Source organism: Mirounga leonina, unplaced genomic scaffold, assembly GCF_011800145.1.
Source record: "Mirounga leonina isolate KUSES-001 unplaced genomic scaffold, KU_Mleo_1.0 Mir_174, whole genome shotgun sequence".
NCBI classification, from domain to species: domain Eukaryota; kingdom Metazoa; phylum Chordata; class Mammalia; order Carnivora; family Phocidae; genus Mirounga; species Mirounga leonina.
Window position 1 is genome coordinate 76,091,955 of NW_023270451.1, and position 72,089 is coordinate 76,164,043.

At 39.2% G+C, this 72,089-nt stretch overlaps 1 protein-coding gene across 3 annotated transcripts; it reads left to right on the forward strand.

Moving 5' to 3' along the window:
- Window positions 1–1,828: 1,828 nt before the first annotated feature.
- TTC26 (tetratricopeptide repeat domain 26) lies at window positions 1,829–58,705 on the forward strand. Of its 3 annotated transcripts, XM_035021199.1 has the most exons (18): window positions 1,829–1,934; window positions 2,446–2,583; window positions 6,246–6,338; window positions 8,776–8,890; window positions 10,552–10,601; window positions 17,219–17,364; window positions 18,303–18,474; window positions 25,049–25,123; window positions 30,575–30,677; window positions 31,940–31,995; window positions 33,277–33,330; window positions 34,269–34,332; window positions 37,988–38,076; window positions 38,489–38,572; window positions 47,157–47,226; window positions 48,056–48,162; window positions 54,459–54,592; window positions 56,426–58,705. In XM_035021199.1, exons 1-18 carry the CDS (start codon window positions 1,932–1,934, stop codon window positions 56,535–56,537), a joined length of 1,665 nt encoding a protein of 554 aa, XP_034877090.1. In that variant the 5' UTR covers window positions 1,829–1,931; the 3' UTR covers window positions 56,538–58,705. The 3 variants fall into 3 exon arrangements, with proteins under 3 accessions (XP_034877090.1, XP_034877091.1, XP_034877092.1); XM_035021200.1 differs by lacking the exon at window positions 6,246–6,338; XM_035021201.1 differs by lacking the exons at window positions 1,829–1,934; window positions 2,446–2,583 and adding an exon at window positions 2,615–2,674.
- Window positions 58,706–72,089: the final 13,384 nt, after the last annotated feature.

Below are 72,089 nucleotides of genomic sequence, written 5' to 3' on the forward strand. Positions count from 1 at the left end.
ACGTAATCCTTAGTTACTGTTAGGGAAACCTGTAAAAATGCCTCAGGAAATAATATCAAGTTGCCTCCCAAAAAGTCTGTGGGATGCTGTTCTGCCTGAGATGACAAACATAATGTGTCATGTATGCAAGAAAAAAAAAGTAATTTGCAGCTTAGCGATAGTTACAGGATGTAGCACTTTTGCCTTTGTACTCTAGAGATGACATCACCAATGCAATCTGCCCAGAATGTTTTGCAGTTCCAAGCCCCTAAAGCAGAACGACCAGGCCCCTGAAGCAGAACGACCACCTCGCTACAACCACACCGAAACCAGATTGGGAGACGCCGGAAGGGATAAGATGATCAACAAAGGAAATATTATAGCTGACCCTAATCCGTAATCAATCAGCATGACCCAAGGCCCTGAGACCCTTACCCTGACTTCTCACCCTTTAAAAACCCCTGCTTGTAAGCGCTGTGAATTGTGCAAGACTGTTGAATCTCAGATCTGTACCTCTGAAACAAATAATGCAATATATGTTAAGGAAAAAAAAAAAAAGAAGAAGAAGATAGCAGGAGGGGAAGAATGAAGCGGGGGAAATCGGAGGGGGAGACGAACCATGAGAGACGATGGACTCTGAAAAACAAACTGAGGGTTCTAGAGGGGAGGGGGTGGGGGATGGGTTAGCCTGGTGATGGGTATTAAAGAGGGCACGTTCTGCACGGAGAACTGGGTGTTAAGCACAAACAATGAATCATGGAACACTTCATCTAAAACTAATGATGTAATGTATGGGGATTAACATAAGAATAAAAAAAATTAAAAAAAAAATGTTGCTAAGGAAGTAAAAAAAAAAAAAACAACAAACCCTGCTTGTAAGCCACTGCGGAGTTTGGGACTATTGAGCATTAATTCCCTCCTTCTCCTGGGTGGCGCCACATCAATAAATAGCCTTTCTTCACCGCAAAAGCTCCCTCTCAGTTGTTACTGGCTTGCTGCCCATCGGGTGGACGAACCCTCGTTGGGATCGGTTACAAAGGCTGGACTGCAGGTTAACTTTAAGATTCCTTCCAGCTTTAACCTTCCACAATGCGGTGATTTCGTCCTCCTCCTGCAGCCGTATTAACTCGGTTCAGGAGTGAAGTAGACAATTAAGTCGTCCAATCAACATATATTTATTAGAGTTCCTTATTATGTTTATCTATGTAGATAAGAAATTGTATTTTGGTGAACTCCCACCTATAAACGCCAACTACTCGGTTCAGCAACTCTGTCTAAGCTTCCGTGAGACCGGAGGCCCGAGATCACGTGCCAGTCATCGCCAGTGGTTGCTATGGAGCCCAACACGGTCCAAATCGGAAGTGGTCCTTCAAAAGGACTTCCCCGGGAAACTCGTGTGTGTGTGTGTGTGTGGTGTGTGTGTGTGTGTGTGTGTACACTTTTTAAAAAAGATTGTATTTATTAATTTAACAGAGATACAGAGAGATAGGGAACATAAGCAGGGGGAGTGGGAGAGGGAGAAGCAGACTCGCCGCTGAGCTGAGAGCCCGATGCGGGGCTCGATCCCAGGACCCTGGGATCATTACCTGAGCCGAAGGCAGTTGCTTAACGACTGAGCCACCCAGGGCCCCGGGAAACTCGTATTTGAAAAAGAATGCTGTTGGAATTCGTTTTTTCTTAAAGTAAACCCATAAGCAGAGATACAAACTTTCACTCCCAGGACCGAGAACGATGCCTCTCCTCCTAAGGGACTTCACTCCTTCAGCGGCGGAAGGGACCGGAACCAAAGAGCCGTGGCACCGGTTCTCCTGAGAGCGCTTCTCCGTGACGAACCAGACTCCACCCCCGCAGGGTTGCCGTGGAGACGGAGGGAGCTGTGTGGATGCGGAGAGGCGCTGAGGCCCGGCCTTTGCTGTCGGTCCCGGGAAGGGGCTCACCGAACCAACGCCAAGATGGTTAGTGGCTCGGAACAGTGAGGGAGAACTTTGAGTAGGACCTAGGACTGGAGATCAGAGGTTCCCAGCACACTTCTGGTTGAAGTCTAGGGGTGTCAGCGGAGGATGATCTCCCTGCCTTACCCCTGTTCTCACCGGAGACAGGGATGCAACTGTAAACACCTCGAAGCTTTCTTCCCCCTGCTTCTCCATTTCTCCGCACCTAAGCTGCGCGTGGGGCGGAAAGCAGACCAAGGAAAGGCTGAGATGACAGAAGCGGCGCGAAAGCATCTCTTAGCCCACTCGAATGAACTGATACAGAGGATTAGGTGTAGTAGCCGTTGGGTTCAGCTCAAGTGCAGAGTGATGGCCCTTTGAGTAAAATACGTGTTACGGAGAGTTTGAACGGGCTTCCCTGGGGTTCGTTGGTAAGGATTTGACATGCAAATCCTAGAGCTGTCACTCCGAGTTTAAAACTGACTGTCGGAGTTGGATCATAAAGCTATCTTTGTCTTTGTTGCTTCTTTCACAGATGCTTTCAAGGGCCAAACCTGCTGTAGGCGGGGACCTACCGCACACTGACAAAAGAAAGAAGAAAGGTAGGAAGATTCCGAAACTAGAGGAGCTACTTTCACAAAGAGATTTCACTGGAGCTATTACCCTATTGGAGGTAATGTGCAAAGAAGGTTGCTTCTTAGGAGGTGGATACCAGAATATGGATGCATGCTAGGGTGAATGTCGGTTCTATGCTCTTGGAACAGGTGGGTGCTTTTGGGGGGCTTCCTGTAAATCTAGTCAGGCGCAGATTGCAGATTCCGTGTCAACGATAGACCTGATTAAAGATGAACTAAGAAGGGCGCCTGGGTGGCTCAGTCGGTTAAGCGACTGCCTTCGGCTCAGGTCATGATCCTGGAGTCCCTGGATCGAGTCCCGCATCGGGCTCCCTGCTCGGCAGGGAGTCTGCTTCTCCCTCTGACCCTCCCCCTCTCGTGCTCTCTCATTCTCTCTCTCAAATAAATAAATAAAATCTTAAAAAAAAAAAAAGATGAACTAAGAAGAGAGACTTACTTCTTGAGGGATACTTTTAATTATCTCTAGTCCCACTGATGGGGAATTCAGCTATAAAATGGAAGGACATTTAGTATTGTATCAGTTCACACAGTGTTTATCCTGACTGCTGACCAATATATGCTTTATTCCTATTATATGTTATAAAATTTGGATCATTTAAATAATACCATCATGCTTCATGCTTATTGTCTAGAATACTATATCTTCAGAAAATACTTCGAATCTCTATGGCAGTAGTTATCAACTGTTAATGTGCATCAGTATCACCTGGGGTACTTATTCAAGTATATACTCCTGGACTCCTACCTTAGGGATTCTGATTCTTTCCAAATCAGTCTGTGGTGGTGCTCAGGAACCTGCACTTTTTTTTTTTTAAGATTTTATTTATTTATTTGAGAGAGAGAGAATGAGAGAGAGCACATGAGAGGGGGGAGAGTCAGAGGGAGAAGCAGACTCCCTGCCGAGCAGGGAGCCCGATGCGGGACTCGATCCCGGGACTCCAGGATCATGACCTGAGCCGAAGGCAGTCGCTTAACCAACTGAGCCACCCAGGCGCCCCATGGAACCTGCATTTTTGACAAGTGGCCCAAGTGCTTCTGATGCAGGTTGTCCAAGGATACTACACTTTGAGAAACTACCTTGTGGGAATCCCATGTTATAGGAGGATGAAGGGGCGCACCAAAGAACGAAGAGAAGAGTTTTGACAGCACAGCCTAGTTATGTTGTGCCAGTCATTTCTCCATAGCACTACTTCAGTTATATTACTTGTAATCTATCAACAATAATTGTTTTAATTAGCTTTATATATTTCTCAGTCTTCCATGTATAGTCTTCTGTTTCCCACTAGCTCTGATATCGAGCACCTTGTTTGACTTTTTTGGTGTCAGCTTTCTTATCTTTAAAGTGGGGAAGTTGGGGGCGCCTGGGTGGCTCAGTCAGTTAAGTGTCTGCCTTCGGCTCAGGTCATGATCTCAGGGTCCTAGGATCGAGCCCCATATCAGACTCCCTGCTCGCAGGGGAGTCTTCTTCTCCCTCCCTCTGCCCCCCCCTTTCCCCCCCCCCCCCATCTCAGGCTCTCTCTCTCTCTTTCTCAAATAAATAGATAAATAAAATCTTAAAAAAAATAAAGTAGGGAAGTTGACTTGGAAAGACCTTCTAGCTCTGTAAATCAACGGACTCAGTGGTAGGTATATGTCTAATTTTTTTAAAAAGATTGTATTTATTTATTTGACAGAGACAGCGAGAGAAGGAATACAAGCAGGGGTTAGTGGGAGAGGGAGAAGCAGGCTTCTGGCGGAGCAGGGAACCTGATGCAGAGCTCGATCCCAAGACCCTGGGATCATGACCTGAGCCTAAGGCAGACCCCTAACGACTGAGCCACCCAGGTGCCCCATATGTCTAATTTTTATCAGTCCCTATTTCTCTTCTCTCTTTTCTTTAAGACGATGACCACATTTTCCTTACTGTGTAATCCCACACTGTTTTTAAGTTGTCAGGGAGGCTCTATTCTGTGCTTACATTCTTAGGTGGGCAGTCACAGTGCCATGATGTATGGGGGTGGGAACTGCTGTGTTTGGGGGAAGGGGGTCTCATGAGCTTTCCTGTGGTTCCAGGTAATTCCTGAAGCAAATTCAGGGAGCCTTCAAATAAGAATTTCTTCAGACTTAAGACACTGTACTCAAATCCACAGCATTTTATGAAAGGAAGATTTCTAATGTTATGGAGTTAACTACAGGAGTAAGTTCTTATTCTAGACCAAAAAGTATTAATGGATGTCTTCATTTTGTAATAGTCAAGGCACCTAGGGTTCTATACCAATGATCTATAAATATGTGTTGGCTCCCTGTTTAATTTTTTACCAATTTTTTGGTTTATCAGCCTGTAGAATGGAAAACTCTCACCTTACCATGGGAGTTCAAACTCCTCCTTCAAGGCCTCACTCCTTTCCTCCAGAACAGGACTTCAGTTCACTGGGGAATTCATAAATATTTTTTCACAATGGACATAAATGAGGCCAGTCTTCTAAATATCCTTAATTCTGATAGGCCCTGGTAAGCCTATTCAGGAGTAATAGAATGATTTAATAGCTTATTCTCAGTGAAAGGTCATACCTATGAATAAATATATGTGTGCACCACTAGGACAGATTTGAAGTGTGAGTTGGAAGACAGTAGAGCATGGAGGGTGAGAACACAGGTGGTGGAGTCAGTGGGCTGTGGTGGTCCCTGCTAGTACCTTCCCTGGCTGTGGTGGTCTTGAGTTCATTGCTTAATCTCTCTAACCTTCAGTTATTTGGCATTAGATACTTTGCATAAATCTCGTGTTCCTTAATAACCCCCAAAATTGTAATGGGGATAACTCTTAAATACTTTCTGGAATAAGGTGTCAGTAAATACAGGAAAACAAATGTGAAATATTTGAAAATATATGTTTCTTTCAACTGGAAATATTAAGTGAACTAGATTTTTCATCTTGTGAATGTCTAAGAAATAACCCCTCTGTGCTATAGTTTTCTTGAATAATGTATAAAGCAAACATTAAAATTCTTTTAATTCCTAACATTGAAAGGAATTGAGAAGATCATACAGTTATACACATTGTTTCAATATAGCCTGCTTCAGTTGCTCTGCAGCAATAATTGTTCCAGCATTTGATGATGCTTCTTGGAATAAATAAAATGTATATTCTGTTGTTGTTGCAACATTCAAAAAAACATACGTTTCTGTGACAGAAGGAAATTGTGCTGGAGTGCCTGGATGGCTCATTCGGTTAAGCATCAGACTCTTGATCTCGGCCCACATCTTTATTACAGGGTCGTGAGTTCAAGCCCCACGTTGGGCTCCATGCTGCGTGTGGAGTCTACTTAAAAAAAAAAAAAAAAAAAAAAGGTAATTGTGCTGAGTTCCCTAGGTATAGTCTTAATTAAACAGTATTGTCTTACTTTTATTACTTGCGATTTCCTTGCTGATTTGTTTATCAGTAGTTTAACATAGCAGGGTTTTTTCTTTGTTTGATTTTAATTTTTTAAAATATTTTATGTTTAAGTAATCTCTACACCCAGTGTGGGATGCAAACTAAAAACCCCGAGATCAAGAGTCACACATTCCAGTGACTGAGCCAGCCAGGCACCCCAACATAGCAGTTTTTTAAATTGACGGTTTATTCAAAGTCTGTCTTTTTCTTTTTTCTTTTTTCTTTTCTTGTCTTTTCTTTTCCTTTCGTTTCTCTTCTTGTCTTTTTTTATGAAATTTTAACCTGAAGTTCAAACGTCATGTTGGGGAACAAGAAACTGATACTAATCTGTGGATTGGATACTGTGCTTTTCACCTGGGTGACTACAAGAGAGCTTTGGAGGTTAGTAAAAAAAAAAAAAAAAAAAAAAATTACAACACAAGGATTTTGAAAAAGTTATTAAGCTTTGTATTATAATTATACATGCTCCTGGTAAAATTTAAACAATACAGGAGGGAACAAAGTAAAAAGAAAAAAACATCACCTATTTGCCTTCCGCAATCCTATTTCTTTGTTAACAGAGGCAACCATTGGCTCTTGTTTGATGTATTGCTTCAGAAATCTTCCATATAAGCTCAAGTATATATGTATATATATATGTATATATATATATATATGAATGTCTTATTTACTCTTTGCTTTTAGATATATACTAATGAGATTGTTCGAAATATTAATATTAGTATTTCTTAAGGAAATCTTCAGAAGAAAAATAAACCCTTTTGATAAAATTTCCATAATGCTTTTCTCAAAAGAAGTTCATTTTTATTTTGTTTGGTTAATTTTAGACATAAGAAAGGTCATCTTTATATTTGTGCAAGTTGAGTTTTGAAAGTTGTTTTTCTTGGTCATTGTAAACAGCATCTATGTAATGAGCAATCTATAGGAATATGAATCTAGATAAAATTATAGCTGACTTTTGTTAAGCAGTTTTTAAAGCATAAATGAAATTGTTTAAACATTTCCCACATATTCTTACCCCCCGAATGTAACCTAAGGATATTTATAGAACATGCATAATCAAAATTAAATGTCCAAGATCAAGTAATGAGGAGGTATGACGAAAAACAAAAACAACAAAATCAGTGAGGGCAAAGGGAAGATATGAAAAGGACAGAATAGAAGCTGGTAGTATTTGTGAAAGATATAGGGGAGAGAGAGTAGCCCAAAAGTAGTAAGAAAAATAATCAAAGGTATCTGGTATATACTGGTAAATAGTAAGAGTATATGGAAAACATAGTTACAAAGTAAATCTCAGAAAGTGTTCTTGTCAGGGAAAAAATGCCTTTTTAAAATGTAAAGCCAAATAAATAAAGCCAGAAAACAATTAGAATGAAATGATATTGGGCACCTGGGTGGCTCAGTTGGTTAAGCGACTGCCTTCGGCTCAGGTCATGATCCTGGAGTCCCAGGATCGAGTCCCGCATCGGGCTCCCTGCTCAGCGGGGAGTCTGCTTCTCCCTCTGACCCTCCTCCCTCTCATGCTCTCTGTCTCTCATTCTCTCTGTCTCAAATAAATAAATAAAATCTTTAAAAAAAAAAAAAGAATGAAATGATATTTGTAGTATATTAAGGTTATCAGATTTTAAGTTAACTGAACCTATGCATTTCTTATAAGGTATCTTTTGTTTTCCTTTTTTTTTTTTAATTAAAAAAATTTTTTTTAAAGATTTTATTTATAGGGTGCCTGGGTGGCTCAGTCACTTAAGCGTCTGCCTTCAGCTCGGGTCATGATCCCAGGGTCCTGGGTTCGAGCCCTGCATTGAGCTTCCTGCTCCGTTGGGAGCCTGCTTCTTCCTCTTCCTCTGCCTGCATGCTCTTTCTCTCTCTCTGTCAAATAAATAAATAAAATCTTTTAAAAAAGTAAAGATTTTATTTATCTGAGAGAGGGAGAGATAGCGAGAGGGAGTACAAACAGGGAGGAGAGGGAGAAGCAGGCTCCCTGTGAACAGGAAGCCTGACTGGGGGCTCAATCCCGAGACCCTGGGATCATGACCCCAGCCGAAGGCAGACCCTAATGACTGAGCCACCCAGGCGTCCCTCCTTTTTTTTTTTTTAAGAATTTATTTATTTATATATTTATTTTTGAGGTGGGGGTGGAGAGGGAGAGGGAAAGAGAATCCAAAGCAGGCTCCACACTGAGCTCAGAGCCAGATGCGGGGCTCAATCCCATGACCGGGAGATCATGACCTGAGCCAAAACCAAGAGTTGGAAGCTTAACCGACTGAGCCACCCAGGTACCCCTTTTGTTTGTCTTTTTAAGTTAGCAAAAATAAAAAATATTTTAGTTATTTTTCATTTCGGCTATTTGTTAGCCCGTATCAGTGTTAAAAAGGAGAGAAAAAAACAAGTTTAAAGTGGAAAAAACTGCCTGGGTGGTGCAGTCAGTTAAGCGTCAGACTCAGTTTCAGGTCATGATCTCGGGTGTGAGATCGAGCCTAGCACCCAGCTCCACACTCAGCATGCAGTCTGCTTGATTCTCTTCTCCTTTTGCCCCTCCCCCCCGGTGTTCATCTCTCTCTCTCTCAAATAAATAAATAAATCTTAAAAAAAAAAAAGATTATGTGGACAACAGCCCCTCCCCCCTGGCCCCCCATGGGTAGGATTGAGTTGTAGCTTCAGTATTTAACCTTGCCGGTGCAGAATAGTTGAGGAGCATATAGGATTCCCTAAATGCGAAGTTGCTCAATCTCAGTAAGAAATCCTATTCCATTATAGAGGAATTGCTCATCGATTGCTTTACTGCTGAAATGAGATCCCTGCTTAATATATATTTCAGGAATATGAAAATGTGACAAAAGAGGAAAATTGCAATCCTGAAGTCTGGGTGAACCTAGCCTGTACCTACTTTTTTCTCGGGATGTATAAACAAGCTGAAGCCGCTGGATTTAAAGGTAAAATGGCCCCTTTTAATATCTAGTATTCATCACTAATGGTATGAGTTATTTTGGAGATTTTAAAACATTTAATTCCTTTTTCTATTGAGGAAAAACCAAGTGCAATTAGAAAACTAAAAAATAGGGGCGCCTGGCTGGCTTACTCCGTAGAGCATGTGACTCTTGATCTTGGGGTTGTAAGTTTGAGCCCCATGTTGGATGTAGAGATCACTTAAAAACAAAATATTTTTTAAAAAAAGAAAAGAAAACTAGAAAATAGATTTAATCTTCAAAGAACATTGAATCTGAGCAACTTTATGTTTAAAGAGAGAGTTAATCTCTGTGCTGCTTCCTCTCCCCACCCCCCCACCCCACCACCCCAGAAGCTACAGCAGACAAGCAGGACGAGAGAAGCAAAAAGGACATGTTATCTTTTTTAGGCTCCCTCATAGTAGGATATTCATGTTGTTGTAGGAGTTGGAGGTAGGTGTCTAAGCCCTAGGGATGTGGATTTTATAGCTGTTTTCCCTGCTTCTGAGTGAGAAGCCAAGTAATTTCTGCTTGAAGAATCTAGACTTGTTTTCATTTGCTTTACTTGTCCTGACAGCTGTCTAAGAAGAATTGGACATCAACTTGCAAATAAGAATAGGGCAAAGAGAAACAGGGGAGGAAAGATTAAGAATAATGAGAGTATGAATCAAATTAAATTCAAAGAAATGTAGAGAAACTGGGCAAGGGAATGTTTGTTAGGAAATTTGTTAGGGAAGAATATATTCCAGGATAGAATTCTTAGAGAATTAACTGATGTATACATATTTAGGAACTATTCCAGCTCAAATTCATGGATCATGTGGAACTCGAAGCCTTTCTTCATTTGAACCCAAACTGTTTCCTGTGTATTCATGTAGTTTTTCTTAATCTAGTTATATGGGCCTTTAAGTTACATATTTATCTCATGTTTCTAGACTTTATCTGTGCCTAGAATAGTGTTAGACACATAGAAAGTGATCAAGGTAGCTATCTATCTTTCCATATAATTTTTTTCTTTTTAATGCTTTGAAGTATGAGTTTTTTCTGTAAAAAGATGTAGGGTTAGGTATCTAGAATTAGGAAAATTCTTCAACAGTGCAAAGTGGATTTGGAACTTGAAAGGTGTTAACCTTTTCGCTTGGTTGACTGTTTCAGTGTGGCAGATTATCATGCTAAAAGATCTGTGGAGTAGAGATTGGGCTAGTATTTAAGAAAATAAGGCCACATAATTGAAGAAAAGGAGATTTCAGAAGGAATTGACAAAGAATACTTGGAAGAACAGCTGAATGACATGGATTTCTACATGAATTGGGATAAACATAACTTTATTTCCAGTGTTTGGTCAGTGTGTGAACAGCACAGCAATGGGCTGCTACTGGAACTGTATGTGTGGCGTCCTGAGCTGTGGGTCACCATGATAGAAGCAAGTAGAACAAGTGCTGGGGAAGAAGAGAACAGTTTTTTTCTGGTTCCTCATGCCGTTGCTGCTACTGCAGGTAGGGATCAGACTAAAATAGTATATACTATAGTAGAGACATATCAGGGTCACACAGATAAGGTTTTGGGAAGATTATCTGAGTCTCATGTCATTCTTGCATGGGACTAAGTGCCATAGACAATTAATAAGCGGTTTGAACGTTTTTTTCCAGCTCCAAAAAGCCGACTTCAAAACCGCCTCCTCTTCCACTTGGCTCATAAGGTATTTATGTTCTCATTTCACATTTTTGTTTTTAAAATATTTTTTCTTCTTTCTTGTTAAAAACAATGGTGAAAGATAATGAACTAGAAATGCTTGTTAATGATATTTCTAGAACAAGTAGAATATAGATATTAATTTTATAGGATTTTCTTCCCCTTAGTATTCTTTACACTACTAATTAAGAGATGTTAGATTTTAGTTCTTCTTAAGTAGTAGTCATTTAAGATTAGTTTGTTTCAACTATCCTATTGTCTCTTGGAAGCAGACTCTGAGACACCTTAACTCCTAGAAATACACACTTTTCAGAATTGCCTTATAGCAATAAGTTTTGTTTTTTTTGTTTTTTTTTAGGAGAGAGAGCGAGCATGCAAGAGCAGGGGAGGGGGACGGGCAGAGGGAGAGCGAGAGAGAGAATCTCAAGCAGGCTCCATACCCGGTTTGGAGCCTGATGCAGGGCTCGATCTCACGACCCTGAGATCATGACCTGAGCTGAAATCAAGAGTTGGATGTTTAACTGACTGAGCCACTAAGGCACTCCCCTTTTTAAAGTTTTTTTTTTATTCATTTAAGTAATCTCTACACCCAACATAGGACTCGAACTCACGACCCTGAGATCAAGAGTCACAGGCTCTTCCAACTGAGCCAGATGGGCACCCCAAATTTTCTTTTCTTTTCTTTTCTTTTCTTTTTAAGATTTTAATTATTTATTCATGAGAGGCAGAGAGAGGGAGAGAGAGAGAAGCAGGCTTCCAAGGAGCAGGGAGCCCGATGTGGGACTCAATCCCAGGACCCTGGGATCATGACCTGAGCCGAAGGCAGACGCTTAACCATCTGAGCCACCCAGGTGCCCTATTTGTTTTTTTTTAAGTAAGCTCTACACCCAAAGTGGGGCTTGAACTCATGACCCCAAGATCAAGAATCACATTCTCTACCTGCTGAACCAGCCAGGCACCCCTGATTTATAGCAGTAATTTTGATCATCATCATAAAATGGTTTTTTAAAAATAATTTTCCATGTTATAGAAGTTACACATTAATTCTATTAAATAAAATATAAGTAAGCAAAAATTGAAAGAGGAAATAACATCTACACCCACTAAAAAGGAGAATTACAGACCAATATCCCTGATGAACATGGATGCAAAAATTCTCAATAAAATACTAGCAAATCGGGGTGCCTGGATGGCTCAGTCATTAAGCGTCTGCCTTCGGCTCAGGTCATGATCCCAGAGTTCTGGGATCGAGCCCCGCATTGGGCTCCCTGCTCAGCGGGAAGCCTGCTTCTCCCTCTCCCACTCCCCCTGCTTGTGTTCCCTCTCTCGCTGTGTCTCTCTCTGTCAAATAAATAAATAAAATCTTAAAAAAAAAAAAAATACTAGCAAATCGAATTCAACAGTACATTAAAAGAATTATTCATCACAATCAAGTGGGATTTATCCCTGGGCTGCAGGGGTGGTTCAATATTTGTAAATTAATCAATGTGATATACCATATTAATAAAAGAAAGGACAAAAACCAAATGATCCTGTCAATAGATGCAGAAAAAGCATTTGACAAAATACAGCATCCCTCAACAAAGTAGAGATAGATGGAACATACCTCAACATCATAAAGGCCATATACAAAAGACCCACAGCTAATACTGTCCTCAATGGGGGAAAAACTGAGAGCCTTTCCCCTATGGTCAGGAACAAGCAAGGATGTCCACTCTCACCATTACTAATTAACATGGTACTGGAAGTCTTAGTCTCAGCAGTCAGACAACAAAAAGAAATAAAAGGCATCCAAATTGGCAAGGAAGAAGTCAAACTTTCACTATTTGCAGATGACATGATACTCTACATAAAAAACCTGAAAGACTCCACCAAACAATTGCTGGAACTGATACATGAATTCAGCAAAATCATAGGATATAAAAATCAGTGTGCAGAAATCTGTTGCATTTCTATACACCAATAACAAAGCAGCAGAAAAAGAAATCAAGGAATTGATCCCATTTGCAATTGTACCAAAAACAATAAGATACGTAGGAATAAAGCTGACTAAAGAAATAAAAGATCTGGGGCGCCTGGGTGGCTCAGATAGTTAAGCGACTGCCTTCGGCTCAGGTCATGATCCTGGAGTCCCTGGATCGAGTCCCGCATCGGGCTCCCTGCTCGGCAGGGAGTCTGCTTCTCCCTCTGACCCTCCCCCTTCTCATGTGCTCTCTCTCATTCTCTCTCTCTCAAATAAATAAATAAAATCTTTAAAAAAAAAAAAAAGAAATAAAAGATCTATACTCTGAAAACTATAGAGCACTTATGAAAGAAATTGAAGAGGACACAAAGAAATGGAAAAGCATTCCGTGTTCATGGATTGGAAGAACAAGCATTGTTACAGTGTCTATACTACCCAAAGCAATCTACACATTTGATGCAATCCCCATCAAAATACCACCAACATTTTTCACAGAGCTAAAACAATCTTAAAACTTGTATGGAACCACAAAAGACCCTGAATAGCCAAAGCAATTTTGAAAAATGAAGAGGCATCATGATTCCAGATTTCAAGATATATTACAAAGCTGTAGTGATCAAGACAGTATGGTACTGGCACAAAAACAGACACAGATCAATGGAACAGAATAGAGAACCCAGAAGTGGATGCACAACTATATGATCAACTAACCTTCGACAAAGCAGGAAAGAATGTCCAATGGAAAGTCATTCTCTTCAAATGGTGTTGGAAAAACTGGACAGCATCCTGCAGAAGAATGAAACTAGACCACTTTCCTACACCATACACAAAAATAAATTCAAAATGGATGAAAGACCTTAATGTGAGACAGGAAACCATCAAGATCCTAGAGGAGAACATAGGCAGCAACCTTCTTAAAACCTCAGCCATAGCAACTTCTTACTAGACTCCTCTCCTGAGGCAAGGAAAACAAAAGCCAAAGTGAACTATTGGAACTTCATCAAGATAAAAAACTTCTGCACAGCAAAGGAAACAATCAACAAAACTAAAAGGCAGCCTAAAGAATGGGAAAAAATATTTGCAAACGACGTATCTGATAAAGGGTTAGTATCCAAAATCTACAAAGAACTTATCAAACTCCACACCCAAAAAACAAATAACCCAATTAAGAAATGGGCAGAAGACATGAATAGACACTTTTCCAAAAAAGATATCCAAATGGCTAACAGACACATGAAAAGATGCTCCACATCACTCATCATCAGGGAAATACAAATCAAAACCTCTCATACCATCTCATACGTCAGGATAGCTAAAATTAACAACACAAGAAACAACAGGTGTTGGTGAGGGTGCACAGAAAGGGGAACCCTCTTGCACTGTTGGTGGAAATGCAAACTGGTGCAACCACTCTGGAGAACGGCATGTAGGTTCCGCGAAATGTTACAAATAGAACTGCCTTGGGGTGCCTGGATGGCTCAGATGGTTAAGCGTCAGACTTTGGCTCAGGTTATGATCTCAGGGTCCTGGGATAGAGCCCCGAGTCAGGCTCCTCGCTCAGTGGGGAGTCAGCTTCTCCCCCTCTCACTGCCCCTCCCCCCGCTCATGCTCGCTCTCTCGCTCTCTCTCTCAAATAAATAAAATCTGAAAAAAAAAATAGAACTACCCTATGATCCAGCAATTGCACTACTAGATATTTACCCAAAGGATACAAAAATACAGATTCAAAGGGATGCATGCACCCCAATATTTATAGCAGCATTATCGAGAATAGCCAAGCTATGAAGAGAGCACAAATGTCCATTGACTGATGAATGGATAAAGAAAATGTGGTATATATATATATATATATAATGGGATATAATTCAGCCATAAAAAAGAATGAAATCTTGCCATTTGCAATGACATGAATGGAGCTAGAGTGTATTATGCTAAGTGAAATAAGTCAGAGAAAGACAAATACCATAGGATCTCACTCATATGTGGAATTCAAGAAAGAAAACAGATGAACATATGGGAAGGGGAAAGAGAAAAAAAAAGGAGAGAGGGAAATAAGCCATAAGAAACTCTTTTTTTTTTTTTTTTTTTTGCCATAAGAAACTCTTAACCATAGTGAACAAACGGAGGGTTGATGGAGGGAGGTGGATGGGGCATGGGCTGGATGGGGGATGGGCATTAAAGGGGGCACTTTTTATGATGAGCACCTGGTATTGTATGTAAGTGATGAATCACTGAATTCTACTTCAGAAACCAATATTGCACTGTATGTTAACTACCTAAAATTTAAATTAAAAAAATAATAAAGGTAACTGCATTTCAACCTTTTGGTATCTTATATCTCCTTTTAAGATAATTATTTTTAAGGGGCACGTGGGTAGCTCCATTGATTAAGCATCTGACTTCAGCTCAGGTCATGATCATGGGGTCCTGGGATCGAGCCCCATATCAGGCTCCTATTCAGCAGGGAGTCAGCTTCTCCCTCTGCCCCTCCCCCTGCTTGTGGTCTCTCTCTCTCTCTCTCTCTCTCTCTCTTTCTCTCTCTCCCTCTCTCAAATAAATAAAGATAATTATTTTTATACACATATGTACATTTTGTTCATTTTTTGTTTTGTAGAATGAGACTCATGCTGAATATATATTTTTGTCTTCTGCTTTTTTTTTTTAACTTATCTTTATACAATGAGTGTATCCCTGAGTCACTAGTCTTTAAGACTGTGACTTTTTAAAATGGTTTTTAGGGGCGCCTGGGTGGCTCAGTTGGTTAAGCGACTGCCTTCGGCTCAGGTCATGATCCTGAAGTCTCAGGATAGAGTCCGCATCGGGCTCCCTGTTCGGCGGGGAGTCTGCTTCTCCCTTTGACCCTACCTCCTCTTGTGCTCTCTCTCTCACTCTCTCTCTCAAATAAATAAATAAAATTTAAAAATCTTTAAAAAGGTCTTTATAACATTTCACTATATGCGTGTATCATAATTTATTTAATGTTTCCTAGTTATTTGACTTTTAGATTGTACATTGTATGTATATATGTATTTTTTTAATACTTACAGCACCCCATGATCATGACAAATGCATTCCTAATCCCCATCACCTATTTAATCCATCCCCCCACTCACCTCCCCTCTGGTACCATCATTAAGAGTCTGTTTCTTGGTTTGCCTGTCTCTCTCTTCTTTTTCCTATGCTCATTTGTTTTGCTTCTTAAATTCCACATATGAGTGAAATCATATGGTATTTGTCTTTCTCTAACTGATTTATTTCACTTGGCATTATACTTTCTAGATCCATCCATGTTGTCCCAAATGGCAAGATTTCATTCTTTTTTATGGCTGAATTCTATTCCTGTGAGTGTGTGTGTGCGTATACACACACACACACACACACATATATATATACACACATTTATCTATCTATCTATCTATATACATGCACGGATTCCCTTTCTCTAAAATAAATACTTTTTTAAAAATAAATATTTTTTTAAAAATAAAGCTTTTGGGGTGCCTGGGTGGCTCAGTCGGTTAAGCGGCTGCCTTCGGCTCAGGTCATGATCCCAGGGTCCTGGGATCGAGCCCCTCATCGGGCTCCCTGCTCAGTGGGGAGCCTGCTTCTCCCTCTTCCTCTGTTTGCCTCTCTGCCTACTTGTGCTCTCTCTCCATCTCTCTGTCAAATAAATAAATAAAATCTTAAAAAAAATAAATAAATAAAGCTTTTAGGGGCACCTGGGTGGCTCAGTTGTTAAGCGTCTGCCTTCAGCTCAGGTCATGATCCCAGGATCCTGGGATCAAGCCCCACATTGGGCTCCCTGCTCTGCGGGAAGCCTGCTTCTCCCTCTCCCACTCCCCCTGCTTATGTTCCCTCTCTCGCTGTCTCTCTCTCTGTCAAATAAATTTTAAAAACTTAAAAAATAAAAAAGCTTTTAATTGATATTGCTAAATTATTTTACAGAAAGTTTATCAAATCATCCATAGGCAGTATATAAAAATAATTATTCTTAATGCATTTAAAAATTTCATAGTATAATTGTCCATCTCTATTTAGTTCTTTCAGTTTTTGCATTACATGTTTTTCAGACTCTATCATTAAGTATATACAAATTTAGAATTGTTCTGTCCATTTAGTGGATTGTAATATCATTGTAAATGTCTGTCTTTATCTCTAAAAATTTCTCTTCACTTAAAGTCTACTTTGTCATATTTGTAGAGCTACACCACTCTCTTTTAGTGTTTGTCTATTATATCTCTTTATATACTTTTTAAAACATTTTTTAAGATGAGTCACCCAGGTGCCCCTCTCTTTACATACTTTTAAACTTTCTACCTTACTGTGTCTTTATATTTTAAAATGTCTCTCTAATAAACAGCATATAAGAATGATAAAAAGAATAGGGGAAAAAATAGAAAGGAAGAAGGAGGAGGAGGGATCAAGTAATTAATATTAGCTGTGATTCAAAGTCTTTCCATTGTCAAGGCTATGGCTCCAGAGGCTGTTTTCATTCTTTCTCTGAAGGAGAGACAGGGGAGAAGACAAGGAACTGAAGGGAAATAGAGAGAACTGAGAGAAAAAATGGCTGAAGGAGGAGTTAAAATCTCTGTACCATAGGTGTTGATTAACTGTACTCTAACATGAATCTTTACATGTCTTTTTCTCTCTGACAATTTTAGTTTAATGATGAGAAGAAGTTGATGAACTTTCATCAGAATCTTCAGGATATCACGGAAGATCAACTCAGTTTGGCCTCAATCCACTATATGCGATCTCACTACCAAGAAGCTATTGATATTTATAAGCGAATACTCCTAGATAACAGGTCTGTGTCCTTTCATGTCTACTCCAAATCTCATTTTGTTAGCTTTTTTCTGGAACTGGTTTGGCTGAGGACCTAGTGTCCTTTCGATCTATTATCACCATGTGTTCAAATCTGTTTAGCTAATAATGTGGTCAGATTAAGGACTTCTTATTCTCAGATCAGGATTTCTCCATTTTCATTTCACTATCACCCTTCCAAGGAGCCTTTTTGGTCTCCCTCCTCCCCCATCACCTTCTCATGAAAGTTTGAAACCAAAGATATACTGTATGTCCATTTATATACTGAACATATATCTAGGCTTTATACTTAAAATGAGTACGATTTTCCACTTCTTCATAAGGATTTTTACCCCTTTGGGGATGATATGGCCCCTGTTGAAAATGCATGATCTAAATGTATCATTTCAGCATTGTAATAGGTTGTAGGGAATTTGCTGACAAAATTAGAAATAAACCATTCTGAAGAACCAACATTCCCACTTTATCACTGACCGCTGGGTATCTTTCCCACTTCCCCAAAATACCTCATCCACCTGCCTTCTCCCCTTTTGCTTACCTGCACCCAACCCATTCCCCTTCTCAGTCATGGAGTCTGCCTGCTTTGTGTGTCCATCCTTTGTCTGATGTATGCTTATTTATAGTTTAGACCAGTTACAGCATACATTAGTTTAGTCTTTTTAACATGAACTGGTAGGAGTTGAATGCTTCCCTTTCTCCTTTAGTTGTCATCTCTCGTTCTACTTAAATAAAAACATCCAAATATTACAATACAAAAGAAAAATATTGCACTGATGATATCTTGCCTTCTTTCTTCAAAAGGCAAATTCATGTCCTTCTCACCTGGCTGTCCATTTGAGCCATTAAAAAAGTCTTTGTAGTTTGACAACCTTACTATGAAGTAGACTTAAACTGTTAACCCTTAATTCTTTCATCTAATAGGGAATACCTTGCCCTCAATGTGTATGTGGCCCTATGTTACTACAAGTTGGATTACTATGATGTGTCTCAAGAAGTTCTGGCAGTTTACCTTCAGCAAATTCCTGATAGCACCATCGCACTCAATCTTAAGGCCTGTAATCATTTTCGCCTTTACAACGGCAAAGCAGCTGAGGTAGTGATGGAAATATGTTTTTAATTTACTTAATTCCACTTTGAATAACCCTATACTTTTTGGGTTATTCATAAGACTCTATTATTTGTAACTCCTGGTTAATATCCCTTTGTTATCGCCAGGGTGATTCTATGAGAACCAACTATATGTAAATATTTATATTGATTAGATATTTAAAAAAAATGTCGATTTCTGAATTCTGTGTGTCTAATGTATTGTAGATATCTTTACCTACATGCTTTACATTACCTTAAATATGTCAAAACTAAACAGTTCTGCTTCTTCCTCTAAAATAGGTTTGTGACTCTGTGGTTCATTGTCACCAGCATATAAATCACATTGCAAGCCTAGGATTTCCATCAGTCTTTTTCTTCACCACCCCATCTAATCATCTACCAGTTCCTTTCAGTTCTGCATCCTAGATATCTCTTTGATCTATCCTTTCTTCTCCTCTACCACTGTTCTAGTCTGGGCACTCCTCATCTTTTATTTCGGTTCTTTAAATAATTTCTCTGCCTCTAGCTTTGTCCTCTCCAGTCTAGCCACTGACATTGTTCCACACACCATGCTCTCCTACTATCATAGCTTTTCTCATTTCCTGGAATGCCTTATTCTGCTTGGTACAATTCACCATCTCTTTCAGAATTATCTCAAGAGGCAATAGTGATAAACATTTTATAAATACTTAGAAATTAGCTAACTTCTAGGCACTGTGCAGAATGCTTTGTATCTATTATTTAGTTCCCCTGACAATCCTGTGGAGAAATTCTGCTTTAGCTTTCTTTATGTAGGAAACTGAGAGTGCATAGTAGACCATACATGGGACCTCTTTTATTTAACACTATACACACACACATATATACACATATACAGAGAGAGAAAAAAGAGGGCATGTTCTATACTATATTTATTTACAGATACTTATTTATGTAATAAACAGGTGATTTTTTTTTAAAGATTTCATTTTTTTAAGTAATCTCTACACTAAACATGGGGCTCGATCTTACAACCCCAGGATCAAGAGTCACACACTCCACCAACCAGGCGCCCCTATACAAGTCATTTCTAGATTAACAGTGTGGGGTGCCTGGGTGGCTCAGATGGTTGGGCGTTTGCCTTCGGCTCAGGTCATGATCTCAGGGTCCTGGGATCGAGTCCCGCATCGGGCTCCCTGCTCCTTGGGAGCCTGCTTCTCCCTCTGCCTTTCTCTCTCGCTCTCTCATGAATAAAAAAAAAAAAAAAAAAATCTTTAGATTAACAGTGTGAGGGGGGCCATGGAAATTACTTCCTCAACCATTATTTTAGTTGCTGGCAGAAGCCACCAAGATTCAATGTAAAATTTGTGCATGTGTCAAAATTTTAAAATCCCACCCCTGCCCAAAAAACAGTCCCAGCTGGGATCGTGCCACTGGAGGAGGAGGGAAAGGAACTGAAACCAGCAAACTAACTCTATCAAAGCAAAATTCACTGTGTAAATGTAATAGCAGGGGACATTATTACATCGCTGACAGCAGACTCAGCTCCTGAGTGAAACAGTATTTAGTAATTGTGGGAGAGGGGTGGAGTGGAAAGCATGTGTCCTGTGCATAGGCCCAGATTCACTTTTTGTGGCTTATGTCAATGAAAGTGGTCTGTCTGGCAATACAAATGCCCACCACTTCAACTGCTTAGTATGCAATCGAGCAGTCCATTTGTATGTTGTGTATAATATGTTCTTGGGTGTACTCACTTCAACTACAGAGCCCCCGGAGTCTGCCTAATTGGCTGGTTTCCAGCATCAGCAGTTTAATAGTAAACTGGTTCGCAATTTGATCTCTTTAGAGTTTATGGCCTTTGGTAAGAGCAAATAAAAGAAATATATTCTTGCCTTTCTACCTTGAGTTAATCTTGGGGATTTGCCAATATTTTCCAGTCTATTAAATGTTTACATTTTGTCTGCACGTGTTCTTTCCATAGTCTGGTATGGGTAGCGAGGTTAACCAGTATTCTGTAGGTCTAGCATGATGCAAGTCAGGGCACCAAACTATATTTCCTATCCCCCAAAAGACATGCTTTTTCACTTGAAATTGTGTCTGTGCCATTTACATATTAATTTTATAATGTATTCCAGCAGGAGATGACTATGTCAAATGTACCCTGACAAGGTTTTTTGGGGAGGGGGTTGTTAGCAGTAGAATATAATTTGTGTTTGCCGATAATTTTATTAAACCACTTAAAAATCAGGCATTCCTCTAGTAATTTGTATAATCCATCCAATATTCTATGGTTCGTTCTCTCCACAAACACCAATAGCATTCCGCCCTTTTGTAGTAAGCATGATATAATCTGTACTGATTCACTTAATTCTTGAGGTACTTTAAATAACTTGCCCAAAGTTTTATGACTAACAAGTGACAAATTCAGGTCTCAAACCCTTGTCTATCTGACTCTAAAGCCCATAGACTTAACTGCAAATTTAGGGGTACTTTCTTCTTTTCTCTTATATGTGATTATAGGTAGATAGATAGATAGATAGATAGATTTATAGATAGATATTTGTAGATGTATATAGGTATATATGTAGATACAGATATAAAATACCATGCATGTTATCTGCTAGTTGCCTGGTTATCTTTCATCTAGACAAGCTTATTGAGGATTGAAACTGTGTCTTTTGACATGTGTGTCCTGGTACCTGGCACAACGCACACACAAAGTTGGTGTCAATTAAATATTGGTTGAATGAGAATACTAAGACTTCACACTTAGTATGACTAAGAAATTAAGGGAGACTCGTGTTTAAAGAAGGAGGAGGGGGCACCTGGGTGGCTCAGTCATTAAGCGTCTGCCTTTGACTCAGGTCATGATCCCAGGGTCCTAGGATCGAGCCCCGCATCGGGCTCCCTGCTCGGCGGGAGGCCTGCTTCTCCCTCTCCCACTTATCCTCCTTGTGTTCCCTCTCTCGCGTGTCTCTCTTTGTCAAATAAATAAATAAAATCTTTAAAAAAAAAAATAAAGAAGGAGGAGGTTCAGAAGAAGTCAATAAAAATGAAGATTGAGAAAAAGCCATTGGGTTTCATAGGATTTCCTACAATGTCCTACTCTGATTAGGATATCATTATTATTGGGGTTCGAAACTAGATGACAACGAGATAAGGAATGGGTGAGTAATTGCTTGGACTGGGATTTGTCATAAAGGCTATGGCAGAGGGATGACAAGTAGGTCATGGAGCAGTAGAAGCAGTGACAATAAGATGCTGCTGAAAGGAAGGGGAATGCTAGTTTCAGAGGATAACTAGTTAAAAGAACTTTTTCCCCCAAACTGGGAAGGCCTCCAGAGCAGTGATTAAGAGCAGGAGCTTTGAAATCAGATAGACCCCAAATTCACTTCTGGGTGGTAGGTGTGTGGCTTTCAGTGAACTACTTAACCTCCTTAAGCATCACCTGCAAAATAAGGAAAGTAATAGACTGACTTATTATGGGTCTCTGTAAAAATTAAATGATATGATGTACGTAAAGTCTCTAACTTGATATACATAGTAAACTCTCAGTAAATATATATATATATTTTAAAGATTTTATTTATTCATTTGAGACACAGAGATACAGAGAGAGAGAGAGAGAGAGCATGAGCAGTGGGAGAGGCAGAGGGAGAGGGAGAAGCAGACTCCCGGCTGAGCCAGGAGCCCGAAGTGGGGCTCGATCCCAGGACCCCAGGATCATGACCCGAGCCGAAGGCAGATGCTTAACCATCTGAGCCACCCAGGCACCCCAACTCTCAGTAAATATTAACAATTATCACATATTTTGGAGGCAGAAAGATTGTCAAAGCTATCTATCTTTTCCTTTATGTTTGGTGCTTTCTGTATCTTGTTTAAGATGATTTCCTGGCCCAAGATCATATTCTCCGGTATTATCTTCCTTTTTTTAAGAAAAAATTTATTTTTTAAAAATATGTAATCTCTACCCCGGGTGTGGTACTTGAACTCATGACCCGGAGATCAAGAGTCACATGCTCTTCTGACTGAGCCAACCAGGCACCCTTGGTATTATCTTCTAAAAGCCTTCTTGTTTTGCCTTTTTCAAATCCAAATTATCTATATTTATACTATATTATATTTATTTTTTAAGATTTTATTTTTTTTAAGTAATCTCTACACCCAGCATGGGGCTCAAACTCACAACCCCAAGACCAAGAATTGCATGCTCCATCGACTGAGCCAGCCAGCCACCCCTATAAATATATTATATCTAAAAGGTTTAATTTCTCAATTAAAAGACAAAGATTGGCAAATTAGATTGAAAAGACAAAACCCTAATATATGTTTTAAATATAAGGACAGAAAATTTGAATGTAAAAGGATATGTTTCATGCAGAATATTTCTTACATGGTTTCTATCATTGGTGTCATGCTTTTAGAAAGGTCATTTTCACTTTAACATGGATAAGATGATCCATATCTTCCATTTATAGTTTTATTTTTTAACATCTTCATTGAGATGTAACTCACAGACCCTATAATTCACCCTTTTAAAGTATACAATTCATTGGTTTTTATTATATTCACAGATATGTGCAATCACCACCACAGTTTTAGAGCATTTGCATTACCTCAAAAAGAAACCCCATGCCCCTTAGAAACTCCATCAACCCCTGGCCCTCCATTCCCCCAGCCCAAGCAATTGTGAATCTGCTTTCTGACTCTAGATTTGCTGATTCTGGATATTTCATTAAAAAGTAATATACAATATGTGAACTTTTATGACTGTCTTCTTTTACTTAGCATGTTTATAAATTTATTCATGTTGTAGCCTATATTAGTACTTCATTCATTTTTATGACCAAATAATATTCTATTGTATCGATAGACTACATTTTATTTTTCCATTCATCAGCTGATGGACATTTGGGTCATTTCCACTTTTGGCCTATTATGACTAATGAATGCTGTTATAAGCATTTGTGTACATGTTCTTGGACATGTGTTGGATGTGTTTCCATTTCTCTTGGGTATATGTCTAGGAGTGGAATTGTTAGGTTATATGGAGCTCTATATTTAATTGAGGAACTGCCAGACTGTTTTACAAAGTAGCTACACCAGTTTACATTCCCACCAGCAGTGTATAGGAGTTTCCATTTCTCTACATCCTGGCCAGCAGTTATTATCTGACTTTTTTATTGTAGCCATCCCATTGGATGTGCAGTGAAATCTCTTTGTGGTTTTGATTTGCATTTCTCTGATGACTAATGATGCTGAACATCTTTTCATGTGCAGTGAGTTCTGCTTTAAATTCTGTGCCCTAGGCATCTCACTTGGCGCAGTTCTGGCTGGCCCTGCCTGAAATCAGAACTGTCCTCATGATACTAAAAGATTTTGTCTTTTCACTTTCCTTTGCTCAAGTGTGCCATGAAGCTTTCCAGAGACGGCATAATTTCAAAAGAGATCAAATGCAGATGCAGACATGCCAATCTAGCTGTCCTCTTTTAAGCCAGACATTAAAGAGATTTGCAAAAATATAAAACAGTACTACTCTTCTCACTAAGTTTTTGTTTTGTAAATGCAGTTTTCTTAAGTGAAAGATATTTATGTTAATGTGTAGTGGGCTTATTATTATTTTTGATTAATTGAATACTTTAAAATTTCTGTTTTAATTTCTAATACAATATATATTGTACTGTGGGCTATTTATGTGGGCTATGACCCACTAAAACAAAAGCTCTTTGGGATCCTTAATAATTTTTAAGATTATAAAAGAGATCCTGAGATCAAAAAGCTTGAAAACTGCTGATCTAGCCTAATATTACCAAACACTTTGGAATTGCTGCTGTGGACAAGAGAAGGGATTAATAAAAGGGTTGCTGAAGCAGATGCGCAATCCCATATGAGATCAAATAGAACAAGTTTGTAGTGGTTAGTGAGAACAATCAAGAATTTAATTATTTTATCCTGAGAAGCTTAGCTACCTAACTGATGGAAGTTGAAAAAGGAGGAGAGGAAGATTACTCAAAATTATAGATTGGCAAGGTAGGAATAACGGAAAGCTGAGGAAGGATAAGTGAATCTAAGGTGTTAGTGAAGATGCTGGAAATGACTGACCGTTTGTTCTACAGGGAGTGAAGGGGGTAATAGAATACAGAAGAGATCTGATAAGTCTAATAAATAATAGGAGAAGGTATTTTAATTGTGCTAAGTAAATAAAAGGCCAATGCAGCCGGAAGGAGGTACTGTGAGAATTCGGGATATAGGTGGAATGATCAGATTGAAGAATTAACCCCAGTTTTCAAAAGTTTAGCTCCTTTATCACCTTTGACGCTGCAAGAAAAGATTAAGTAGGAGTCTTCAGACGTGGGCTTACCAGTTTCAAACTTGCTGCTTAGTGTAAGTTTCAAATCATTTATTGTTTATAAGCCTCAATGTTCTCATCTGTAAAATGAGGTTAACAATCACACTGACTCTTAGAGTCCTGAGGAACAAATGAAATACGAATGAAATGGCATGTTAAACTCTTGGTAAACTATAAAACATTGTGCAATTATGTGGCATAAGAACTGTACACTTGTCATTTTCCTAAGCCTTTCCTTTTTCAATTTCAGGCAGAACTCAAAAGCTTGATGGACAACGCTTCTTCTTCCTTTGAATTTGCTAAAGAACTCATCAAGCACAATCTGGTGAATAGCAGTTTCCTGTCTTGACTGAACTGAGTCTTAGCCTACTTCGGTATTTCCCAGCAGTTAGAAGGGTGAATGAAGGGAGATATTGCAACAAATACTTCTCTACTCCAAGTGAGCCCCTCCTTGCTATGGAGGAGAGAAAATTAAGTTCTAGATATCAGGTCCTTCCCTCAAGGAAACCCCTCCTGGGAGAGCAGTAATACATACATAACATTTAGAAAGAAGTGCAAGGCAGTGTAGGTCCAAGTGTTCATTCTGTTGGCAAAGACCAAAAGACATGTATCCTTGTGGGGTACAATAAACGGGAAGGATTTTCTGGTGAAAGTCCAACTCGAGTTCATCTTTGAAGGCTGGCTGAGATTTAGAGGGTTCGCTGAAGGCAAGGATATGGAGTTAGAACAAAAATGACATATGTGAAAGATTATGAGCAGGCTAAGCTTACTAGAACAGAAAGTGTGTCCTGGGGCATAGTGAAAAGGAAAGTCTTAAGGAAAAAATAAAGAGGCGGTCAGGCTTAAGGCTGGACTCTGACGGCCATTGATAAAAAAAAAGTATCCACATTCAGGTAAAGTTTAATTGATAATGCAATATTGTGGACACAGAGCAGATGCTTTCAACTCAGACACCTGGGGACACTGGGAAAATTACATAATATTGCTGAATTTCAGATCCCTCATCAGAAAATGGCATTAATAATACCTACACCTTTTCCTTCTGATTTCTCTGTTCCCCTTTTTAGCACCAATTCTGCTGAGACTCTCTCCTCCCCTTTACCTCTGATATCTGCTTGGTCACTTAATCCTACTGATTCTTTCTTGGCAAAGTCTTATATTTATTCCATTCCTTCTCTATTTCAGGCCTCCATCACAGATATAATTTTCTCTGGATAGTTTCTATTATGAGCTTCTGCCTCTTTTCACTTCTCATCTAGTTTATCAACTTAAATTTTTGTGGAGAATGATGTATTAGAGATAGTAGTCTGGAAATCAAGCTTGGAGAGAGATTAGGACTGGAGAGTAGATTTAGGAGTTTCATAAGAGAAATGATAGCTACAGTTCTGACAACTAAACTGTAAGAAGAAAGGAGAAAAATATGGTCCCAAGAGAGCGTTTAAGGAGCTGAAGGAAGGAGAATAAGCAGATAAAACAAGAAAGGGGGGATGGGAAATATCACCTAGATAATGCAATGCCATTTACAACTGCACATTTTAATCACTTGGGAGGTTTTTAAAAATAATGATGCATGGGCTCCACCCCCCAGAGATTCTTATTTAATGGTTGGGCTAGGGCTCAGCTATCAGTATTTTTTTTCTTAACAGTTTCCCAGGTGGATATAATGTACAGCCAGAGTAAAGAACCACGATATGTATATATGACTAGAGGGGGTATATCAGCTAGTAAATAGAGATTACCCTTGGAGAGTGGGATTAAAGAGAGAAGTAAGAGTATGGAAATTGTCCTTTGTCCTTTTGTAATACTATATATGTTTTTTTCCAATGAACAAATATCACTTTTATAGTTTAAAACAAAGTCTAAACATACTAAGCGATATAAATGGTTGTTCTGAGCATTGGCTTTTGCAGTCAGACTTGAGGTCAAAATCAAGCTACACCATGTACTAGCTTTGGACCTTTGGGTGAGGTCCCTTAGCATTGTTGAGACTCAGTGTTCTCATATGTGCCGTAAGGGAAATTACAGTACCTACCTTATTTTCTTGTGAGGATTAAATGAGGTAATGTATGTAAGATACTTTACACAGTATCTAACATAGAGTGTTTAGTAAATCATGCTTTTGTGGTCATGCTACAGCCATCAGTGTCCAAACTACAGACACGTCATTGAGCAAGAGGACAGAAGAATCCATTGAATTGGTTAAAGGAGTTAATTCATGACTTGTGAGAGTAAGTTCACTAGTGTACTGGGAATAGGAATTAAGGAGTGAGAGAATAATAAGGTTGAAGCAGTAAGCCACACAGTTTTGAAGTGTGGCATTGAAAGGAAGGAGAAAAATAGGGTACTATCCGGAGGGAACAATGGCACCAAGAGAAAGATTTTTGTTTGTGTATGTTTAAAGTTGAGAAGTAGGACCAGGACAAATGAAGATAGAATAATTAATAGAGAAACAAGATCCAGATCGAGTTGAAAGTTATGAGAATCCATTGGATTGGGAGAACAAACATTGTCAAAATGTCCATACTACCCAAAGCAATCTACAGATTTAATGCAATCCCTATCAAAATACCAACAGCATTTTTCACAGAACTAGAACAAACGTTCCTAAATTTGTATGGAACTACAAGAGACCCCAAATAGCCAAAACAATCTTGAAAAAGAAGAACAAAACTGGAGATATCACAATCCCAGATTTCAAGATATATGACAAAGCTGTAGTAATCAAAATACTGTGGTACTGGCATAAAAACAGACATAAATCAACAGAACAGAATAGAGAACCCAGAAATAAACACACAATTATATGGTCAATGAATCTTCGATAAAGGAGGCAAGAATATGCAATGGGAAGAAGTCTCTTCAACAAATTATGTTGGGCAAACTGGACAGCTACATGCAAAAGAATGAAACTGGACCACTTTCTTACAACATACACAAAAATAAACTCCAAATGGATTAAGAACCTAAATGTGAGACCTGAAACCATAAACATCCTAGAAGAGAGCACAGGCAGCAATCTGTCTGACATCGGCCATAAAACATTTTTCTAGATATGTCCCCTGAGGCAAGCACAACAAAAGCAAAAATAAACTATTGGGACTACATCAAAATTAAAAGCTTCTGCACAGCCAAGGAAATAACAAAACAGAAAGACAACCTATTGAGTGGGAGAAGATATTTGCAAATGACATATCCAAAAAACATTATCCAAAATATGTAAAGAACTTAAACAACTTGAGGCACCTGGGTGAATCAGTTGGTTAAGTGTCTGGCTCTTGATCTCAGTTCACCTCTGGATCTCAGAGTTGTGAGTTCAATCCTGCCTTGGGTTCCACACTGGGTGTGGAGCATACTTAAAAAAAAACAAAAAAAAACTTCTACAACTCAACACCAAAAAAACCCAAATAATCTAATTTAAAAATGGGCAGAAGACCTGAACAGACATTCTCCAAAGAAGACAGACATACAGATGGCCAACAGACACATGAAAAGATGCTCAACATCACTCATCATCAGGGCAATGCAAATCAAAACCACAGTGAGATATCACCTCACACCTGTCAGAATGGCTAGACTCAAAAACACAAGAAACAAGTGTTGGCAAAGGTGTGGAGAAAAAAGGAACCTTTGTGCACTATTGGTGGGAAAGCAAACTGGTGCAGCCACTCTGGAAAACAGTAAGGAGGTTCCTCAAAAAATTAAAAATAGAATTACCATGTGATGCAGTAATTCCACTACTGGGTGGAACCCAAAGGACATGAAAACACTAATGCAAAAAAATAAATGCACTCCTATGTTTTTTGCAGCATTATTTACAATAGCCAAATATGGAAGCGACCCAGTGTCCATCAATAGATGAATGGATAAAGAAGAATGGATACAATGGATTCCAGTGGATACCATGGAATATTATTCACCCATAAAAATGAATGAAATCTTGCCATTTGGGACAGCATGGATGGATCTAGAGAGTATAATGCCAAGTGAAATAAGTCAGTTAGACAAATACCAAATGATTTCACTCATGTGGAATTTAAGAAACAAAATAAAGAAAGAAAAAGACAAACCAAAAAACAGACTCTTAACTATAGAGGACAAACTGGTGGTTAGCAGAGGGGAGGTGGGTGGGAGGACGGGTGAAATAGGTGATGGGGCTTAAGATTACACTTATCACGATGAACAGAGTAATGTATATTATACACCTGAAACTAATATAACTAATATAACACTGTATATTAATTATACTGGAATTAATTTTTTTTAAAGTCATGAGATCAAGAAGACAAGTAGAAGAATTAATCTTAGCAAAAGAAGGGAACATCTCAGATGAGGAAGAATCAAGAAAGATGACCAAGTGGATATTTTTGAATTAGAAAGGAGAGATTAGGTAGCTCATGTCTGATGGCCTTGATTTCTGTATATTTATTTGTGAAACAACTTCCTATGTGCCAGACACTGTGCTAGGCTCTGGGTACACAACAGTGCACAAAACTGCTTTCCTGAATGGTATTTTGTTTTAGCTCTTCTCTATAGCATTTACTGTCATATAACATAATACTTATGGGTTTGCTGTTTGAGGCTCTCTCCCCAGTTGAGTGTAGCCTATGTAGTGACGGGAGTAATTCATTCCTGCTGTAACCCCAGTGCTTACTACAATTCCAGGCATATGGTAGGTGCTTCTGAGTATTTACGGAGTTAATTAAATGTTACCTACTATGTACCACACATTTAGCCCATTTTAACTCATTCAGTCCTCATAATAGTCCTGAAAGGTAGACATTATTAATGCCATTTAGAGATGAGGAAATAGGCTCAGAAAGGTTATATAAATTCCTTCATGGAGCTTGTTTGTTTGTTTTTAGAAAGGGAGAGCAAGTGGGGAGGGCCAGAGGGAGAGGGAGAGAGAATCCCAAGCAGACTCCATGCCCAGCAGAGACCAACATGGGGCTCGATCCTACAACCCTGAGATCATGACCTGAGCCAAAATCCCAAGAGTTAGATGCTTGGGGCACCTGGGTGACTCAGTTGGTTAAGCCTCTGCCTTCAGCTTGGGTCATGATCTCAGGGTCCTCGGATCAGGCTCCATGCTCAACAGGGAGTCTGCTTCTCCCTCTTCTTCTTCCTCTGCCCCTAACCCTGCTTGTGGGTGTGCTCTCTCTCTGATAAATAAATAAAACCATTAAAAAAAAAAAAGAATTGGATGCTTAACTGACTGAGCCACCCAGGCACCCCCTTCGTGGAGCTTTTGATACAGAGTATCTGTCTAGAAAAATGTTTTACTAATTTTGGGGTACTTTAAGAGTTTTCTGCAGTTCTTGGGGTGCCTGGGTGGTTCAGTCATTAGGCATCTGCCTTCGGCCCGGGTTGTGATCCCAGGGCCCTGGGATCGAGCCCCTCATTGGGCTCCCTGCTCAGCGGGAAGCCTGCTTCTCACTCTCCCACTCCCCCTGCTTATGTTCCTGCTCTCGCTATCTCTCTCTCCGTCAAATAAATAAATAAAATCTTTAGAAAAAAAAAGTTTTCTGCAGTTCTTATGAAGAGAAAAGGAAAGGTATACAATAGGTTTATGCCTTTATTCTGTTTCTTACATTTATTATAATTTAGGTAATAGCTTGCTTTCAATAGGGTCAAGGTGGTGTGTATACTGAGAGCTTCAAAAATATATTCAAGGAATAACTGAGTACCCAGTTATAAGTGGCAACTCCTTAATTAAACATTTCCACCAATAAATATATTCATACTTATTGCTGTAGTAACAGACTTTGTCTATCTTTAGGTTGTTTTCCGAGGAGGTGAAGGGGCTTTGCAGGTTTTGCCTCCCCTGGTTGATGTCATTCCTGAAGCTCGGTTAAACTTAGTGATTTACTACCTTCGTCAAGGTAAGAAAAGTTTGTCTTGGTTTTGCTTATAATGAGATATTTTAGAACATTTAATCTCTAACTGAACTACTTGCTTAACTTTTAAAATCCATAATACTTCCAAAAATATATTTGCAACAGGTTCATAGGAGAGAACAAATTTATTGGTACTTATTTGTTGTGCCTTTTCTCTTTATCCTCTTTCCGCTTCTGTTGCTTCCAACCTTCTCCCTCATTCTGTTTTTCTTTCTTCCTCTTCTTTTTCTGTCTTTTGTTCTCTACCCATTCTATTTCAGTTTTTCCACGGTTTTTACTTCCCCTTCCTTGTGGTTCTTTTTCTATGTGTAAGGCACATCCACATTTTCTTGAGTTTCTTTTTTTTATCATATTTGCTCTAATTGTCTGCCTTTCTGTTTCTTTGTGCTTCCAGCTTCTTATGAGAAATACTATGATTCAAAGCTAATGTGATATTTACTGCCCCTAAGTAAGGCTAAAATTGTTAAGACACGTGCCTAAGCAGTCTCTGATCTGACAGTTTTGAGTACAGGATAGTAGCTACCATGCATTGGTGGTGGCACTCTGTCATGGACCCTGGACTGACAGTGTGGGCCTTTTTAGGTGCATGGCAGACACCAACCAGACAACATATTCCTTACTGGGGAAAATGTAAGTGTTTATTAAAATAAGAACATGAACTTGCAAACCGTTCTATTTGATATGGAAGCACAAAGAAATAGGCATTTGGATAAGAATTAAATATCTTACATATTTTAGAAATTATTTATTATAAAATTTTTCGAACTAAGCAAAATAGTTTAAACACCCAAAATGCACACCCAAAATATTCATTCCAGATTCAACAGTCTTCAAAATATTGCCCTTCTTTCATCCTTTCTCCCTGTCCCTTTTTGTTGCTGAAACGTCTTAAAGCAAATCCCAGACTTCATGTCATTTCACTCCTACATACTTAATATATATTGTCTTTTTAAGATTTTGGCTGTTTTACTTATATAACTACAATGCCATTGCTATTTAATACCCAATCCATATTCTTAGCTTGAACATTTTTTTAGGTGCTTCATGACTTACAGGTTTCCTAAGATATTTGGTTATATTTAGGATAATTACTCCACATTGAACTTGATGGAGAGTTAGAGGACAGATAAAACAAATCATACCTCCCATGAACGTTTGAATGCTGAAGGATCTTACCTTTTCGGGACTGTTTCAGAAGGGTTTGCTGGAATACAGACTATTATAGCTACTTATTTCTTGTATTTCAGATGATGTACAAGAAGCTTATAACTTAATTAAGGATCTGGAACCTACTACTCCTCAGGTAACTGAAAATGTGTTACCATTTTACTAACCAACTTCTGTTGAAAGTAGAATTTCAGAAAGATAGCAGGAAGGCATATTAGAGAAGATTCCAGCTTGTAGAATCTCGGGAAAGACCATAAATATTGATTTAGGAATGTCCTGTGAGACTTTTGATATGAAAATGAACATTCTGGATTTTTTTTTTTTAAAGATTTTATTTATTTGACAGAGAGGGAACACAAGCAGGGGGAGTGGGAGAAGGAGAAGCAGGCTTCCCGCAGAGCAGGGAACCTGATGCGGGGCTCGATCCCAGGACCCTGGGATCATGACCTGAGCCGAAGGCAGATGCTTAACGACTGAGCCACCCAGGCGCCCCGAACATTATGGATTTTTTAATGTTTTTAAACTCCCTTATATGTGGTCATTTCCTCCAAATGGATGAGGTTTGAAAAAACTAAAATCTAGAATTCTGATGGAACTAACAAGATATAGAAACTTATCTCATTAGTATAATTGTAACTTGTCTTTCTCCCCTACTGGATTGTTATTAGCTCTTTGCAGTCAGGGCCTGTGTCTGTTTGTATTTCCAACACTATGTACACTAGGCATGTAACAGACATTGCACTTACTGAATGAAAGACTGAAATGTTTCTAGACCCCATGAAATCTAAACAGATACATTTCTCCAGGGTATTAAAAGTTTCAGCATCTTTTGTACTGCTCTTTTTATGAACCCTTTTAAATAAAAATAGTACCTACATAAAAAATTTATAAAGCTTCTAAGGAAGGTATCTATCAAAGAATAGAGCCAAGTCTGACAGCGATGAAGGTGAGGCTCCAGGGCTCCAAAAGAGATAATACCTTACAAATGGAGATCAGAGGATACTTTTTTTTTAGGAAAAGGATTTTTAGCAAATAAAAGTTATTATATGATTAGAAAGGGAAGATAATATATATGATGTAGTCACAAAGAATGGCAGTGGCTAATAAAGTGATAAAAATTATTACGTAAATGTTTTATTGTTAATTTTTTCCACTGAGTTGAAATAAAACTTCTCAAGGTTTCCACTGAGTTTTTCTGCTTAAGATTGTAAATTTACAAATATGGTGAATTCTATTATATGGACACTTTCCTGAAAACCAAATGAAAGTCTCCTAATTCTTTCATTCAAGCCAGGGATGGAACAGAGAAAAGTGACTCTGGGTAACTTTTGATAATATATATAGAACATTAAGTTGAAATTAATTTTCATAGCTACGCATTCTTCGGAAATTAATTAGTGTTATTGCATGTTGCCAGGAGTATATCCTCAAAGGAGTGGTCAATGCGGCCCTTGGCCAGGAAATGGGTTCGGTGAGTATGAAATCACTGGTAATCTATAGTTGCAGTTATAGTGTGTGGAAAAGATCAAAATGAATGTTAAAGTTCAACCAGCAGTAAGCTCACAAATAGGCTTATCTACATTTCCTTTCCTGTCTCCATATCCCCCAACCCAGATTCCATTATAAAAAGAATTCTGTGATTTAAAGACAAAAAAAAAAAAAAAGAAAGAAAGAAAGCTTTAACTCTAAGAATTGCTGTTTCCTCTTTTAAAAGCCCAAATTTTAAGCAGTGTTTCTATCTAATAATAACTGAAAATCATTGCACAGCTTCATTGTTATTTTCAGGGAATTTGGTTAACCTTGCACACCCCTGAGCTCTAATTTTGGCATCTGTAAAATGGGGATAGTTGTTTCTTTGGCAAAGACTTTTATAAACACCCCAACATTGTTTAAAATTAAGTTCTTATTCATCTGAATATGACACATTAAGTTCTTTTGGGAACAAAGTGGATATAAATAAATATTTTTATCTCTAGCTCACTCTACAGTGCCTTGTATAGCAAATAGGGAGTAAATAGTTATTGAATAAGTGAATGAGTGTATTGAATTAATACTCCTTATAACTGTGACTTCTACCACAAGGTCTAATATATGATAAAAGAGCAGTATCTGTTGAATGTGTGAATGAATGACTAAATGAATGAGTTCATTTAATGAAGTTATTTTTAGGATAGAGTTTGGGGATTGGATTTTTTTTCTTCCTTTTTTATCTGACCCAGGGTAGATTTTAATTTAGTTTCAGGTTATGATTCTCTAGTGCTTATGCTAATAAAAATTAGTTTGTTTGGGAGAGGATGTAAAACAAGGGCATATGTTAAATCCTGGCACATATTTTAAAACCATAAAGTGTAATACAAATAAAATATTTTCAGCTTCTGTCAGCTATCTCAACTCTGCTTTGTTTTTCAGAGGGACCATATGAAAATTGCCCAGCAGTTCTTCCAGCTGGTGGGAGGGTCAGCGAGTGAGTGTGGTATGTCTGAAATCAGTACTCATTCACATGATTCATAATTGGAGTTGGTCATATATTGACTGGTGAAGTTTGAGTCTCTGTCCAGGGCTACATGTGTCAGACATGAAAGAAAAGTATCAAAGTATCAAGTAGGAGGTCCTGTGGGAAAGACACAAGAGAGAATATTGGGTTAGCTCTTCTCAACATCTCAGCTGAAGTGGGATGAGAGATTATATAAATAGAAGAGAATGAATATAATCTTTAGTTCATGAGAGTTTTTAAAATTTGATTCTGTTTTTGATCTGAAATGTTAACTTTTATTGATTTTTCTTTTTTTTTTATTTTATTTTATTATGTTAGTCACCATACAATACATCATTAGTTTTTGATGTAGTGACCCGTGATTCATTGTTTTGATATAACACCCACTGCTCCATGCAGTATGAGCCCTCCTTAATACCCATCACCGGGCTAACCCATCCCCCGACCCTCCTCCCCTCTAAAACCCTCAGTTTGTTTCTCAGAGTCCATAGTCTCTCATGGTTCATCTCTCCCTCCAATTTTCCCCCCTTCATTTTTCCCTTCCTTCTCCTAATGTCCTCCATGCTATTCCTTATGTTCCACAAATAAGTGAAACAGTATGATAATTGACTTTCTCTGCTTGACTTATTTCACTTAGCATAATCTCCTCCAGTCCCATCCATGTTGATGTAAAAGTTGGATATTCATCCTTTCTGATGGCTGAGTAATATTCCATTGTATATATGGACCACATCTTCTTTATCCATTCATCTGTTGAAGGGCATTTCGACTTCCCACAGTTTGGCTATTGCAGACATTGCTGCTACGAACATTGGGGTGCCTATGGCCCTTCTTTTCATTACATCTGTGTCTTTGGGGTAAATACCCAGGAGTGCAATTGCTGGGTCATAGGGTAGCTCTATTTTTAATTTTTTGAGGCACCTCCACACTGTTTTCCAAAGTGGCTGTACCAACTTGCATTCCCACCAACAGTGTAAGAGGGTTCCCCTTTCTCCACCATTTGTTGTTTCTTGCCCTGTCAATTTTTGCCATTCTAACTGGTGTAAGGTGGTATCTCAATGTGTTTTTTTTTTTTTTTTTAAAGATTTTATTTATTTTTTGACAGAGAGAGAGACAGCGAGAGAGGGAACACAAGCAGGGGGAGTGGGAGAGGGAGAAGCAGGCTTCCCGCTGAGCAAGGAGCCCGATGTGGGGCTTGATCCCAGGACCCTGGGATCATGACCTGAGCTGAAGGCAGACGCTTAACGACTGAGCCACCCAGGTGCCCCCTCAATGTGGTTTTGATTTGAATTTCCCTGGTGGCTAATGATGATGAACATTTTTTCATGTGTCTGTTAGCCATTTGAATGTCTTCTTTGGAGAAGTGTCTGTTCATGTCTTCTGCCCATTTTTTGACTTGATTATTTGTTTTTTGGGTGTTGAGTTTGAGAAGTTCTTTATAAATCATGGATACCAGCCCGTTATCTGTAGTGTCATTTGCAAATATCTTCTCCCATTCTGTGGGTTGCCTCTTTGTTTTGTTGACTGTTTCCTTTGCTGTGCAGAAGTTTTTATCTTGATGAAGCCCCAAAAGTTCATTTTTGCTTTTGTTTCACTAGCTTTTGGAGATGTATCTTTTTTTTTTTTTTTTTAAGGTTTTATTTATTTGACAGAGAGAAAGACAGCCAGAGAGGGAACACAAGCAGGGGGAGGGGGAGTGGGAGAGGGAGAAGCAGGCTTCCTGTGGAGCAGGGAGCCTGATGTGGGGCTCAATCCCAGGACTCTGGGATCATGACCTGAGCCGAAGGCAGACGCTTAACGACTGAGCCACCCAGGCGCCCCTTGGAGATGTATCTTGAAAGAAGTTGCTGTGGCCGATGTCAAAGAAGTTACTGCCTATGTTCTCCTCTAGGATTTTGATGGATTACTGTCTCACATCGAGGTCTTTTATCCATTTTGAGTTTATCTTTGTGTATGGTGTTAGAGAATGGTCAAGTTTCATTCTTCTGCATGTGGCTGTCCAATTTTCCCAGCACCATTTATTGAAGAGACTGTCTTTTTTCCATTGCATATTTTTTCCTGCTTTGTCGAAGATTATTTGACCATAGAGTTGAGGGTCCATATCTGGGCTCTCTATTCTGTTCCATTGGTCTATATGTATGTTTTTGTGCCAGTACCATGCTGTCTTGGTGATCACTGCTTTGTAGTATAGCTTGAAATCGGGCAACATGATGCCCCCAGCTTTGTTTTTCTTTTTCAACATGTCCTTGGCGATTCGGGGTCTTTTCTGATTCCATACAAATTTTAGGATTGTTTGTTCCAACACTTTGAAAAATGTCATTGGAATTTTGATCGGGATGGCATTGAAGGTATTGATTGCTCTGGGTAGCAAAGACATTTTAACAATGTTTATTCTTCCGATCCATGAGCATGGAATGTTTTTTCATCTTTTTGTGTTTTATTGATTTTTCAAGAGCTCTTTATATATTCGACTTTCATCATGTCATAGATATTTTTCGGTGGGTCATTTGCTTTTTAATTTTCCCTATGGTATTTTTTTCACATGTAAAAATATTTAAATCTTATCGAAGCTTATCTTTTTATAATGATATCTTACATAGGTATCTAGCTTAGAAAGTGCTTTTGTGCCTCCACAGTTATATAATATTCACTTATATTTCCCACCAATAGTTTTGTTGCTTCATTTTTATTATTAAAGTATTGACTTCATCAGTCAAGATTGAGTGTAAGATTTTAGGAAGAAGGGCTATTAAAAGGGCTGATAGTTAGCCAGTATGAACTGATATGGCTATTTGTACCAGTTGTCTAAGGCCAGCATCTATTTTGACGAACAGTATTTGGGGTGAACTAGTTGTTAAATATTTTTATCATCCCTGAATATTCATTTTCTTTCAGATGTTTCACTGAAACCATTTATTGAATAATATTTCCTTTCTTCATTTGATTCATTCATACAACAAAAATTTATTGAAGTGTTGGGGATATAGTAGTAAACAAAACAAACAAGTACTCCATCCTTGTGGAGCATACAGTCTAGTGGGACAGACAATAACCCCAATAAAGAAAGAGATTATATAGTATATCTGACTGTAGTAAGTGCTCTGGGGGAAAAATTGAACAGAGCAAGAATGAATAGGAGTGCCAGTGGCAAGGGTGGGGGTTAAACTAATTCTCTACTATCTCAAACAGGAATCCAAAAACAGACAGAAGGTTGGTCAGGATCAAGACCAGATGGTTCCATGGCAAATGATTTCTCCATTTGGGATTGGAAGTGCTGGGTTGTCTTAGATGAGTGATGATGGAGACTAAGCCATGTTAGTTGAATGTGCACGTGTCAGAGTGGGTGAGAGACTCAAAGCCCTGGAAAAACATCTGAGGAATACTGTACCCTGCAGGGTGGGTGTTCATTCTGGAGTCTGTGAGTTAGCCCCAAGAGAGATCATTGTCACTCTCAAGTACTGTGACCTCCATTATGATGAGGTTTTGTCCACTGAATAGAATCTATAATTTCAGAATCTGGAAAGATGTCTTGGAATACATTCCTATCTCTAAATTATAAAGTAACTCAAATTTCAGCTAAAGAGAACTTTCAGTTTCATGAATATACCTGGTTTCTTTTCCCATTCCATTTCAGATACAATACCTGGGAGGCAGTGCATGGCTTCCTGTTTCTTTCTGCTTAAGCAATTTGATGATGTCTTGATATACCTCAACTCATTTAAGGTCAGTATAGAATTTTCTAGATGAGTTTGTCTACAAAATATATAATGCGTCAGAAGTAAGTACTTTTAGAGGGACACCTGGGTGACTCAGTTGGTTAAGTGTCTGCCTTTGGCTCAGGTCATGATCCCAGGGTCCTGGAATCTTGTCCCACATTGGGATCCTCACTCCACAGGGAGCCTGCTTCTCCCTCTGCCTGCCGCTCCCCCTGCTTTGTGCTCTCTCTCTCTCTCTGATAAATAAATAAAATCTTTAAAAAAAAAAAAAGATACTTTTAGAGATGGCCCTTTTACTATAGTGACATTGAAGGTGTCAGCTAATTCCTTAAAATTATTTTTGAGTTTATCTAGTATAATTGATATGTTATATTGGTATGTTAATACTCAATGTGACCTATTCTTGGGATGTTTTTCAGAGTTACTTCTACAATGATGACATCTTTAACTTTAATTACGCCCAAGCCAAAGCTGCAACAGGCAATACCAGTGAGGGTGAAGAGGTGGGTACATGCTTTTGATGCATTCGAATGATTCTGTTTAAAAACATTGTTATCTTTAACTTTTTGAGGAACCTCCATACTGTTTTCCAGAGTGAAAAAAATAGATGCACATAGGGGAAAGAAAAAAAAGAGAGGCAAAAAAAAAAAAAGAGAGGCAAACCATAAACACTCTTTTTAAAAAAAAATTTTATTGTTATGTTAATCACCATACATTACATCATTAGTTTTAGATGTAGTGTTCCATGATTCATTGTGCATAACACCCAGTGCTCCATGCAGAACGTGCCCTCTTTAATACCCATCACCAGGCTAACCCATCCTCCCACCCCCTCCCCTCTAGAACCCTCAGTTTGTTTTTCAGAGTCCATCGTCTCTCATGGTTCGTCTCCCCCTCCGATTTCCCCCCCTTCATTTTTCCCCTCCTCCTATCTTCTTCTTCTTTTTTTTTTTCTTAACATATATTGCATTATTTGTTTCAGAGGTACAGATCTGTGATTCAGCAGTCTTGCACAATTCACAGAGCTCACCATAGCACATACCCTCCCCAGTGTCTATCACCCAGCCACCCCATCCCTCCCACCTCACCCCCCACTCCAACAACCTTCAGTTTGTTTCCTGAGATTAAGAATTCCCCATATCAGTGAGGTCATATGATACATGTCTTTCTCTGATTGACTTATTTCACTCAGCATAACACCCTCCAGTTCCATCCATGTCGTTGCAAATGGCAAGATCTCATTCCTTTTGATGGCTGCATAATATTCCATTGTATATATACACCACATCTTCTTTATCCATTCATCTCTCAATGGACATCTTGGCTCTTTCCACAGTTTGGCTATTGTGGACATTGCTGCTATAAACATCGGGTGCACGAAACCCTTCAGATCCCTACATTTGTTTTTTTTTTGTTTTTTTTAAGATTTTATTTATTTATTTGAGACAGAGAGAATGAGAGACAGAGAGCATGAGAGGGAGGAGGGTCAGAGGGAGAAGCAGACTCCCTGCCGAGCAGGGAGCCCGATGCGGGACTCGATCCCGGGACTCCAGGATCGTGACCTGAGCCGAAGGCAGTCGCTTAACCAACTGAGCCACCCAGGCGCCCCAGATCCCTACATTTGTATCTTTGGGGTAAATACCCAGTAGTGCAATTGCTGGATCATATGGTAGCTCTATTTTCAACTTTTTGAGGAACCTCCATACTGTTTTCCAGAGTGGTTACACCAGCTTGCATTCCCACCAACAGTGTAGGAGGGTTCCCCTTTCTCCGCATCCCCGCCAACATCTGGCGTTTCCTGACTTGTTAATTTTAGCCATTCTGACTGGTGTAAGGTGGTATATCATTGAGGTTTTGATTTGGATTTCCCTGATGCCGAGCGAAGTTGAGCACTTTTTCATGTGTCTGTTGGTCATTTGGATGTCTTCTTTGGAAAAATGTCTGTTCATGTCTTCTGCCCATTTCTTGATTGGATTCTTTGTTCTTTGGGTGTTGAGTTTGATAAGTTCTTTATAGATTTTGGATACTAGCCCTTTATCTGATATGTCATTTGCAAATATCTTCTCCCATTCTGTCGGTTGTCTTTTGGTTTTCTTGACTGTTTCTTTTGCTCTGCAAAAGCTTTTTATCTTGATGAAGTCCCAATAGTTCATTTTTGCCCTTGCTTCCCTTGCCTTTGGCAATGTTTCTAGGAAGAAGTTGCTGTGGCTGAGGTCGAAGAGGTTGCTGCCTGTGTTCTCCTTTAGGATTTGGATGGACTCCTGTCTCACATTTAGGTCTTTCAACCATTTTGAGTCTATTTTTGTGTGTGGTGTAAGGAAATGGTCCAGTTTCATTCTTCTGCATGTGGCTGTCCAATTTTCCCAACACCATTTGTTGAAGAGACTGGTTTTTTTTCATTGGACATTCTTTCCTGCTTTGTCAAAGATTATTTGACCATAGAGTTGAGGGTCCATTTCTGGGCTCTCTATTCTGTTCCATTAATCTATGTGTCTGTTTTTGTGCCAGTACCATACTGTCTTGATGATGACAGCTTTGTAATAGAGCTGGAAGTCCGGAATTGTGATGCCGCCAGCTTTGCTTTTCTTTTTCAACATTCCTCTGGCTATGTGGGGTCTTTCTGGTTCCATACAAATTTTAGGATTATTTGTTCCATTTCTTTGAAAAAAGTGGATGGTATTTTGATGGGGATTGCATTGAATGTGTAGATTGCTCTAGGTAGCATTGACATCTTCACAATATTTGTTCTTCCAATCCATGAGCATGGAACGTTTTTCCATTTCTTTGTGTCTTCCTCAATTTCTTTCATGAGTATTTTATAGTTTTCTGAGTACAGATCCTTTGCCTCTTTGGTTAGATTTATTCCTAGGTATTTTATGGTTTTGGGTACAATTGTAAATGGGATCGAGTCCTTAATTTCTCTTTCTTCTGTCTTGTTGTTGGTGTATAGGAATGCCACTGATTTCTGTGCATTGATTTTATATCCTGTCACTTTACTGAATTCCTGCATGAGTTCTAGCAGTTTTGGGGTGGAGTTTTTTGGGTTTTCCACATAAAGTATCATATCATCTGCAAAGAGTAAGAGTTTGACTTCTTTGCCAATTTGGATGCCTTTTATTTCTTTTTGTTGTCTGATTGCTGTGGCTAGGACTTCTAATACTATGTTGAATAGCAGTGGTGATAGTGGACATCCCTGCCACATTCCTGACCTTAGGGGGAAGCTCTCAGTGTTTCTCCATTGAGAATGATATTCGCTGTAGGTTTTTCATAGATGGCTTTTATGATATTGGGGTATGTACCCTCTATCCCTATACTCTGGAGAGTTTGATCAAGAAAGGATGCTGTACTTTGTCAAATGCTTTTTCTGCATCTGTTGAGAGGATCATATGATTCTTGTTCTTTCTTTTGTTAATGTATTGTATCACGTTGATTGATTTGCGGATGTTGAACCAACCTTGCAGCTCAGGGATAAATCCCACTTGGTCGTGGTGAATAATCCTTTTAACGTACTGTTGGATCCTATTGGCTAGTATTTTGGTGAGAATTTTTGCCTCTATGTTCATCAAGGATATTGGTCTGTAATTCTCCTTTTTGATGGGGTCTTTGCCTGGTTTTGGGATCAAGGTAATGGTGGCCTCATAAAATGAGTTTGGAAGTTTTCCTTCCATTTCTATTTTTTGGAACAGTTTCAGAAGAATAGGTATTAATTCTTCTTGAAATGTTTGGTAGAATTCCCCTGGGAAGCCATCTGGCCCTGGGCTTTTGTTTGTTGGGAGATTTTTGATGACTGCTTCAATTTCCTTAGCGGTTATAGGTCTGTTCAGGTTTTCTGTTTCTTCCTGGTTCAGTTTTGGTAGTTGATACATCTCTAGGAATGCATTCATTTCTTCCAGGTTATCTAATTTGCTGGCATAGAATTGCTCATAATATGTTCTTATAATTGTTTGTATTTCTTTGGTGTTGGTTGTGATCTCTCCTCTTTCATTCATGATTTGTTGATTTGGGTCATTTCTCTTTTCTTTTTGATAAGTCTGGCCAGGGGTTTATCAATCTTGTTAATTCTTTCAAAGGACCAGCTCCTAGTTCTGTTGATCTGTTCAACTGTTCTTTTGGTTTCTATTTCATTGATTTCTTCTCTGATCTTTATTATTTCTCTTCTGCTGGGTGTAGGCTTTATTTGCTGTTCTTTCTCCAGCTCCTTTAGGTGTAGGGTTAGGTTGTGTACTTGAGACCTTTCTTGTTTCTTGAGAAAGGCTTGTATTGCTATGTACTTTCCTCTTAGGACTGCCTTTGCTGTATCCCAAAGATTTTGAACAGTTGTATTTTCATTTTCATTGGTTTCCATGAATTTTTTAAATTCTTCTTTAATTTCCTGGTTGACCCATTCATTCTTTAGTAGGATGCTCTTTAGCCTCCATGTATTTGAGTTCTTTCCAACTTTCCTCTTGTGATTGAGTTCTAGTTTCAAAGCATTGTGGTCTGAAAATAGGCAGGGAATGATCCCAGTCTTTTGGTACCAGTTGAGACCTGATTTATGACCTAGGATTTGATTGATTCTGGAGAATGTTCCATGGGCACTAGAGAAGAATGTGTATTCCGTTGCTTTGGGATGGAATGTTCTGAATATGTCTGTGAAGTCCATTTGGTCCAGTGTGTCATTTAAAGTCTTTATTTCCTTGTTGATCTTTTGCTTAGATGATGTGTCCATTTCAGTGAGGGGTGTGTTAAAGTCCCCCACTATTATTGTTTTGTTGTCAATGTGTTTCTTTGCTTTTGTTATTAATTGCCTTATATAATTGGCTGTTCCTGTGTTAGGGGCATAGATATTTACAATTGTTAGATCTTCTTGTTGGATAGACCCTTTAAGTAGGATATAGTGTCCTTTGTCATCTCTTATTACAGTCTTTGGTTTAAAAATCTAATTTGTCTGATATAAGGATTGCCACCCCAGCTTTCTTTTGGTGTCCATTAGCATGGTAAATGGTTTTCCACCCCCTCACTTTCAATCTGGGGGTGTCTTTGAGTCTAAAATGAGTCTCTTGCAGACAGCATATTGATGGGTCTTGTTTTTTATCCAGTCTGATAGCCTGTGTCTTTTGATTGGGGCATTTAGCCCATTTACATTCAGGGTAACTATTGAAAGATATGAATTTAGTGCCATTGTATTGCCTGTAAGGTGACTGTTACTGTATATTGTCTGTGTTCCTTTCTGGTCTATGTTGCTTTTAGGCTCTCTCTTTGCTTAGAGGACCCCTTTCAAGATTTCTTGTAGGGCTGGTTTCGTGTTTGCAAATTCCTTTAGTTTTTGTTTGTCCTGGAAGCTTTTTATCTCTCCTTCTATTTTCAATGACAGCCTAGCTGGATATAGTATTCTTGGCTACATATTTTTCTCATTTAGTGCTCTGAATATATCATGCCAATCCTTTCTGGCCTGCCAGGTCTCTGTGGATAGGTCTGTTGCCAATCTAATGTTTCTACCATTGTAGGTTACATATCTCTTCTCCCGAGCTGCTTTCAGGATTTTCTTTTTATCTCTGAGACTCGTAAGTTTTACTATTAGATGTCGGGGTGTTGACCTATTTTTATTGATTTTGAGAGGGGTTCTCTGTGCTTCCTGGATTTTTATGCCTGTTTCCTTCCCCAAATTAGGGCAGTTCTCTGCTATAATTTGCTCCAATATACCTTCTGCCCCTCTCTCTCTTTCTTCTTCTTCTGGGATCCCAATTATTCTAATTTTGTTTCGTCTTATGGTATTGCTTATCTCGAATCCTGCCCTCGTGATCCAGTAGTTGTTTATCTCTCTTTTTCTCAGCTTCTTTATTTTCCATCATTTGGTCTTCTATATCACTGATTCTCTCTTCTGCCTCATTTATCCTAGCAGTTAGTGCCCCCATTTTTGATTGCACCTCATTAATAGCCTTTTTGATTTTGACTTGGTTAGATTTTAGTTCTTTTATTTCTCTAGAAAGGGTTTCTCTAATAACTTCCATGCTTTTTTCAAGCCCAGCTAGTATCTTTAAAGTGATGATTCTGAACTCTTAGATCCGACATCGTACTAATGTCCGTATCGAGTAGGTCCCTGGCAGTCGGTACTACCTCTTGTTCTTTCTGTTGAGGTGATTTTTTCCATCTTGTCATTTTGTCCAGAGGAGAATAGATTAATGAGAGAACAAAATGCTAACAGGATAACAACGTCCCCAGAAAATATACTCTAAACAAATCAGAAAAGACCTGAAGCCGGGGGAAAAGAAAGGGAAAGAAAGAAAAAAAAAAAAAAAAAGGAAAAAAAAAGAAAATGATAAAAACAAACAGAAACAGAACAAAACAAAAAACAGAATATGATCAGGCTGTTGCATAGATTAGTGCCACACACTAGATTTTGGTGTATTTTGGTCTGTTAGAAGAAAGTGCCTCCCAAATTTTTAAAGAAAGAAAAACTTATATAGGTACAAATATAAGGGTTCATATGATGAAGGGATGGAATATGACTGTAAAGATGAAAATTATAAAAAATCTTATAAAAGGAATTGATAAGAAGTTGTTTGAGAAAAGAAAGAAGAGGATTTAAAAAAAAAAAGGAAAAGAAAGGGAGAGAATGTGATCAGGCAGGAAAGTAGAACAAAACCATACACTAGAGATTTAGGGTATATTTTGATTTGTTAAAAGAAACTATCTCAAAATTTTAACAAGAGAACAACTTATATATATATGCCAAAAATAAGGGTAACTACTATGAAGGGGTAGAATATGACTCTAAAAATGAAAAATAAAAATGTTTTTTAAAAAAGGTATTGATAAGATGTTGGTTGAAAAAGGGAAAAAGAAAAATTCAAAAAAAAGACAGTTAAAAAAAATTAACTTTGAAAGACTAAAGAATCATGGTAAAAAAGCCATGGATTCTATGTGCATTATTCCCCTAGTGCTGGAGTTCTGCTGTTCTCATTGATGGGTAAACTTGGTCTTGTCTGGCTGTTCTTGCTGATCTTCTGGAGGAGGGGCTTGTTGCCGTGGTTCCCAAATGTCTTTGCCGGAGGCGGAATTGCCCCACCCTTGCCGGTCTGGGCTAAGTAATCTGCTCGGGTTTGCTCTCAGGAGCTTTTGTTCCAAGCTTTCGGTACAGCTTTGGAGGCCGAGAGTGAAAATGGCAGCCTCCCAATCTCCGCCCCGGCGGAGAACTCGGGGTCCCGTTCTCAGTGCGCCCCCAGAGAAAAGCAGTCAGTGACTCCCGTCTCCCCGGTCTTTGGCCGCACTCCATGCTCACCTGCCCTGTGACCGCGCGTTTCTATCTCTGGCACCCGACCCCCTGTGGAGTCTCCAAACCCAGCAGATCCCTGCGGTGCACTCCCGTGCTGCCCCTCCTGGGGGAGGAAGGGGAGTCTCCCCACATCTGCCTCTTGTTGGGTCCCTGCTGGAGGAGCAGTGGCCCGACTGTGCCCCGGATCACGGTTTATGGCAACCCCGAGCTGAGAGCCCGTGCCTCAGCTCCGTCCCTGCAGCCGGCTTCCCTGTTCCCATACCTGGGAGCTCTGCCGCACTCGGCACCCCCGGTCTTTCTGTGACCCCAAGGATCCTGAGACCACAGTGTCCCACGAAGGTTCCACCCCCTGCTTAGCCACTGGAGTGACGTCCCTCAGTGGAGCCGACTTCTAAAAGTTCCGATTTTGTGCTCCGCGGCTCTATCACTTGCCAGAAGCGGCCAACAGAGGCCCCTCCCCCGCCATCTATCCTCCCGAATATCGCCTCGGATTCACTTCTCCGCACGTCCTACCTTCCAGAAAGTGGTCGCTTTTCTGTTCAGAGAGTTGTTGCTATTCTTTTCTTCGATCTCCTGTTGAGTTTGTAAGTGTTCAGAATGGTTTGATCCCTATCCAGCTGAATTCCTGAGACCAGACGAAATCCCGGTCTCCTACTCCTCCGCCATCTTGCTCCGCCCCCCCCAAACAGACTCTTAACTATAAAGAACAAACTGGGGGTTGCTGGAGGGCAGGGTTGAGGGATGGGCTAAATGGGTGATGGGAATTATGGAGTGCACTTGTGCTGAGCACTGGGTGTTGTATGTTAAGTGTTGAATCACTAAATTCTACACCTGAAAGTAATATTACACTGTACATTAGCTAACTGGAATTTAAATAAAAACTTGAAAAAAATAATAAAAATAAAAACATTGCTATCTTTTTCTCACTGAAATAAAAAGTTCAGGGGCAAAGGATTATAAAAATTTCCTTTCTTCTTAGGTTACATTAAAAAGTACAATGTAAATAGACATATAGATTTTATAACCATATTACTGTTTTCCTTTTTCTGCTATATTTTATAAAAGCATAACCTATGTTGAGAAAAGTATCCAAATTAAAGTATAGAGCTTGATGAATTTTTGAAGTGAATGTACCCAAATAATCAGTCCTCAGATCATGAAATAGTATTGTCTTAACTCCATAGAAACGTCCTCATCTCCTTGTTTGAGTCTGTCCCTTTCTCCCAAGGCTAACCACTATTTTGACTTCTAATTCCATAGACTGATTTGCCTGAATCACTCAAAGCAATTCAGTTGAATTATTCAATTCAATTTCGTTATCATTTAGCAAATTGTTCCACTTGTTATTATTCAAATTCTAATTATTGTCTAACTTCCATTATGTCTTTGTGAGTTATTTTAAAATATGCGTCATAATTTTCAAGTATGTGTATTATCTTGCCCAGGCTATTTCATTTTGATTTCTAACTTAATCATATTGTGGTCATCCAGTGTACTCTGTATTACACCAGTCCTTCAAAATTTGTTGAGACTTGCTTTACTGCCCAGTAACATGGTCATGTGTCCTTGAACAAAATAGGTGTTACGCAGTTGTTAATTATTCTGTTCAAATCTTCTATATCCTTACCAAATTTCTTCGGTCATCTTGTGATATCAATAACTGAGAGAAATATGTCAACATCACCATAGGTTTGTCCTTTTCTTAGTAGCCTGTAGAGAATTTGACCATCTGTAAGGCTACACTAAGTATTAATCAAATAAAGCAAGCCGATGTGGTATTTTTACTGCAAAAATATCTTCATGGTTATTCCCTTTCTTTCCTTTTCTTACAGGTTTTCCTTTTAATCCAAAGTGAGAAGATGAAAAATGATTACATTTACCTCAGTTGGTTAGCTCGGTGCTGTGAGTCTTCTTTTAAATGTTACAGAGGAATCCTCTTTTTCTTCTCTGTTGCATAATCTTCTGGATGGAAATTACAGTGAACGTTTCTAAGTTTGTTTCATAGAATGAGTAAACACTGAAATTAAGCATCGTTAATACAACTCAATAAGGGTGGTCCTGTACATGCATTACATACATTTACCTTGTGATTAGTTCTACCATACAATGTTGACCTAGCATGAACAGTCCTGAAAGATGCCAAATTTTTCCATCAGCCCTGTTAAAGTTTCCAGAATCTCAGTTTACAGGGTTCTTTGTTAAGTGATACTGTTATGCTAATTTTACCTTTTCATTATGATGCAGGCCTGAAAAGTGATAAAATGTCAAAAACGTAATCTTTTTGTATATTATGTAGCCTACAACCTCTATCTGTCTCTCCCCCTTCATTATCTTTTCTTGCTTCTTTTTTTCCCCTGGATTTAAAATGTTCACAGAGTTTTTAAAGTCATGGGAAAATTTCAGCAATCAGATGTTCTAAGTGAGGCTGAAACTATATAAGTAGGATTGAATGAATGATACATGACTTTTAAGCAGATGAGAAAAGTGGGAACTACTGGAAATCAACCCAATCTAAAAACAAACAATTATGTGAATCCTAACTTAAGTATTTTACATATGGTATAGTTCTGATGGAGAACCAGCTTAATGCTAACATTGCAAACTTTCTACATAAGAGCTGTTTACCATTTCTTTGTCTGTTTGGAACATAGAACCAAATCCAAAGAATAACAAGATGCAGAATTATATTTCCTATACATTTAAGAGGTAAAATCTTTGCTTCTTTTTGTAGATATCATGAACAAGAAACCAAGACTAGCCTGGGAACTTTATCTCAAGATGGAGACCTCTGGCGAGTCCTTTAGCCTCTTACAGCTCATTGCTAATGACTGCTACAAGGTGAGTCTGAGTGAAATCTAAAGGGAAAACTGAAGATCAGTCTCACATGCTACACTGATTAATTATTAGGGAGAGGTGTCCTAGAGATTAAATGGCCATTGGTAAGAGGATTCACATAGAACTATCAGAAATGTCATCCCTGGTGCTCCTGGCTGGCTCAGCTGGAAGAGCATGGGACTCTGAATCTCAGGTTTGTGAGTTCAAGCCCCACATTGTATGTAGAGATTACTTAAAAATAAAATCTTTAGAGGCACCTGGGTGGTTCAGTGGTTAGGTGGCTGACTCATGATCTCAGCTCAGGTCATGATCTCAGGATCGTGAATTCAGGCCCCATGTTGGGCTCCATGCTAGGTGTGGCACCTACTTTAATAAATAAATGAATAAATAAAATCTTTAAAGAAGAAAAAGAAATGTCATCCCTTTTATGAACAAACTGAACTCAGAGATAGCATTTCAGGGTTTTACATGTATATTAAGTATGTATGCATATAAGTGAAATATGAAACAATGTATATGAAACAATGATTCAGAGAGATTGTTTTAGATTTCTAAAGGTTGTGTGTGTCTTTAGATACCATCCAAGTAGAGATATTCATCTGGTAGTTGGAAACTTGGTTCTGAAGCTCAAGCAAGATGTCTTCTGACATGTAGAGACATAGATTTGGATAAATCATCACCATTTCAATAGTAATTAAAGCCCTGGAAAACAAGATTACCCAGGTAAGGAAGGAAAGTGAGAAGAGTAGAGAGTTGCAAACCAAACCTTGGGGAATACTTAGGTGCAAATTGTAGACAGGAGAGACAAAGGAACCAGAAAAAAAAAAAAAGGAAAAAAGCAATCAGATTTAGTAAAGGACTGGCTCTCTGTGTATGTATGCAGGAGCGGGTCTGTGTGTGTGTGTGTGGAGGGGGGAGTTGGAAAGGCAGGGAGAAGGAGAGAGGACTTTGGGGCCCTATCCTATAGATTAAAAGCTTTTTTACAAATTAGCCTCAAATTCTGGAAATTCCTTTTTTTGGAATATTTCTTCCTGTCCAAAAGACATGCAAATGTTAGGTAAAGAGAGTGTAGTGTTAAATTAATTAATAATAGCTCATTTCAAAGTGAATCATTACTAAAATAAAGTCAATCACCATCAATGGAAAAGGTTTTAAAACATGGGAAACTTAAAAATGTTTAACATGACTGGGCGCCTGGGTGGCTCAGTTGGTTAAGCGACTGCATTCGGCTCAGGTCATGTTCCTGGAGTCCCTGGATCGAGTCCCGCATCGGGCTCCCTGCTCGGCGGGGAGTCTGCTTTGTCCTCTGACCCTATCCCCTCTCATGTGTTCTCTCTCATTCTCTCTCTCTCTAAATAAATAAATAAAATCTTTAAAAAAAAAATGTTTAACATGACTTAGTAGATGGCAATGACATTAAGTGAGTTAGAGGAGGCAGAGGGAAAGAAAACATTCAGAGAGGAATTTTGTTCATTGTAAATGTATTAAATCTGAAGTGTGTTTGGGGCTCCAGGTAGAGAGATATTACATGTGGGAAATTATCAGGGTGAGCCTGGAGCTCAGGTGTTCATGTGAGAAGTCAGGATTAGAAATGCAGTTTTAGAAGTTAACAGTATTGGATTGCTCAGTCAGTTAAGCATCCAACTCTTTTTTTTTTTTTTAAAGATTTTATTAATTTATTTGAGAGAGAGAATGAGAGACAGAGAGCACGAGAGGGAAGAGGGCAGAGGGAGAAGCAGACCCCCTGCTGAGCAGGGAGCCCGATGTGGGACTCGATCCTGAGACTCCAGGATCATGACCTGAGCCGAAGGCAGTCACTTAACCAACTGAGCCACCCAGGAGCCCAAGCATCCAACTCTTGATTTCAGCTCAGATTGTGATCCCAGGGTTGTGGGATTGGCTCCGTGCGCTGGGCATGGAGCCTGCTTAGGATTCTCTCTCTCCTCTCCTCCCTCTCCCTCTGCCCCTCCCCCTTCCCCACCCGTGTGCATGCTCTCCCTCTCTCTCAAAAAAGAGAGAGAGAGAAGTTAACAGTAGTTAATGGTGGTGGTGGAAGTGGTCGTAATAGTAATAGTAGTAGCAGCAGCAAAGTATGGGAGAGAATGAGGTTAACCAGTGAATGGGATGAGGAATCACGTGGACACCAGTGTTTAAGGGATAGAAATAGAATCAGTGAAAGAGACAGAGGATGAAGATGGACATAAAGAAAGAAAAGAACCGGGAGGGGGGAGAAGTGCTTTTCATTCCTGCTTTTCTTGTTTCCATTTTATCAAAAGCGAAGGGAGAGAATGTCAAGTCTGCAACCTGATGGAACTGTATGAGATCTGAGAAAACAATAGTGCATGGACAAGAGAATGAGATTAGAAAGCAGATTCAGTGAGTGTAGACTACAGTAAAAAAAATTTTCAAAAAAAAAATGGATGCTAAGGATAAGGGAGGAAATGTGTTGCTAACTTAAAAGGGAAAACGGGGTTAGGGATTTGGGGTGGGGGAGTATTTTTCCAGGTGGGGAGGGAGAGGTTTTTTTCTTTTAGAGTAGGGAGTAAGAGTATATCTTTAGGCAGTGGAGCTGTTGAACAGAGAGATATTAAAGATTCAAGAGAGTAGGAACATTTTTTTTATTATTATGTTACGTTAGTCGCCATACAATACATCACTAGTTTTTGATGTAGTGATCCATGCTTCATTCTTTTAGAAGATTTAAGGAACATTTTTGATGGAGGAAGACCCTAAAAGAGATGAGAGGAAGATGGGGTAAAGATCAAAGGAAGATAATGACCTTGAAAAACAATTTAGCGTAACCTACTGTCTCAGTGGCTCCATGGCCACCCACTAGTTTGGTGAGTCACTGGAAGGGTTCACATGACTCAAAGTTACACTCATGGCTGAGACTTATTACAATATAGAAAAAGCAGGAAAAAGATATGTAAAGGAGAAGACTGGAGAGGTGAAACCCAGACTTTTTTGCCCTCCCTCTGTGCTAATTGCACACTCATGTCTTTCTCCAGCTGCAAACTACAGAGACATGTGCGAGATATCCAGGAAAAACAGAAAAAGCAAGTAGGGAAAAAATGGCAGAATTAAGTCCTAACATGGCAATAATTGCATTAAATGTAAATGGTCTAAATATGCCAATTAAAAGACAGACATTGACAGGATGGATAAGAAACCATGACCCAACTATATGCTTTTTACAAGAAACTCACTTCAAATATAATGACATAGGTAGGTTGAAAGTAAAAGGACAAAAAATATATATACTGTGAAATAGGCAGTTTCTTTAACAAACAAACATATGCTTACTATATGACCCAGCAATCACCCTCCTGGGCATCTATCCCAGAGAAATGAAACCTGTGTCTACACAAATACCTATTCCCAATGTCAACAGCAGCTTTATTTGTAATAGCCAAAAACTGGAAATAATCCAAGTGTCCTTCAGTAGTGAATGGTTAAACAAACTGGTTTGGCTTGGACTACTACTCATGGATAAACAGGAATGGTGATGACAAGCCTGACTCCATTTCTTGATGTTTGACTGCTGACAGCTTTTAAGCCTCACCCTTCCCTCTTCCCCCTGTGCCCCACATCTGGACAAGATGATAAGAAATGCTAGGTAGTCCCTTCTCTGACACCATCAGGTGATTCAAACCACACAAGCCCCTGCTCCTGCTCGGGAACCTCATCCCAGCCCCACCCCCGGGCACAATAAAAACCCAGCCAGTCTCCTTGCCTTGCTCTCTCAGGCCATTTGGAAACTGCTTGAGAGGCCTGACCTACTTCCCCCACAGAACTCAATTATATAAGTAAGAAATCTTTCCATGCTCTCTTGGTGTGTGTGTGTGTGTGGCATCATCACTCTTGATATCCAAACCAACTTTGGGTGGAGGTCCCTCCTACTTTTTTAGAGTTATATAATAGGAGCAAACTATTGGTACACACAATAACTCGGATTCTTTAATCTTTTTTTTCAAAGACTCTATTTGTCAGAGAGAGAGAGCGCGAGCACAAGCAAGGGGAGTGGCAGGCAGAGAGAGAAGCAGGCTTCCCGCTGAGCAAGGAGCCTGATGCGAGACTCCATCCCAGGACCCTGGGATCATGACCTGAGCTGAAAGCGGATGCTTAACTGACTGAGCCACCCAGGCGCCCCAAACTCGGATTTTTTTAATTGAAGTATAGTTACACACAATATGACATTAGTGTCAGGTGTACAACATAGTGATTTGACAACTCTGTGTGTTATGCTGTGCTCACAAGTGTAGCTACTGTCACCATACGCTATTATAAACCATTGACTATATTTCCTATGCTGTTCCAAAATAACTTGGATTAACAAGGAATAACGAGGACATTATCCTGAGTGAAAAAACTCAATCTCAAAGGGTCCTGTACTGCTTGATTTCATATACATATATATGATATTTGTGAAATCACAAAACTGTAGAGATGTAGCACAAATTGGTGAGGGGCGCCTGGGGGGCTCGGTTGGTTAAGCAGCTGCCTTCGGCTCAGGTCATGATCCTGGGGTCCTGGGATCGAGCCCCACGTCCGGCTCCCTGCTCAGTGGACAGCCTGCTTCTCCCTCTCCCTCTGCCTGCCACTCTGCCTACTTGTGCTCGCTCTCTATCTCTCTGTCAAATAAATAAAATTTAAAAAAAAAAATTGGTGATTGCTGGGAGTTAGGGCTGGTGAGCAGGGAGGGGAGCGCACATGACTATAAACAGGTAGCACAGCCTTGTGGTGATGGAATAGTTCTGTATCTTGATAGCAGTGCTAGTTACGTGAGTCTACACATTTGATAAAATGACGGAACTACACGCACGCATTGTAGCAATGTCAACTTCCTGGTTTCGATACTGTGATATTGCGCTATGGTAAGCCGTAACTGGGGGAATTGGGTGAAAGGTACATGGGAACTCTTTGTACTGTCTTCATAACTTCCTGTAAATCTAGAATTATTTCAAAATAAAATGTTCTAAAAAATGAACCAACTAGAGTTATATCCAGCAATATAGATGCATCTTAACATATGCAAGACACAAAAGAATATTATGATATTCATATAGATAAAATTTTGAGAGGTAAAATTTAATTATATTGTCTAAAGGTATATACATAGGTAATAAAACTGTAAAAAAAAAGCCAAAGATTTTGACAAAAACTGATGGCCATAAAAGTTGGAATAGTAGTTGCTTCTGGAGGGAAGGAAAAGGTTGTGGTTTGGACGCGACACAGAGAGCTTCTATTTTGCTGTCAACGTCTTGTTTCTGGACCTGGGTGGTGATTACACTTGCACTCATATTATAGGCATTAAACTGTACATTTGTGTTTCATATACCATTCTCATTGTTATTTCACCAAAAGTAATTTGAATAGAATGTAGGAAGAAGGATTAACCTTGAAAAGGAATAAGAACACTTCTTCCTATGAAATGGGCAGAAATGAGGGAAGGATGAATGAAAGTACAAATAAAATTTGAATTGAAGGGAGGAAAGTTGTGTTTTCCCTGAAAGATAGAAAAACGATAAGCTAAGAATGCAATAGAGATCTTAAGGAAACTGGCAAAGGTTTAGAACAACAGTTTACAGGAATTGAGAGGTAACTAAACCACCCTGAACAAGGGGGATTGCCCAGCAATTTGAAGCCTTCAGCAAATGGCAACACTACATTTATAATGGCCAGTCAAGAAAACTCATCCAAGCAGAATTTAATGGTATTAGGCATGCTCTATGAGGCCAAGGAAATGTGTAGTATATTTGGGAAAGAGGTCTATCAAAATGAAGTAAACATTTAGAAGATTTGGTGTTTAGAGTAGCAGTATCCATCTAGGCATTTTGAGAATTTAGGAACAAGGTCAAGAAAGGTAATGTTCTCTTGGGTTGAACATGATCAAATTAGCATAAAATGAATGATAGTAGTCATTTACAGAATGTATCGAGGAAACCTGAAAGATACTCTGCTCAAATCACAATCATCGGTTTATCATCAAGATTACACTATAATTAGAAGAAATGATAAATGTGTTGATTAAATCATAACTTGACTATATGTAGGAAAAATGTTATATTGTTGAAAACTGAATGAAGGTAAGTTGATATAAATTGAACCGTGTACTCAAATTGTGATTTTCCTTTTTGTTTTAATAAGAAATTGAAGTTTTATCCAGTTTGCTAGCTGAAAATGTTATCACTAACCATACACTTTTTTATACAGTTCTGTTTCATGGTATGTTTACATTTAGTTTCATTCTGTGCAATCTTTTGAGTACAAGTATTATCACAATATTTTCTTTTAATCAGATGGGCCAGTTCTACTACTCAGCCAAAGCTTTTGATGTCTTAGAGAGACTGGATCCCAACCCTGAATATTGGGAAGGCAAGAGGGGTGCCTGTGTGGGCATTTTCCAGATGATCTTAGCTGGAAGAGAACCCAAGTAAGTAATCGGACAAGAGACACTACCTCTGTCCTTTTGCTGGTTTGTGAGGAAAAAGAATTGTTTTCTTGGATGCCATCGTCTGAAAACCCAAAACTATAATGATGTTTTATAATGATGAATAGAAGATTAAAGTGTTTCATATTTCTATCTGACTTTTTTCCTCCAGAAATTTTTTATGTTGGAAAATCGGGTCATTCTAAATCATAGGTACTAGGGACAGTGAGCATACTTTGGCTTTCAAATGTAAGAGCAAGATCTATATTTGGCTCCAAATGAATTGTCATTTTCATTAAAAGAAGTCTTTTTCAATCTCTTCTACTCTTTCCTTTGCCTATTGGCTTTTTCATGTCTTTTAGTTTAGGTTTCCAAGAATTAGGAATGGAGTGGGTATGGTTGATAATTCTTTTTTTTGTCTTTTGCCTTCCCATATTCCAGGAAATACCGAGACAGTAGAGTACATAAAATTAAATGGCATACAGTTCCACTTGTAACAAAAATGAAAATACTTAAAACTAGATTTCGTTTTCTAAAAATAACTTTGTGGAATGTATTTGTTACTGGTAAATGAATAGGAGATGTGATTATTTTTTATAAGTAAATAGTCTATCAAAAATTACTTCATGCCTTGTATTTACTTCCAATCCTAAATACAAGTTTAAAGAATTTGATTAGGTGAAAGAAGATGCTTCAGGGAAAAAAGAAATAGAAAATACAAATGAACTCTTATGGAAGAGGATCAATAGGCAGTCACCTATACATTTGGTAAGGTAATAGGGAAGTTTTAGTATGCATTACTTAAAACATGAGTTTTAATTTTAATTAAATTTAAATTACTTAAAACATAAATATTGGGGTGGGGGCTCCTGGGTGGTTCAGTTAGTTAAGCATCCGATTCTTTTTTTTATTTTAAAATTTTATTTATTTGAGAGACAGAGAATGAGCGAGCGAGAGAGTACAAGCTGGGGGAGGGGCAGAGGGCGAGAAAGAAGCAGACTCCCCGCTGAGCAGGGAGCCCCATGCTGGCTCAATCCCAGGACCCTGGGATCATGACCTGAGCTGAAGGCAGATGCTTAACCAACTGAGCCACCCAGGAGCCCCAAGCATCCGATTCTTAATCTCAGCTCAGGTCAGAAAAATTAAAAACATGTATATAGATAGTATAAGTAAATAAGGAAAACTTGGGTTAGTGAGACGGAGTTCATATAATTTCCATTTTATGGAATATTACTCAGCCATCAGAAAGATTGAATACCTACCATTTACATCGACATGAATGGAACTGGAGGGTATTATGCTTAGCGAAATAAGTCAATCAGAGAAAAAAGATTATCATATGGTTTCACTCATATGTGGAATATAAGAAACAGTGCAGAGGATCATAGGGGAAGGGAGGGAAAACTGAATGGGAAGTCAGCAGAGAGGGACAAAAACCATGAGAGACACTTAACTCTAGGAAACAAACTGAGGGTTGCTGGAGCGGAGGTGGGTGGGAGGATGGGGTAATTGGGTGATGGGCATTAAGGTGGGCACGTGATCTGATGAGCACTGAGTGTTATACGCAACTGATGAATTATTGAACACTATATCTGAAACTAATGATGTACTATATGTTGGCTAATTGAATTTAAATTGAAAAAAGTTTGCATTTTACTATGCCACCATAAAAATAGAAGGCTTGGGAGTTCATAACTGGTTTGTGAATACATAGTGACATAGTCTATTACTGAAGATGTCCTACTGGAAGTATGTGAAGAACAAGTATGAGTTTATGTTCCCTCTTAATTTACATGCTGTATTGAAACACTTTGTCCTTTCAAATCTTTTCCTCAGAGAGACCCTTCGAGAAGTGCTCCATTTACTGAGAAGCACAGGTAACACCCAAGTGGAGTACATCATCCGGATCATGAAGAAATGGGCCAAAGAAAACAGAGTGTCTGTCTAAAATAGCTCCAGAGTCCTCGGGAACCAGTCAGCACTTTGATGTGAAATTGGAAATCATTTTCCTCAAGTTTAATGTAAGATGCAGGGCTCTGTTCTTGGACATTTCCTTCCTTGCCCTTCGAGCCAAGATCAGTGACTGACTTGCTTAGAACTAGCCTCCTGGCTGAACTAAGTGCCAGAGTCCACGCTGTGGCCCCTGTATGATCCGACTAGCAATAAGACTTCGGACTTGTCTGGTGCCTTTCTTCCAAAAATACTCAGAGAACTCTTATGTAATTTGCTGACTTTAAGGAGAATGGCATCATTTTTTTTAATATTGGCATTCCATGGCATTTTCCCCTCACTGCAATAACAAATGCCTTTAATGCTGAAAAGTCACTATCATTCTGTCATCTTCATCTTAGCCATCTGTACGTTATCCCATTTTACTGCGGAATTCCAGAAAGAATTTCGTAATGCGTTTCTGAATCTCGGGAGAACAGAGGTTATAAGTAGCGAGATGATTCTAAGAGTGGCAGTAAGATCCTTTATCAAACTCATTAATAGATAATGGACTTTGGGGATTACTCTTGCAATAATTCTGATGATAAATAACATGTTACAGTAGAGTAACAGGAGTACTGGAGTTTTTTAAAAGGTGAGTGCTATGAAAAAAATCTGTGTGGTACATTTAAAGGTATCCAAGAGATAGTATACAGATTGCCTTAGTCACTTCTCCATTATATTGTAGGGAACAAAACAGGTTAGGGATTTTTTTTCATATATCGTGCTGAATAAATGTCAATTTTGAAAGTAGGGCTACAAAGATTATATATATGCAGTGTGGCTATTTATTAATATAATGATAATAAAGCATGAACTGTGCAGAGCCCTTTGATGAACCTCCTAATGTCTGGACTCTGTCCTAAGTCATATTCCAGCCCCGTGTTTCTGAGTTCTTGCGACATAAACCCATTATACGACTGAGCAGTTTTAGACTCACGACTGATTTTTCGGAAAATAGACATACATGTTTTTCTCTACCAGATTACCTTTGTTTCTTTTTTTTTTTTGTATTTTGTTTCTGTTAGTTTAAGGCCCGCAGCCTTACAGGTGTACAAAGTGCAGAGCCATCCCTGTCTGGCATGAGAACTGAAAGAAAGTCCTAATTTCTTGAGGACTACAGACAGCTTAGAGAATTCACGCCCCCGGCACGCGCTGCAGCCGAGGAAGCTGTACAGCATGGAGCCGGGAACATGGCAGGGGAGCAGCCAAGGAGAGAAGATCAGTGACTTCAGGGAGCCTTTGCTTTCTGGACAGTTGCAAGAGGTCCTTTCAGTTCCTGTCTTTTATCTTAGACCCAGATCTAATCAGTTCAGAGCACAACTGGCCCGAATAACTGAATTTTAGAAAACAAAATTGCATCATTTTTTTCATATGCCAAAGCTTCTACTTTCTCATTAATGCTATTCCTACTTTTTCAGTAGTTGGTTCTCAGCATCTAAGGTACTCGGTGGATCAGAGCTGGGCAGAACCTGCTATAATTTTAGAATTATCTTGTGACTCTTACTTACTTAAAATATTAGGAAACATAGTAGTGGAAAAAGACAGACGGAACACCTCTGTGGCTTTTGGCAAAGAAATTTGTCTTCCAGTTAATTGCTATTATTTTCAAATTTCCTATACTTGATAAGCTTTTCCATTGATGGTGATTTACTTTTAAATGAGCTTTTGTTGAATTTAACACTCTTGTGTCTCCCTGCCATTTTCCTGTCTCTTGGGAAAAGCAGATACTCCAAACGTAGCAGTTCCTGGAATTTTTAAACTACTTTTTAAAAAGTTTTTAACCTATAGAAGTGAGCCAAAAAAGCATAAGGACTAGTTTAAGAGGGGTACCATCCAATTCTGTTAGTAAGGATAGCTACTTCTGAACTGTGTTGGCGGAGTCTCAAGATTGCAGAGTCGCACTGCAGGGCAGTTTCTCTTATGTGTGATGATACAGGAGAGGAGGGGGATGCAGGCTGAGGAATGTAGGGTCATGTGTACAGTTCAGAACATCCCTGTACTATGTACAGTTGGTAGCAGAGATTACTTGCAAATGGAAAACATTTTTAATTATTTTTGTATTTCAAAAGAATTATTATATTGTACTGTAATACACCCAAATTAAAGTTTATTGTTTGGTCTTATTATGGTATCCTATTGAGCGTGGTGAATGCAGGTCCTGGGTATATCATGAGCCTTCTCCCCTTTCTTGACCCCAGAGTGGAGGGAAAAAAAATAAAGTTTGGGGCTCCACAGGTACTCTTTATGAGAGAGGAAAGTAGATATTTTTTTCGAAGCTTATCCACTAGGGCTGTGGTTCCTGCTTGGTCATATTAAGTTTGGCTCTTCGCTGAATCATAGCTCATTTCAAAAGTGTTATAGCCAGTGCATAGTATGATACCTTGCACAAGAAAGCTCACTGATACTTATTCGCTGAATAATTAAGTATATCGTAGCTGGTAGAGCAAAGGACTTGTGAGACCTGACCTCATATAATGCTGACTTCCATCTAATTATTGTTTTATTGTGTGCAAAGCATATCCTAGGAGCTAGGGATGCAAAGATAGATAACGCAAATCCCGACCCTTATGAAGTATATACAACTGAACACAGTAGTGTGTGATTGTTGTCAGCAATAGGAACAAAGTATTGAGAGAAAATAAGGCATTGGGTTGGGGCGCCTGGGTGGGTCAGTCAGTTAAGTGTCCAACTCTTGATTTCTGCTCAGGTCGTGATCTCGGGGTTGTGGGATCGAGCCCCGCATCGGGCTCCATGCTCAGTGCGGAGTCTGTCCCTCGTCCTCTGCTGTTCACGCTTGCTTTCTCTCTCTAAAATAAATAAATGAATCTTTAAAAAAAATAAAAGAAGGCAATGGGAATGTTTGTATCCCTTGTAAATCGACACCTCCTGCCTCCTTGGGGAGCGGCAATCAGAATGGATCCTGAAACTCCGCAACTAGCAAGATGCCCCGGCTTCCAGCATGTGTGCAGCATGTGCGACATACATCCAAGCATATGGAAGCCGAAGGACTGCTTTCCCGCTTTAAGGCTTCGTACACTCAAATAGTGGAGAGCAAGTGGGTATTACCAGATCATAATACTTGTATCTACTTTCTAATGGCAAAAATGAATTTATGATTTACTACCTCCTCTACTTAGGAGTCTCTCAATTTGACTTCGGTAAATGGTCATCTCTGCTTCTTCATCCTATAAATACTTCTGAGGTTTGTAGGTATGTGATGGTAGTCTTCAAACAGTATTCTGCCCATTTAGAGATGCTGTCAGAGAAGCAACCCTAGAGACCTGGTGATGTGCCTGAAGCCTTAGCTCCGGGCTGCGGGACTAAGTGAAGCACCTAAGTCTCCACACATTCACTAGATGAGTACATCCAGCTGATAGGTGTGTATTGAGTGTGTAGTATATGGTCTAATTTATACTTTTTGTTGCAGCAAAACCCTTCCTTGAAATAAAATCTAGATGCCATATACAACCAGAGAGGGACCGCGTTGGTGGTTGGGGCAAAGGGGAGGAAAGAACCAGATGCAGCAGGGCCCCCACTCAGGCTGCCCCTCTCAGGGCGACACACTTTACAGACCATATATGGAGTGAGTACACTGCTATGTGAACCTAAACTGTGCCTAAACTATGGATACATCTTATCTAATTTTATTCATCATAGTTTTTGTATATCCATTCATGTATTCATGTGTTTATTTGGTCAATTACTTACATCCCACTGTGTTCCAGAAAAGATTTGCGATAAATTACCAAAATACATGTTACAAAATATAAATAGAAGGCATTTAAGAATAAAAGAAGCCAAGAGTAAACTTCCTACACAAAAGTACATACCAGAATTACTAAAGATGGGCCAGAAGTTCACCTTTAGGCTTCCTATCAACTAAAGCAAAGGATGAAATATAACCAGATAAAAAATTCACAGTCCACCTATATGTGAATGAACTCCCCAATGGGAAGAAAAAACTGGATTCTCAGTGATCTCTGATTGTTCATGGGGTTCTAATTAGGTTTTCTGCACTATAATGAGACATAACTACATGCTTCACAAAAATCTCAAGGGAGTCTGATTGCTTCCCTAAACATGTACAGGTCATTCCTACTATGTACAATTAAATAATTACACTTGCCCTTCTACTTTTAATTTCCTCTAGAAACATATAATAATACTCTCCTTTGCCAGTTTTTTGACTGAGGAGTAGTTATTAATATGGTGGAGCTGAGACATGTTATTCAAGTTTTTAAAATTACAAGTGGGGGCACCTGGCTGGCTCAGTTGGTAGAACATGCAACTCTTGATGTCAGGGTCATGAGGTCAAGCCCCACGTTAGGTGCAGAGCCCACTCAAAATTTAAAAAAAAGAACTCAAATTACAAGTATATGTTGGGATGAAAATGTGGGTAACAGTGACCTAAAGAATAATTGCAAGGTACTGTAGAAGCAGTGAAATGATGGGGTAGTGTAGTTTATACATTTACTGAGGAGAGTCAATAAGAAATTTAGGGAAATTTGTTTTCTCTCTTGTCATGTAAGTAGCTACATAATATTCTCAATTTTGCCTCTTGGCCTACAAAACCTAAAATATTTACCATCTGGGCCTTTACAGAAAAGGTTTGTTGAGCCCTGCTCTAGAATATTGCCTTATCAGCCTCAAGTGAAACTTTCTGCAGTGGGCCATTTAAAAAGACAAATTGTTGGGACATGACTGAGCTTCCACACTGTATGAGTCCACTGATATATCTAAAGCTGTCAAGTTCACAGAAGCAAAAAGTAGAACGATGCTCACCAGGGACTGGAGAAGGGAAAAGCAGTGGTTTAATAGGTATAGTTTGAGTCCTCCAAGATGCACAAGTTCTAGAGATCTGTTTCACAACAGTGTGAAGATACTTCACGCTACTTAAAAGATGATTGAGATGCTAAGTTTTATGTTATGGCGTTTTTTGATCACAATAAAAAAGTAAAGGTATGTAAAAAGCTATGCCATCCAAATACTAGTCAGAAGAAAGGTGGAGAGGCTGTCTGAAGAAGCAGACAAAGAAGACTTCAGAGCAAAGAGCCCAGGAAACCACCTGAATCGTTCACCTCGTTTTTCAAATATCGATGTTGCTCCCAATATCCCCAGCTCTTTGAACAACTGTTCTTGCCAAAGGCTAAATTATTTTCTTTGGATACTTTTATCAGCTGCTGCAAGCCAACAGAATTTAATTAACTCACCATTAGTAAACGGCTTTCCTTGCTTGTTTAACAAAGGAGCTACTCAGAAAAGTACTTTGGTCGAAGCCTCGTTCTCATTTATTCTTGTGAAGCAATTCTGCTGTGATGAAATATCATTTTACATTTTCTAATTTTTTTTGACCTGTGCTTTCCTGTGAGTTGGGATTGTTGTAATGACTGCTTTGTCTGGTCGCGTGGCCTATATTGCATTCTGTCCCCACTACCACAGTGTCATTACATAGTGAGCATAATGGGTTGCCACCTAATTTGACACAAAATAATTCACACTCCACTCTGCCTTAAAGGTTCTAATGCCGCAGGATGAGGACCCATTACTGGAATTTCTCTAATTATCAAGTGTGTAGATCCTAATTATACATTAGAAGAAGGGAAAATGACCACTAGATGGGTCATGGGCCAGTGGACCCATAGTAAGATGGCCTTTGGCCAGGACTATATTTATTACCTGGGGCCCGTACTCCAACAGTGGGGTCATGGCACATTCTAGGACCGTGTGTCTCCTAGTCCTCGAGAGATCTGGGTATTCCTTAGTGTCCTGTGATCTGAGTAAATGGCCATAGGTCCTTTTTGGGAAAGGACCTTTTGGGAAAGGATTGAGGAAATCATGAAATATATATATATGTGTATATATGTATATATATACATATATATGTATGTATGTATATATATATATACACTCATACAGTTCTATGGGTTTTGGCAAGTGTATACAGTCATGTAACAAGCACCAGATAGATGATTTGGTTTTGTACAATAAAGTTATTTTTAATAAAAAATCCCAGGTTTTTTTTTAAATTTTTTATTGTTATGTTAATCACCATACATTACATCATTAGTTTTTGATGAAAAAATCCCAGGTTTAAGTTTATGCTCACTCTCTATGGTCACAACCACTATTCAGAAACTGGCATTTGACCTGGGCAGGGGAACTAAGAAGGACAATTAAAGGAACGTTGACGACAAAGAGAACTAAAGCTTCTGGGGTGGGGAGGGGAGGTGGACACAAGTTGCAAACAATCAAAAATCCAATCGATAAAAAAAATATGATCGGGGCACCTGGGTGGCTCAGTTGTTAAGCGTCTGCCTTCGGCTCAGGTCATGATCCCAGGGTCCTGGGATCGAGCCCCGCATCAGGCTCCCTGCTCGGCGGGAAGCCTGCTTCTCCCTCTCTCACCCCCCCTGGTTGTGTTCCCTCTCTTGCTGTGCCTCTCTCTGTCAAATAAATAAAATCTTTAAAAAAAAAATATGATCGACAAAGGGCATTGGATTTCTTAGCAGCAACTCTGGAAGCTATAAAACAATGCTGCCGTGCTTAAGAATTCAGAGGAAAAATTATTTCCAACTAGAAATTGTCATTCAAATACATAGTAGAACAAATATCTTTTCAAACATGTATATCTAACATAAAATTATCTCCTGAATTATGTGTTAGACCAAGAACGTGGGAAAAAAGACTAAGGAAACATGAAGACATAGCATATAACAAGTGAGGACATATAGGAAGAGCAGGTGAAGGGGATCCCCAGGATAACACAGGGACATACTTCAAGACACTGTGCAACAGTCCCAGAGATCAACCAATACAAACCGGAGCAGGTCAGAGGTTCCAAGAGAGACTCATTCAAGATTAAATAGAATACCTCATTTATTAACAGACTGAGAAGAGAGTTTGGAGATAAGCTCCATAGAAAACAAAGCAAATGAGACGATCATTATTAAAATGTTCAGGGAAGGAAAAGTAATCATAACGTACTTCATGGCTCAGCTGTAAAAAGCGTGTATAAGTCATAAAACTGTAAGCACTGAACACCGATTCAACCAAAAATTGATCCAACAATGTTAGGAGGAGCGGGGATAGAAAGTGACCATGTATGGGGGTGTGAGGGAGAAAAAGCTGTCTTCATATTTCATTGCACAAAGATAAATGAAAAAAAAAAAGTCTACAATTTAGTTCTAACAAGAAGGGAAGGCCGAGCAAACCAAAGAATTGCAGACATGAGCCATATTTGCAGGAAGCACTTTGCCCTGTAGCAGAGAAGACATTGTTGTGAGCATTAAGGAAAAGAATAAATACAAGCCTCTGAGTCATAAGCTTAATACCTGCCAGGTGGACACATGGCCCTGGGGGCCCCAGATATGCATATTCACCAAAACAGCAGATCCAAGAAAATGCATCTTCCTCAAAGATGAGTAACTCAGACAGATGAATGGACAACACAGCTAAGGGTCTATAGAAAATTAACACAAGAGAAAAGGAAGGAAGGAAGTCAAACGGTAAACAAAAAATATCACCAGAAAATTGGTGATATGTACGTGAAAGCTGTAACTAAATACTTTACTCTGACAGAAAGGTAGAAAATAGTGGTAACTCGGGGCGCCTGGGTGGCTCAGTTGGTTAAGCGACTGCCTTCGGCTCAGGTCATGATCCTGGAGTCCCAGGATCGAGTCCCGCATCGGGCTCCCTGCTCGGCAGGGAGTCTGCTTCTCCCTCTGACCCTCCTCCCTCTCGTGCTCTCTCTCATTCTCTCTCTGTCAAATAAATAAATAAAATCTTTAAAAAAAAAAAAAAGAAAATAGTGGTAACTCACTGATATTTCATCTTTAAGGCATCATTAACAGTAATAAATAGTATATAAGTGTACTTTACAATTCCAATTTAAACATAAAAAAACATAAAGTATAAAAAAGAGAAAATACTGGGGTACCTGGCTGGCTCAGCGGTTAGAGCATGCAACTCTTGATCTTAGGGTTGGGAGTTCGAGCTCTGTGTTGGGTGTGGTCATTACTTAAAAATAAAATCTTAAAAAAAAAAGAGGGAGAAAATACTAAATTTCATCATTGGTCATAGTGTGGAATTATAGACAACGTCAAAAAGAAATTGAGGATTAAACGTATTATCAAATGATCTTATTAGAACAAAAATACAAACCTTCCAAATTATCAGAAGTAACCTACACTAAACAAAGCAAACAGATCAGTTTAAGGGGGACGTTTAAAGAGGTTTAAAGGAGAGAGCATGACATAAAATAATGTGTGAGATCTATGCTCAAACATACCTCTCATGTCGAAAATGCTAATGGGCTCCACTCACCTATTACAAGAAAAAGATTGGCAGATTAAATCACAAAGCAAAACCTAACTCTGCTATTTACACATAAAGGTTGATAATAAAAAGATGGGCAATAGCATAATTGGGCAAATGCAAATAAAAGAGAGCAGATGTCACAACCAAACAGGGTTGAATCCAGGTCAAAATCATCAAGCAAGTCAAAGAAACACAAACACATTTTGAATGATAAAAGGTCCATTTCTCAATGAAGATACAACAGTTACGAAAGAAATAGCATCAAAAAAACAAAAATGAGGGGCGCCTGGGTGGCTTAAGTAGGTTAAGCCTCTGATTCTTGGTTTCAGCTCAGGTCATGATCTCAGGGTCCTCATCTGAGCCCCACATCTGGCTCCCCGCTCAGCAGGGAGTCGGCTTGTCTCCCTCCCCCTCTGCCCTTCCTCCTGCTCTGTCTCTCTCTCTCTCTTCAATCAATCAATCAATCAATCTTTAAACAAACAAAAATGGTAAGAACTACAAGGGCAGTAGTAGGAAAAGATTCCAGTTCACAGCAGTTGAAATGAAAAAATGTAAGTAAAAGCATATAGGTAACTTAAGTATCACAACTAATAAGGAATATTGTTAATATAGCTTATGCCTTGAAAACAGAATGACTTCCTTTTCAGGGAACCCTAGAACCTTCAGTAATGCTGACTGTAAATTAGGCCACAAAGCAAATAACATCAGTCAGTTTTGTAAGTGCTTACAATGCTCCAGTCACCTGTCAAAACACGTCACATATATTAACTCACTTAAACCCAACAACTTAGAAGGTGTGTATATTATCATCCACATTTTACAAACTAAGGTACAGAATGCTGAAGTTGCTTGCACCAAAGTCACAGAGTTAGTTAGTAACCAGGCATCTCAAAAATAGAACCAATGCACAGGTTTTAAATCACAATGTCGTAAGTAGAAGTTACCCACAAAACTAAGAACCCTGCCACCTAAACATTAAGAAGGAAACATTAAGAAGGAAAAGAAAAAACAATTTAACCAAAAACAAACAAACAAAAACAAATAGCAAATAAAAACCTGGACAAAAACCCTCTCTTCATTTTGGGGTAAAAGAGAATATCCAAACTGTTTTCAAACTGGATTGGAGATAAAGCTCAGAGGACAGGTGAAGTTCTTGAATCCTTATTATTAATAAACAGAAAAAAATATTAAAACGAGTGACTTAAGCACCTTATCAAGAAATAGGGGCGCCTGGGTGGCTCAGTCGGTTAAGCATCAGACTCTTGCTTTCAGCTCAGAACATGATCTCAGGGTGGTGAGATTGAGCCCTGTGTCGGGGTCCTCACTCAGCGTGGAGTCTGCTTGTCTCTCTCCCTCTCCATGTGCCCTTCCCCCCATTGGCACATTCTCTCTCTGTCTCTCTCTCAAATAAATAAATAAAATATTTTTTTAAAAAAGAAGCTTCTTTTAAAAAAATACTTTAAACATAAGGACTCTCCAAGAAAAACTAGTTAACTCTGAAATCAATTTAAAACTAGAAAAATGGTGGAGTGCCTGGGTGGCTCAGTTGTTAAGCGTCTGCCTTCAGCTCAGGTCATGATCTCAGGGTCCTGGGATCGGGCCCTGCATTGGGCTCCCTGCTCCGCGGGAAGCCTGCTTCTCCCTCCCACTTCCCCTGCTTGTGTTCCCTCTCTCGCTGTGTCTCTCTCTGTCAAATAAATAAATAAAATCTTTTAAAAAAAATAAAACTAGAAAAATGGTTACAACTAATAAGTAAGTGAAGGAATTGGTTGGTTGAAAAAAAAAATTTACCTTTATCTAATGAATCAAGGTGAGGAGTGGGGGTGGGGAAACACACATATACAAAATACTACAGCTCTTAGATAAATTCACAGAAGTGTAAGCATGAGGTTAAAGAGAGTGTATACTAGTATTCTGACAGATGTTACTGAATTGCCATCCGCTGAGGTTATTCGGACTCTGATCTCCACTAGCAACTAGTGAAAGTGATTGTTTCCCTGTTCCCCAGAAGCGCAGTTTGGTATTATCAATTTTGTTTCGTGTGTGTCATCCTGATAGGTGAAAAATAGTATCTCTGCTTAGGTTGTTAATGTTTTTTCTTTTGGATTCAGTCTTTGCTAGAAGTGGAATCAGTGTTTTGCTTGAGTCATCGGAAGAAGCTGGAAGCTTTTCTCATATATATTGCACCACTTTAAGTAATAGTAGACCTATTGTTCAATAAACGCATGGTAGAATTTCCCTATGAAACTTTGGCAACATTCTTGATTTCTTCTATGGCAACTGAGGTGTCTGGAATTTTGTCATTTCTGGAATCACTTTTGTTATACGTGATGTATTTTTTCTCTAGGAAGCCATCACCTTGATTCACAGTGATTTCACCACAAAGCATCATCCACAATTTTGTTCCGCCATCTCATGCAGTGGACATCAAGTGGACCCCTGACAGGCTCTTTACCCTTTCTTGGAGCGTTGCTCTGTCTCCCATCCCCATCCCCATCTACCGCATCACAAATTCCTGGTAGCCATACTTTTTCCACAGTTGTTTGATCTGGGGGTGAGCACCTGACCCAAACTAGACCAGTCAGAGAATCCTTTCTACAATTTTGGAATTGAGTGTAAAATTTTCTTGTCTTAGTCTGGGCCGGTCTCTCCAACAAAGAAGATGTAAGAACAACAATAAAACAACAACAAAAACTGGGGGAAGTCTAACAAGGCCATATTTTTAATCATGCAACTTGGGGAGCCGAGAAAGCTAGTCACAGAGAGAGGGAGGCAGAATGAGCAGATCTGAGAGAGAAGCAGAAATGAGACAGAGAATATTGCCAGGAATCCACACAGCTTTTCTGGTCCCTGAAACTAGCATTCTGGTTCCAGCTTCTTGGGTCCTGATTGCATTCCTTCCAGTGGGTTCTGGGAGATATTCCCGCATCTGCTTTACAAACTTCTCTGTGTATTCAACTCACCTATGCTGATTTCTTTTATGATATTTGAAAATGAAAGTTATCTTATTATTTAGTTCTGATCCTCCCTGCCCTGCTTTTAAGCTTGTTGGGACAAAGCAGCTCACTCCATCCTCCCAGGTCATTATAGTCCATTTTGAAGGCTATGGTCATGTCTTCCTTTGTTCTATTTATCCACATCTTCATCATCCTTAAGAAGTAAGTCCCTGTTCCTGCCATAAAATTTTCCTAATTATTCCAAACGTTTTTGATTTCTCCTCTCTCTGGATACCCACGTACCATTTGTGTATTTGGGGAAGAACTGGAAAACATTTGCCCAGCCATGCCAAACAACACCCAAAGCTTTTTCCAACGCAAGCATCTGACTTTTCACACAGAATCTTATAGACCTCCTGCTTCTGCAGTGTGAAATTCCCATAGCCTTGCTCCATGTTCATGACCTCATGAATGTGTTCAACTCTAAATCCACTACTAGTTTAGTATTTCATTATTTAAAGCACAATTTGCAACAAAACCAATTCTGCCCAAGGGAACCTTTCAACATAAATTCCATGAAATTTCCCTTAAAATTGGAAAACAGAAAATTATTACACTTTATAAGCATAAAAGCTGAGTAAACATACAGAAAGTCCATCAATACAGTCACTGTATAAACAAATTGTGGTATATTCATAACTGAAATACTAAACAACAAGAAAAAAAGAGTAAACTACTGATAATATGCAATAACATGGATAAATTTCAAAACCATTATGTTGATTTAAAGAAGCCAGACATAATATATATGAGTACATACTGCATCATTCTGCATAATGTTCAAAAACAGACAAAGGTAGGGGTGCTTGGGTGGCTCAGTCGGTTAAGTGGCTGCCTTCAGCTCGGGTCATGATCCCAGGGTCCTGGGATCGAGCCCCACCCACATCGGGCTCCCTGCTCCACGGGGAGTCTGCTTCTCCCTCTCCCTCTGCCTCTCCCCCTGCTCATGCGCTCTCTCTGTATCTCTGGGTCTCAAATGAATGAATAAAATCTTTTTTTTTTTTAAAGATTTTATTTATTTATTTGACAGAGAGAGACACAGCGAGAGAGGGAACACAAGCAGGGGGAGTGGGAGAGGGAGAAGCAGGCTCCCCGTGGAGCAGGGAGCCTGACGCGGGGCTCGATCCCAGGACCCTGGGATCATGACCTGAGCCGAAGGCAGACGCTTAACGACTGAGCCACCCAGGCGCTCCTGAATGAATAAAATCTTAAAAAAAAAAAGAAACAGACAAAGGTAATCTATGGTGGATAGAAATCAGAATGGGAGTTACTTCTGGAGGATACTGAATGGCAAGGGACATGAAGTACCTTTCTGGGGTGAAGGAGATCTTATTGCATCTTCAGTGAGTACTAGGGCAAAGGGCTATATACAAAAAGTTCACCCAGTTGTATGCATTTTTCTGTATGTTAAGAATTTCTTATTTAAAAAATAGATGCAGGGCGCCTGGGTGGCTCAGTTGGTTAAGCGACTGCCTTCGGCTCAGGTCATGATCCTGGAGTCCCAGGATCGAGTCCCGCATCGGGCTCCCTGCTCAGCTCCCTGCTCAGCTCATCGGGCTCCCTCTGATCCTCCCCCACTCTCATGCTCTCTCTATCTCATTGTCTCTCTCAAATAAATAAATTTAAAAAAAAAATCTTTAAAAAAAAAATAGATGCAAATGTTAGTTACCACAGGTGGCTTTAAATCAACACAAGCACAGCCGGACTGTCTCCAGCTGCTGTAAACCTCTTCTCCTTCTAAAACTGTCCATACAGTGTCTCTCCTCGGATTGCTTTTTAGTTTTGTGACTATACATCCAGAGATATTTTATGTATGTATAAATAATACATTATTTCTCCCTTTTTAACACAATGTTCTTCCTCTTTTTACACAAATGGTAGTATACTAAAGATTGTTCTGCATATTGCTTTTCTCACTTAAGAGTAGATCTTAGTAGATCTTAGATCTTAGATCTTTAAAAGAATTCCATTGTATGGCTTAACTCATCATAAGTGAAATGTATGCCAAAATCAAATAAATACATCAGCTTGGCAAACAAAGAGCAAAAAGTTTGGGGCGCCTGGGTGGCTCAGATGGTTAAGCGACTGCCTTCAGCTCAGGTCATGATCCTGGAGTCCCGGGATCGAGTCCCACGTCGGGCTCCCTGCTCAGCGGGGAGTCTGCTTCTCCCTCTGACCTTCCTCCCTCTCATGCTCTCTCTCTCTCATTCTCTCTGTCTCAAATAAATAAATAAAATCTTAAAAAAAAAAAAGAGTAGATCTTAGTAGATCTTAGATCTTAGATCTTTAAAAGAATTCCATTGTATGGCTTAACTCATCATAAGTGAAATGTATGCCAAAATCAAATAAATACATCAGCTTGGCAAACAAAGAGCAAAAAGTTTGATAGCATAATATGTTGCTAAGGGTACTGGGAAATAGGAATCCTCATATGGGGAGTACCTGGGTGGCTCAGTTACTTAAACGCTGCAGCTCAGATCATGATCCTGGAGTCCCAGGATCAAGCCCCAGTCCGGCTTCCTGCTCAGTGGGGATTCTGCTTCTTCCTCTGCTCCTTCTCCCTCTCCCTCCCTCATCCACTTATGCTTGTGCTGTCTCTCTCTCAAATAAATAAATAAAATCTTAAAAAAAAAAAAAAAGAAACAAAAAGAAACCCTCATACATTGCTAGTGGAATATATACTGATACTTCCTTTGGAGGGCAATTTATCAAATCCAAAATGCACATATTCTTTGATTCAGCAGTTGAGTCAGGTTGAGCACATTACATTTGCTGAAGAGTTGTTTCAATTTCCTTTCCTGTGAGCTAACTGTTCATGTTCATATCTTTCTCCACTTTTTCTATTAGGTTATTATTGTTGTTTCCCCTTGATCTGTAGGAGTTTTTTATAGATTAGGGAAATTCACCCTTTGTGAAATATGTTGCAAAATTGTTTCCATTTTGTCATTTGTTTTTGACTAGTGCTGTTTTTCTTTCCTGCAGCGATTTATTTTAAATAGTTGAAATTATCAGTCGTACTTGGAAAGGCTTTCCCTAGTGTGAGATTATTTTTTTCAATCTCAGCTGATTTCTTCAAAAGTGTTTAGGATTTCATTTTTTACATTTAAAGCTTTGATTCGCTAGAAATGTATCCTTTCGCAAGGTGTGAGATACAATTTTATTCTTGTGAGGATGGCTACTCAGTTGTCTTAAACTATTTATTGCATAACCCATTCTTTCCTCACTGATTTGAAATTATTGTATATTCAACAAGAGAGAGACAGGAAACGGAAAATGCACAAGTGGAAAAGTGGAAAATGATTATAGAAGAGGAAACTTTAAAAACTAACAGGTATATGGAGCGATGCTCAACTCCCTTAGTCATGAGAGGAATGCAAATTAGAATAATAATGACTGGCAGAAATTAAACTGGATTTGATGGTGGTGGTGGAGCGGAGGGCTGAAGGGATATAGGAACTCTCATGCACTCATGCAACCATTCTAGAGAGCAGTCTCTTAATGTGTATGTGTGTTATGTGTGTCCTAGGACTCAGTGGTTCTCACCTGAGCATATGTCCCCAAAACATTTTCACACAGATCCAAAAGGGCATATGAGTGTGTTCATAGTTGCACTGTGGTGGTGGTGGTGGGAAGCAGGAAGTAATTTGAGTGCTCATCACTAAGAGAATAGGCAAAATGTGCTACTGTAGATTACTCAAAAGTTGTAAACTGGTGGGGTGCCTGGGTGGCTCAGTCGGTTGAGTGGCTGACTCTTGATTTTGGCTCAGGTCATGATCTCAAGGACAGGAGATGGAACCCCGCGAGTTGGGCTCTGTGCTCAATAGGGAGTCTGCTTGAAATTCTCTCTCTCTCCCTCTCCCTCTGCCCTCCTCCCCTGCTCGCTCTCTCTCAAATAAATAAATCTTTTTTAAAAAGTTATAAACTGGTATATTATTACACAAAGCAACATGGGTGGATCTTAAAAATATGGTGTCAAGTGAAAAAGAAACAGAATGAGATTTATAATAAATTTACTTTTTTTTAAAGATTTTATTTATTCATTTGAGACACAGAGAGAGAGAGAGAGAGCATGAGCAGTGGGAGGGGCAGAGGGAGAAGCAGGCTCCCCGCTGAGCCAGGAGCCAGACATGGGGCTCAATCCCAGGACCCCGGGATCATGACCTGAGCCGAAGGCAGATGCTTAACCATGTGAGCCA

Bases quoted from the DNA above. Each gene is read 5' to 3' on its own strand.
- TTC26 (XM_035021199.1), top strand. The intron at 30,678-31,939 runs GTAAGAAAAGTT...CTTGTATTTCAG, and splicing joins GATTTACTACCTTCGTCAAG to ATGATGTACAAGAAGCTTAT. The intron at 34,333-37,987 runs GTATGTCTGAAA...ATTCCATTTCAG, and splicing joins AGGGTCAGCGAGTGAGTGTG to ATACAATACCTGGGAGGCAG.